The 63789-nt window shown below is 48.5% G+C and overlaps 1 protein-coding gene across 1 annotated transcript; it reads left to right on the top strand.

The window, feature by feature from the left end:
* Window positions 1–6098: 6098 nt before the first annotated feature.
* CNIH1 (cornichon family member 1) lies at window positions 6099–30222 on the top strand. The gene is made up of 5 exons (XM_075329853.1): window positions 6099–6279; window positions 9013–9081; window positions 24217–24329; window positions 26711–26854; window positions 28875–30222. The coding sequence occupies exons 1-5, from the start codon at window positions 6199–6201 to the stop codon at window positions 28900–28902; spliced, it is 435 nt and encodes a 144-aa protein (XP_075185968.1). The 5' UTR covers window positions 6099–6198; the 3' UTR covers window positions 28903–30222.
* Window positions 30223–63789: the final 33567 nt, after the last annotated feature.

Raw genomic sequence — 63789 nt, 5'->3', positions numbered from 1 at the left:
AATGCAACATTTGGCTTCCTGTGTTGATTTTTTTTAATAAACCTTTTGAACAATCAGTAACTTCTTTTGGAAATATGCAACAAGGTTTGTGTGTGTTATTTTTCTACACTTTTTGACTCTAAAAGCCCCGTCACACGCTACGATATATCTAACGATATTTCGTTGGGGTCACGGAATTTGTCACGCTCATCCGGCATCGTTAGAGATGTCGTACCGTGTGACAGCTACGAGCGACTGTTAACGAGCAGAAATACTCACCTTATCGTTGCTCGTTGACACGTCTTTCATTTTCATAATGTCGTTCCTCCTTCTGTGCGCCGGTTGTTCGTCGTTCCCGAGGCAGCACACATCGCTCCGTGTGACACCCCGGGAACGACGAACACAGCTTACCTGCGTCCCACTGGCAATGCGGAAGGAAGGAGGTGGGCGGGATGTTACGTCCCGCTCATCTCCGCCCCTCCGCTTCTATTGGGCGGCCGCTGTGTGACGTCGCTGTGACGCTGAACGTCCCTCCCCCTTCAGGAAGAGGATGTTCGCCGCCCACAGCGAGGTCGTTCGGGAGCTAAGTACGTGTGACGGGGGGTTAACGATTTTGTGCGCCACGGGGAATGAATTGCCCGTGACGCACAAACGACAGGGGGCGGGTGCAATCGCACGATATATCGTAGCCTTAAGACGCATGAAAAATCCAGGTAAATGTTTACAAGCCAAATGAAAAAAGCCACAAATAATTGCATGTGAACAATGCCTTATAGAGAGGTACCCAAAAAACATTTTCTTTACCGGTATCTGCAGAAGTCATGGCCTCCTCTGCTGCAGTCTCTATCCTTATGAGCCCACCAGGACGCGATATTGCCCTGAATTCTGTTTGCGCTTCCATATGTTATACTGTATTAATATTTTTTCTAGAAATGGAAGGTGTCTTGCATTTCGGACTCAATCTATCAGCTAATATGGAGATCAATGTCCAACGGAAAACTGAAATCAAGAGTAGAGTTGAGCGGACTGCTAATAATCCGGGTCCGGCGGATCAGCGGCGGTTTGATAAAGAAGTCCAGATCCGATCCGGACCTATATATGTCAATGGAGAGCGGGGGAGCGGGAGAGAGGGAGAGAGAGAAAAAAAAAAAAGCTGAATCCGGATCGTGCACCCAGAATCCCGCGTCCGGGTCGGACTCGGATCTGCCGCTCAAACCGCGCGGCTCCGGATTTTGCCGGTCCGGGTCTGCTCAACACTAATCAAGAGGCATGATGAGCACAGACGGATTTTAATGGCCTCCTCTCAATGCTTTTTCTCTTTTCTCATTTTGCGGATCTCCTGCAAATTACACTTGGTCTGAGGGGCATCACGTCCTCCATTGACTAAGACGTTCTGATTCTCGCTAATCAGGAGCACCCCACCACCACCACCCTTATAAAATAAAAATGAGGTATGATATAACAATTCCAGGAGGTACCTGCCATGGACGGACCTTTGTGCTGCCTCCCCGGTCTACATGGAGAAGCTGTAGTAGGAGAGAAAAGGCGCAATAGGGTCTTACCCGATTTACAGGGCAGAGGGAAATAGGGTTAAAACACACTCACCTGGCTGGGTTGTGCCAGTCACAACCCCTTAGAGAACGTGGATGAGTGCTTTAGTGGTTCAGCAGCGGCCCCGTGTCTGAGCAAAGGATATCAAAGTGTAGACTGGAGGAAAAACGGGTTTAAAAACCGCGCTAGGAAACCACGAGCAAGGATGTAAATGAATATTTTTCTTTTATTTAGATAATTCCAACGCGTTTCGGAGACCCATCTGTCTCCTTCCTCAGGGAAAAAGAATCCTGGATTCTTTTTCCCTGAGGAAGGAGACAGATGGGTCTCCGAAACGCGTTGGAATTATCTAAATAAAAGAAAAATATTCATTTACATCCTTGCTCGTGGTTTCCTAGCGCGGTTTTTAAACCCGTTTTTCCTCCAGTCTACACTTTGATATCCCCGGTCTACATGTGAGGCTGTATCATCTCCAGCAGGTGACGACATAGACCTGATTATCTCACGCCCTAAAAACATAGAACAATTCATTCATTAATAGAATTGCACACAAGTCATCCATTGCCAATAAATCAACAAAACAGCTCAACTCAACGTGTCAAGATCCTTTGGAAACCCATGTATTGGCGCTAAAAATCGCAAACTTAAAGGGGTCGTCCAATGAGCAAAGTGCATTTGAATTAATAGGAATTAAATTAGGTTGCACAGTTGGATGTTACAAAAAAAAGGTTCCTGTGCTGAGATAATTGTTAGATTCACTAGATAAGGTCCTGGTCTCAAAGCCCAAGGTCCTGGTGGGCGCAGTGGTACCAGTGCAGCAGAGGCACATAGGAAACAGCTGAGGTCCTGGTGGGCGCAGTGGCACCAGTGCAGCAGAGGCACATAGGAAACAGCTGAGGTCCTGGTGGGCACAGTGGCAACACTGCAGCAGGCAGCTGAGGTCCTGGAGATAACGTGTACAGTTAGGTCCAGAAATATTTGGACAGTGACACAATTTTCGCGAGTTGGGCTCTGCATGCCACCACATTGGATTTGAAATGAAACCTCTACAACAGAATTCAAGTGCAGATTGTAACGTTTAATTTGAAGGTTTGAACAAAAATATCTGATAGAAATTGTAGGAATTGTCACATTTCTTTACAAACACTCCACATTTTAGGAGGTCAAAAGTAATTGGACAAATAAACCAAACCCAAACAAAATATTTTTATTTTCAATATTTTGTTGCGAATCCTTTGGAGGCAATCACTGCCTTAAGTCTGGAACCCATGGACATCACCAAACGCTGGGTTTCCTCCTTCTTAATGCTTTGCCAGGCCTTTGCAGCCGCAGCCTTCAGGTCTTGCTTGTTTGTGGGTCTTTCCGTCTTAAGTCTGGATTTGAGCAAGTGAAATGCATGCTCAATTGGGTTAAGATCTGGTGATTGACTTGGCCATTGCAGAATGTTCCACTTTTTTGCACTCATGAACTCCTGGGTAGCTTTGGCTGTATGCTTGGGGTCATTGTCCATCTGTACTATGAAGCGCCGACCGATCAACTTTGCGGCATTTGGCTGAATCTGGGCTGAAAGTATATCCCGGTACACTTCAGAATTCATCCGGCTACTCTTGTCTGCTGTTATGTCATCAATAAACACAAGTGACCCAGTGCCATTGAAAGCCATGCATGCCCATGCCATCACGTTGCCTCCACCATGTTTTACAGAGGATGTGGTGTGCCTTGGATCATGTGCCGTTCCCTTTCTTCTCCAAACTTTTTTCTTCCCATCATTCTGGTACAGGTTGATCTTGGTCTCATCTGTCCATAGAATACTTTTCCAGAACTGAGCTGGCTTCATGAGGTGTTTTTCAGCAAATTTAACTCTGGCCAGTCTATTTTTGGAATTGATGAATGGTTTGCATCTAGATGTGAACCCTTTGTATTTACTTTCATGGAGTCTTCTCTTTACTGGTGACTTAGAGACAGATACACCTACTTCACTGAGTGTTCTGGACTTCAGTTGATGTTGTGAACGGGTTCTTCTTCACCAAAGAAAGTATGCGACGATCATCCACCACTGATGTCATCCGTGGACGCCCAGGCCTTTTTGAGTTCCCAAGCTCACCAGTCAATTCCTTTTTTCTCAGAATGTACCCGACTGTTGATTTTGCTACTCCAAGCATGTCTGCTATCTCTCTGATGGATTTTTTCTTTTTTTTTCAGCCTCAGGATGTTCTGCTTCACCTCAATTGAGAGTTCCTTAGACCGCATGTTGTCTGGTCACAGCAACAGCTTCCAAATGCAAAACCACACACCTGTAATCAACCCCAGACCTTTTAACTACTTCATTGATTACAGGTTAACGAGGGAGACGCCTTCAGAGTTAATTGCAGCCCTTAGAGTCCCTTGTCTGAAAATGTCATTTTCTCTTTTTCCCTGAGGAAGGAGACGGTATATGTCTCTGAAACGCGTTGGAACTGTAATAAAAAAGAGATCTTAAGCAAATTCCTTGGATACAGTGTTTCTTTAGCGCGGCACAAACCCGTTCTCATATATGTATTTACATATATAAAAAATCCTTGTCACATCACATAGGAGGCACTGAGACTGCTGTATATGTCACATAGGAGACACTAAGACTGCTGTGTAAATGTCACATAGGAGACCGAGACTGCTGTATATACATTACATAGGAGACCGAGACTCTGCTGCACTGAAACTGCTATATATACAGTACATCATACAGGAGTCACAGAAGCTGCTGTATACACATCCCCCTATTGAAATTTGCCGTGACGTTGGCAGGGGTGGCTCAAAAAATTGATCAATTATTTGCTAAAAATCTCATTTTTTTATTACAGTACAGTTGGAATAAATCTGTGAATTTTCACTTTTTATATGATGCATGCCAATTTCAGATCGTGCTGGCTCCTTTTTCTCTGTTCTGACCGTAGTTATGCTACAATTCTGGTGACTGACCATCACCATACCATGCACGCCTGATTTTGGTTTGCAATGTATTCCTCCTGTTGGTAACTGTTCAGATTCAGTTACCTCACCCCTTTCCACAGGCAATGCAAATTAAGCACCATTCTTGGATCTGGTCCGCCTTCATCAATGGTTGCTGTCTGGCACTGGGAGGGTCAGTTCTGATATAGTCCTGGTATGTGTAGAGCTTGCTCCACATGCTGGGACCTGGGCTGGTCTCTATCCACAATTGCCTTTTTTGCAACATGGAAGCGGCTATATACAGGTATGTGTGCTCCATTATGGTTCTGCTTTTAACTTTATCTAGGAGGCCGCATGGCACATGAAATACAGAATATAGAGTAGGACCCCCCTATTGAGATTTGCCGTGACGTTGGCAGGGGTGGCTCAAAGAATTGATCAATTATTTGCTAAAAATCTCATTTTTTTATTACAGTACAGTTGGAATAAATCTGTGAATTTTCACTTTTTATATGATGCATGCCATTTTCAGATCGTGCTGGCTCCTTTTTCTTTTTTCTTTATCGCATAGGAGACACTGAGACTGCTGTATATACGTCACATAGGAGACACTGAGACTGCTATATATGTCACATAGGAGACCAAGACTGCTGTAAATACATCACATAGGAGACCCTGAGGGTCTGCTTTATATACATCACATAGGATACACTGACACTGTTGTATATACAGTACATCATATAGGAGTCACTGAAGCTGCTGTATACACATCACATAGGAGACACTGTGACTGCTGTATATATATATCACATAGGAGGCACCGAGACTGCTGTTTATATATCACATAGGAGACTCTGCTGTATATACATCACATAGGATACACTGACACTGCTGTATATACAGTACATCATAGACGAGTCACTGAAGCTGCTGTATACACATCACATAGGAGACACTGTGACTGCTATGTGCACATCACATAGGAGGCCCTGAGACTGCTGTATATACATCACATAGGATACACTTACACTGCTGTATATACAGTACATCATATATGAGTCACTGAAGCTGCTGCATATGCATCACATAGGAGACACTGAAACTGCTGTATATACGTCATATAGGAGACCCTGAGACTCTGCTGTATATACATCGCATAGGCTACACTGACACTGCTGTATATACAGTACATCATATAGGAGTCACTGAAGCTGCTGTATACACATCACATAGGAGGCCCTGAGACTGTTGTATACACATCACATAGGATACAACTCACAGCACCAGGAGATGGAGCACTGCAGTATCCAGCCTGCCAGGTACCACAGTTGCTGTTTCAGTAACTCGCTGCTTGACAGCAGAGGATGTTTACTTTTCTGTGTTACATACTCTATATCTTACTACTGAACATATAGTTCAGGCTGCCCAGCATGCACCTCAGTGCTGCAGCCCACCAGGAATTTGCCCGGTGCGGCAGTAGCTAATCCAGGCCTGCTGGTTATGGACGATAAACTTTAGGAGTTAAAAATAGACAATGCGATCATCAAACTGCAACCCCCCTCTCGAGGACTTTGACTTGGTAGCTCCCGAGTAGTCAGCTGACCGCGCGGCTCCGCCTCCTCCTCAGGGTGTCGCGCGCGCGGCTCCGCCTCTCACGGCGGCGTTACGTGCGCGGTCCCGCCGAGCCGAGCAGCCGGTGAATGATTCTTCCCAGCAGCCCCCGCGCTCCCCGGACTGAACATGGCGTTCACGTTCGCGGCCTTTTGTTACATGCTGGCTCTGCTGCTCACCGCGGCGCTCATATTCTTCGCTATCTGGCACGTAAGTATCCGGGGCGGAGGGCGGCGGCGGCGCTGCTGAGCTGGCTGCTCCCCCCGCTCCCAGTGCAAGGTCCACACTTCCCCCTGTACAGCCTCCCTGCCTGCTCTCCCCCTAGCGGTGGTGTCATTCCAGAACTACAACTCCCAGCATGCAGTGCACGATGACTTTGTACTTCACCCTCCACTTGTTACATAATAATGACGCTCGCTGCCGGCCAGTCCTGGCTGGGACTTGTAGTTCTTCACCCATAAGTCGGGGAATGAAAATATCAGGCGAGGAGCTTTAGTTTGATGGTCTTTTTGCCAGCTTGGTATGCTGGGAATTGTAGTTCAACTCCTAATCAGACTCCCACCTGTAAAACTACAAGCGGCAGGGCTCAGTGCTGGGACTTGTAGTTCTCCTGGCTGCCTGGCAGGACGGCTGATGGGCTTAGCTTAGACTGAGGAGCAAGGCCTTGCTTTTAGTTCTGTCTGGGGCAGAGTGTTGCCTCTCCCTGACAGCAAGCAGAGATCTTAAACGTGGTGAGGGTATGGAGGCGCCTACATCACTGGTGTAATAATATTTAAAGGGTTTGCACCAAATGTAGAAGTCACCTCCCCACCCTGATCAATGAGGTTCTGACCACAGGGACCACCGATCTCCCCACTTTCCCCCCCATCCTGATCAATGGAGTTCTGACCTTAGGGACCACCGATCTCTCCTCTTTCCCCCCCATTTTGATCAATGGGGCTCTGACCTCAGGGACCACCGATCTGCCCTACTCCTCCTCCCCCCCCCCCCCCCATCCTGATCAATGGGGCTCTGACCTCAGGGACCACCGATCTGCCCTACTCCTCCTCCCCCCCCCCCCCCCCATCCTGATCAATGGGGCTCTGACCTCAGGGACCACCGATCTGCCCCACTCCTCCTCCCCCCCCCCCCCCCATCCTGATCAATGGGGCTCTGACCTCAGGGACCACCGATCTGCCCTACTCCTCCTCCCCCCCCCCATCCTGATCAATGGGGCTCTGACCTCAGGGACCACTGATCTGCCCTACTCCTCCTCCCCCCCCCCCCCATCCTGATCAATGGGATTCTGACTACAGGGACCACCGATCTCCCCTCTTCCCCCCCCCCCATCCTGATCAATGGGATTCTGACCTCAGGGACCACCGATCTCCCCTCTACCCCACCCATCCTGATCAATGGGGTTCTGACCTCAGGGACCACTGACCTGCCCTACTCCCCCCCCCCCCCCCCCCATCCTGATCAATGGGGTTCTGACCTCAGGGACCACCGATCTCCCCTCTTTCCTCCCCACCCTGATCAATGGGATTCTGACCTCGGAGACCACCGATCTGCCCTACTCCTCCTCCCCCCTCCCCACCCTGATCGGTGGTCCCTGAGGTCAGAACCCCATTGATCTCCCCTCTTTCCCCCCCACCCTGATCAATGGGATTCTGACCTCGGAGACCACCGATCTGCCCTACTCCTCCTCCCCCGTCCCCACCCTGATCAATGGGGTTCTGACCTCAGGGACCACCGATCTCCCCTCTTTCCCCCCCCATCCTGATCAATGGGGTTCTGACCACAGGGACCACCGTTACCCACAATAGGAAGCGCAGTAGTTTTTATATTTTTTCATATGAAGGTGGGGGGGGTGCATCTTTCACTATCTCATCCCCGTTGGATTTTCGTTTCCTGTTTTTCTGCTTGGTGGAGGGACGGCATTACATGGGGCTCTATGGGAGGATGGACCCTGAGGAACTTGTGCCCCTCTGTGAGACGCTATCTTTTTTTTTTTTTTTTTTTTTTTTTTTGTTATACCAGCTTTGATCCATCTTTCCTTTTTAAGGATAGGTCTGGTCTTCCTGAAGGAGTACACCGATCCCGGGCCCAGTGAGGCTGCACCCCATGGGACTGTGCCCTCAGTATATCGGGGATTATAGCAATTCTCTTTTGCAGTTGTGCCCCATAGTAACCCCTCCCTCCAGTGCAGGTGTCGGCACCCTGCGGCTCCAGCTGTTGTGACCTGACTTCTCTTGCACCATTCACTGGTGGTTTTATTTGCATCCCTGCATTTGTGGTTGTGTCCTCCCGCAGAATTGATTAGTCAGACTGCTGTGTACAAACAGGATATTCGGGTTACATCATAAGAGGCATTACCAAACTGCCCCCCCCCCCCCCTCCCTCAACCAACAGGTCCTGCAGAATCCAAGAATGTGCCAACCTCTACACTGTATGGATTCTCCAAAAACATCAAACCAGCAAGTAAACACTACCCAGTACGGACACGTGGGCTGTTCGCCCCCCTGCTGATCCGTATACCTAGTGCCCATCCCATAATTTACCTCTAATTTATACTATTGAATATATTCTCAAACTAGAAGATGATAGAAAGGCGGGGGGTGCGCACCTGCATACAAGAATATGGCGAATCGCTCCACCCAGAGGCCTCAGTCACACTTCGCATATGTAGGTCAGGATTTCATTAGTATGTACCAACAAGAGCCAGGGCTGGCACCAAAACACATAAGAGGTGCGGATCGCCCCTGAACTCGGCTCATCGGTGCTGACCTAGTGACCTAAATACACAGGTGTGACTGAGGCTGCCTAGAGCAGCACGTACCGGCCAGACACCCCATCAATATCTGGCTCATGGAAATCTCTATCTTGGGTGGAGGTTTTTTTTTATTTTTTTTTTAATGTTCTTTTTCTGTATGTTAATTCTATATATTTTTTATTTCCCCCTAGATAATCGCATTCGATGAACTGAAAACAGACTACAAAAACCCGATAGACCAGTGTAACACGCTGAACCCCGTAAGTTACGGACGACGACTTTTCCTCTGCTTCGTCGCGCTCCGTTCTTGTGCTGACGGTGATTCTGGGTCATCTGCATCGCACTTTGCAGGGATGAGGGTTGTGCTCAGGACCAAGGACCTCTCCCACTTAGCAGTGCACAGTTTATAATGGGAGGTTCGGTGGAAAATGGATCAATTTCATCTGATATTTCTCTTTCCCTTGTAGTGTCTAAGGGAAAATCTGGATGAATGTAAACCCCAATGACCCTTATATAGGAAGTAAATGGCAGCTGCTGACCCTGCTCTTATACATCCAGGGCAGCTGCATTGATGGGATTCAGCCTTACCTGACATTCACACCCCCACAATAGCCTAAAGATGTCAGCACTAACTGGCAGACATTTTGCCAGTGCACTTCCCAAATATTTCAGTGCTGTTAATCTTTCAATTTTTACACTGGCCATTGGGGCTATTTTAGATTCATATTTCCTCCTCTTTCAGGAAGAGTTTTCAGCAGGCTCTTATCATCAGAGGCAGGATTACAATGACTGATAACACCTCTATATACAGTAGATAACACAGGATCCACCATTCTCAATAGGTGGTGTCACAGCTCACCTCCTCCTCATTCTGTACTATGACTGATAACATCTTTATATACAGTGGGTAACACAGGATCTACCAATCCCATTAGATGTCACAGCTCACCTCCTCCTCCTGTACAATGAATAACCCCTTTATACACAGTAAATAACACTGGATCCACCATTTAGTATAGGTGATGTCACAGCTCACCTCCTCGTATACAATATCACCTCTATATACAGTAGATGACACAGGATTCATCATTCACAATAGGTGATGTCACAGCTCACCTACTCATCCTGTACAATGACTGATAACTCTTTTATATACATATACAGGATCCACCATTCACTGTAGGTGGTCACAGCTCACCTCCTCCTCCTGTACAATGACTGATAACACTTCAATATACAGTAGATAATACAGGATCCACTATTCACTGTAGGTGAATGTCACAGCTCACCTCTACCTCCTGCACAATGACTGATAACACTTCAATATATAGTAGATAATACAGAATCCACCATTCACTGTAGGTGATGTCACAGCTCACCTCTACCTCCTGCACAATGACTGATAACACTTCAATATATAGTAGATAATACAGAATCCACCATTCACTGTAGGTGATGTCACAGCTCACCTCCTTTTGCAATGACCTATGCACACACTTAATAGACGCTTTAAGAAAAAAAAACATAAGTCTGATAATTGCAGCTAATGTACATGCTGATTTTCCTGAAAGGACAAAAATGAAACACCCCAGGGGCCGGTGTGAAAATGGAAAGATTTTTGTTTTTAATATAGATAGTTATATGAGAAAAAACAAACAGTAAACAATTGGTATATTTCTGCCACTTTTCCTATTCCCGGCCCCATTCACATGACTGGAGCTGTGCTGCATTGGTGACAGGAACAGTAGCAATGAAGATACAAATGGGGGGATGAAGCAATAATTAATAATAATTTTATTCATTTATATAGCGCTATTAATTCCACAGCGCTTTACATTCATTGGCAACACTGTCCCCATTGGGGCTCACAATCTAGAGTCCCTATCTGTATGTCTTTGGAGTGTGGGAGGAAACCGGAGACCCCGGAGGAAACCCACGCAAACACGGGGAGAACATACAAACTCCTTGCAGATGGTGTCCTTGGTGGGATTTGAACCCAGGACCCCAGCGCTGCAAGACTGCAGTCCTAACCACTGAGCCACCATACAGTGCTAACCACTGAGCCACCACAAGACTGCAGTGCTAACCACTGAGCCACCAAGACTGCAGTGCTAACCACTGAGCCACCGTGCCACCGAGCAATAAACGAGACCGGACCCCTTCACTCTCAGGATCTGTGGGGCCCCAGAGGTCACGATCGAACAGATTTTTAAGCAATGGCATACCTTGGTGGTGATTGTATATAACCCTCCAAAATGAAAAAAAATAACATGCAGAACATGTGCGGAGTAAAAAGAAACAAACCCTTCTTTCTGCGCTCCAGGACGCCAGTGTCTATAGCCATTGAATAATGTTGGACATTAGGAAAGTGCAACCTGCAAAACTGATTCTCCATTTTCCTCTTCTAAAAAAAAAAAAACTAATTAATTTCGTTCTTGGAAGCCACAGTTCCTGCTAAGTGGGGCCGGTCCGTGTGTCCTGGCGTTCAGCTGAGACGTGTAGTATGTGTTCTGGCTATGAATCTCTCCCCGACTCTCACTAACATCTCTCAATCTGCTTTTTACTTTGTCGCAAACAAAGACATTTGAAAAGCTGAAAAAGATTAAACGAGTGAAAAGTGCACTCAAGGTGTGTACACCCCTCCCCCCTAGAACTTGTGTCTGTGTGACTGTGCCCTGCCTCCATCATATCTATACATTTATTTTTATTTTTTTTCCCCCTTTTGATGTGCCTGATCCATCTGCATCTCCAGATTTACATATGGTCCCTTTTATCTTCTCACATGGAAAAACTTGATTTTGCCTGCCGACGTACAAGAAAAACTGTTATCTGCCTTCAGAGTTCTACAATAAGTGATATTTAAAGGATCATCCATATTAAATTGAAATTTAGAGACAATAAAACTTAAGGGACTGGGAAATTGCTGCATGGGTTGTACTGATAGAGTTCATATACCCACCCTTACGTTTAACCCGATAATGTACTACTTCTGCGTAAGAATATAGCATTTACACCTACCCTTACACTATAATGTGCCGCTCCTTCAGGGCCCCTTCCCCCCCCGAATGCATTTATTTAGGGGCTAAAAATATTTGCAACTGAGCTTCATTACAAATTTTGCGCCATTTGGCTTCTACAATCTTTTTATGACCACATAAAAGTTGAGCTGAACTTTGATGCAGTCATAAATGAACACAGAAAAATTAACCTAGAAAAAGCTAGAATTACACACTCTAGAGCAAGGACACAGACTGCAGAAAATCAAAGACCCTGAAAAAGCTAAACTGTGTGTGGGGGGGGGGGAAAAAAGTAAAAAAAAAATTTAGAGGACCAACCACTTGGATTTTCATACATAAACTGACCCGTCACATCTGTGCCCCATATAAAATAACATCACTCTATACTCTCCTCCCGCAGTGGCGCCATTCCTGCAATGTTAGCGCTGATTCTACTGGAGGGCACGTGACCACTACAGACGATTAGCGGTCGTGTGATATATTGCGATAAGACCACTGCAGCCAATGTTGTTTCAGGACCACTGGGCGGGAGAGTCAGCGTCATCGTTTGCAGGAACAATTCAGCTGCGGGAGGGGAGTATGGAGCGTTTTCAACGCATATGGTGTATTAAAGCGCACCAATCAGGATTTTCCTATATAACCTAAAGCCAGTGCTATACTGGCACTATCAGGCTGAGTCTATACATACCTTTAGTTGGGAGATCGGATGTATACTTTCTGAAATGCAGGCAAGTAAAGTTTTAGAAATTCACTGTTACTTGATTGGAGCAGCAGAATATCTAATATGAGGGTCGGGTTTTGCTAGTTATTTCCATTTGTCTGCTGCCTGTCCGTCCTCTCCCTGTCCTTCCTCCCCTTGTAATAACAGAGACAGGGGGAGGAAAGGCAGACAGGCGCAGGAATGACTAGCAAAACCTGACTCTCATATTAGATATTCCGTTGCACCTATCAATCAAATGCATTTCACAAACTTTACTTGCCTGTATTTCATAAAGTATACATCCGATCTCACAACTAAAGGTATATATAGAATCGGCATGATAGTGCCAGTATAGCACTGGCTTTAGTCTATAAAGGAAAATCTGGATGGTTGGTCTCTTTTTAATGGACCCCCAAATGCAAAAAAGTTTACCAAAAATGCATGCATTTAAATAAAGAAAAAAAAAAGTCATTAAAGGCGTCTATATTCTATAAGTAAGTGGTTGCATTTCCCTATAAAATAATGCTAGGTAAAGTTAACTGAAGGTTTGCAGGACCCTGGTATAGGCTAGTTTCACACTTGCGTTGAACGGTATCCGTTGCATTGCGTTGTGTGACAAATGCAACGGATGTGTTGCATATAGTGGTGCAACGGATGCTGCTAAACAACGGAATCTTTTTTTTTTTTTTTTTTTTTTTTTTTTTTTTTTTTTACACTTTACCGGCGGCAGACTATTGTGAACGATCAGCTGATCGCTCACGGCCGCCGAGAATGTGTGCGGGGGCGGAGTGCGGGGTGGGTGGAGCCCAGCGGGGCCATGGCGCTGAGGACAGGTTTGTGTGTGTATACATGCGGAGTGCGGGAGGGGGCGGAGCCAAGCGGGGAAGTGTCGGGCTACCTGCACATGTAGCCAGGATAAATATCGGGTATAACTAGGCAAAGCACTTTGCTTGGTTACCCGACATTTACCTTGGTTACGGGTGCAGGGAGCCAGAGAGAGCATGTGCAGTGAAATCCTGAGGATTCCGCTGCTCAAAAAAAACATTACATGCTGCGTTCCTCCCGCCCGGCGGAAGCAACAGCGCGTCGGCCAGCGGAAGCAACGCAGGTCCTTTTGGCACAATCAGTCATCCATACAAGTCTATGGGAAACAGCGGAATCTGTTAACGGATTCCGCTGTTTTCCAAAAGGGCGGATTGTAACGGAAGGAAAACAACGCAAGTGTGAAAGTACCCTTAGCTGCCATGTTGGAAGTCAGTGGCCCCATTCTCAAAAGGAATGGTATCACACAATTGTGGAGTTTTTGTTTTTTTTTGTATATTTTCCAGAAAAGTCACCATGCAGAGTATTATGAAAAATAATGCATTTACTGAATCTGGATGGGAGCGGCCAGGACTCCTCCTTCCCCAATAGTGATTGACAGCTCTACCTGGGATACATCTTTATAGTGCAAAAGAGCTGTCGGACATTGTGGACAGATATTAAGCCCCTGAACTTTCTCCGTTATTCCTATTCACTTATAGCAAGCAGATATTTTGAAACCTTCTGACACTTTCTTTGTCGCTCTATTGGGAGACCCAGACAATTGGGTGTATAGCTACTGCCTCCGGAGGCCACACAAAGTATTACACTTAAAAGTGTAAAGCCCCTCCCCTACTGCCTATACACCCCCCGTGGGATCACGGGCTCCTCAGTTTTCATGCTTTGTGCGAAGGAGGCTAACATCCACGCATAGCTCCACTGTTTAGTCAGCAGCAGCTGCTGACTTTGTCGGATGGAAGAAAAGAGGGCCCATACTAGGGCCCCCAGCATGCTCCCTTCTCACCCCACTTTTGTTGGCGGTGTTTGTTAAGGTTGAGGTACCCATTGCGGGTACGGAGGCTGGAGCCCACATGCTGCTTTCCTTCCCCATCCCCTTAGGGCTCTGGGTGAAGTGGGATCCTATCGGTCTCCAAGCACAGGAGACCGTGCTCCGTCCACAGCCCCTGGGAATCTGCTGGACATGGAGCTGAGTATCGTCAGGGACAGGACCCTGCTACATTAAGGTACTCTGGGTCTCCGTACAGATCGCGCACACACACCAGCATTGCTGGGTGTGTTAGTGCGCCGGGGACAGCAGCGCGGCGCGCTGGTGCTTTACTCACTGCAGCTTTGCTGAGTGAGTTTCTGTATTAGGAACTGCTGCGCCGGCCGCTGCTGGCGGTTTTTTACACTGCGGTGCGGCTGGGACTTGTGGTGCGCCGGGGACTTCCGCGCTGGCCGTGCTTATACGACGGCCGCGCTTATAAATCGAGTCCCCGGCTTTTGCGGCCTAGTTCCGTTTCGTTCCCGCCCCCAGGCCTGCCAGTCAGGGGAAGGGCGGGACGCTGGTCAGAAGTCAGCACCGAGGGCTGGAGTCTGCTTAGCATACTCCAACCCCCCTCACTAGGCACAGTGGGACGCTAGTTTCCCGCACTTTGTCTGGGGCACGCCCACGGCCCGCCCCTCTTCACAGGACGCCGGCAGCCATTCCTGTTTGCAGTCTGAGTGGAGAAGGGACACGAGCTCTGGGAGACCCAGGCACGGGATTCTGGCGGTCACACACCCGCTTTTCAGCGGGCGGTAAGCAGCCCTCGAGGGCTCACCCCACTAGTGCCGCAGTGTTCATTTGTACTTTATGCTTGTATGCTATACATTGCATTGTACGGTCGCTATTCTTGGCTATATACCCTCCTAGATTGCTAGACAACAGCATGTCGTCCGCAAAAAGCAAAGGGGCCAAGACACAGGCTTTCTATGCTGCTTGTACCGCATGTAAGGCTGTTCTACCGGCAGGTGCCACTGACCCCCATTGTGTGCAATGTTCGGCCCCTGTAGCACTTGCTCAGCCGGGGCCTCTGCTAGAGGTGGCCCAAGGAGAACCACCTGTGAACACTGTCCAGGTGGCAGGGACGGAGTTTGCAGTTTTTGCTGATAAACTGTCGGTGACTATGTCTAAAATCCTTGAGACTTTGCAGTCCAGACCGGTAACTCAGACCATGGGCACTGTTGATTCAATGCTCCCTGGTTCCCCTCTTTTGGAACACATCCGTGCTCCGGGGGGGTCCCATGCATCCCGGGGTGATGGCTCTGACACGGACGACAGTCCCAGACAGCCTAAGCGAGCTCGCTATGAGCGACCCTCGACTTCATCACACTGGTCTGGGTCCCAGCAGGAGGACTCTCTGTGTGATGAGGCGGAGGTAGCTGATCAGGATTCTGATCCTGAGACCGCTCTCAATCTGGATACTCCTGATGGGGACGCAATGGTGAATGATCTCATAGCGTCCATCAATAAAATGTTGGATATTTCTCCCACAGCTCCTCCAGTGGAGGAGTCAGCTTCACAGCAGGAGAAATTCCATTTCAGGTATCCTAAGCGTAAATTGAGTACTTTTCTGGACCACTCTGACTTTAGAGAGTCAGTCCAGAAACACCACGCTTATCCAGATAAGCGTTTCTCCAAACGTCTTAAGGATACACGTTATCCCTTTCCCCCTGACGTGGTCAAAGGCTGGACCCAGTGTCCAAAGGTGGATCCCCCAATCTCCAGGCTTGCGGCTAGATCCATAGTTGCAGTGGAAGATGGGGCTTCACTTAAAGATGCCACTGACAGACAGATGGAGCTCTGGTTGAAATCCATCTATGAAGCTGTCGGCGCGTCGTTTGCTCCAGCATTCGCAGCCGTATGGGCACTCCAAGCTATTTCAGCTGGTTTGGCGCAGATTGACACTGTCACACGTACATCTGTTCCGCAAGTAGCGTCCTTAACCTCTCAAATGTCTGCATTTGCGTCTTACGCTATTAATGCTGTCCTGGACTCTACAAGCCGTACGGCAGTGGCGTCCGCCAACTCCGTGGTTTTACGCAGAGCATTGTGGTTAAGGGAATGGAAGGCAGATTCTGCTTCCAAGAAGTGCTTAACCAGTTTGCCATTTTCTGGTGACAGACTGTTTGGTGAGAGATTGGATGAAATCATTAAACAGTCCAAGGGTAAGGATTCATCCTTACCTCAGCCCAGACCAAATAAACCCCAACAGAGGAAGGGACAGTCGAGGTTTCGGTCCTTTCGAGGCTCGGGCAGGTCCCAATTCTCCTCGTCCAAAAGGACTCAAAAGGATCAGAGGAGCTCAGATTCTTGGCGGGCCCAGTCACGCCCAAAGAAAGCAGCCGGAGGAACCGCTACCAAAGCGGCTTCCTCATGACTTTCGGCCTCCTCTCTCCGCATCCTCGGTCGGTGGCAGGCTCTCCCGCTTTGGCGACATTTGGCTGCCACATGTCAAGGACCGTTGGGTGAGAGACATTCTGTCTCACGGGTACAGGATAGAGTTCAGTTCTCGTCCCCCAACTCGATTCTTCAGAACTTCTCCGCCTCCCGGCCGAGCCAATGCTCTTCTGCAGGCGGTGTGCTCTTTAAAGGCAGAAGGAGTGGTGATCCCTGTTCCTCTTCAGGAGCAAGGTCACGGTTTTTACTCCAATTTGTTTGTAGTGCCAAAAAAGGACGGGTCTTTCCGTCCTGTTCTGGACCTAAAACTGCTCAACAAGCATGTGAAAACCAGGCGGTTCCGGATGGAATCCCTCCGCTCCGTCATCGCCTCAATGTCTCAAGGAGATTTCCTAGCATCAATAGACATCAAAGATGCTTATCTCCACGTGCCGATTGCTCCAGAACACCAGCGTTTTCTACGCTTCGTTTTAGGAGACGAACACCTTCAGTTCGTAGCCCTGCCTTTCGGTCTGGCGACAGCCCCAAGGGTCTTCACCAAGGTCATGGCAGCAGTAGTAGCAGTCCTGCACTCTCAGGGTCACTCTGTGATCCCTTACTTGGACGATCTACTTGTCAAGGCACCCTCTCAAGAGGCATGCCAACACAGCCTGAACGTTGCGCTGGAGACTCTCCAGAGTTTCGGGTGGATCATCAACTTTTCAAAGTCAAATCTGACCCCAACCCAATCGATAACATACCTTGGCATGGAGTTTCATACTCTATCAGCGATAGTGATGCTTCCGCTGGACAAACAGCGTTCACTACAGACAGGGGTGCAATCTCTCCTTCAGGGCCAGTCGCATCCCTTGAGACGCCTCATGCACTTCCTGGGGAAGATGGTAGCAGCAATGGAGGCAGTCCCTTTCGCGCAGTTTCATCTGCGTCCATTACAATGGGACATTCTCCGCCAATGGGACGGGAAGTCGAAGTCCCTGGACAGGAACGTCTCCCTTTCTCAGGCGGCCAAGGATTCTCTTCAGTGGTGGCTTCTTCCCACCTCATTGTCAATAGGAAAGTCTTTCCTACCCCCATCCTGGGCGGTGGTCACAACGGACGCGAGGCTATCAGGGTGGGGAGCAGTTTTTTCTCCACCACAGGGCTCAAGGTACGTGGACTCAGCAAGAGTCCACACTTCAGATCAATGTTCTGGAAATCAGAGCAGTGTATCTTGCCCTACAAGCTTTCCAGCAGTGGCTAGAAGGCAAGCAGATCCGAATTCAGTCGGACAACTCCACAGCGGTGGCATACATCAACCACCAAGGAGGGACACGCAGTCGGCAAGCCTTCCAGGAAGTCCGGCGGATTCTGACGTGGGTGGAAGACACGGCATCCACCATATCCGCAGTTCACATCCCGGGCGTAGAAAACTGGGAAGCAGACTTCCTCAGTCGCCAGGGTATGGACGCAGGGGAATGGTCTCTTCACCCGGACGTGTTTCAGGAGATCTGTCGCCGCTGGGGGAGGCCGGACGTCGACCTAATGGCGTCTCGGCACAACAACAAGGTCCCAGCTTTTATGGCACGGTCTCACGATCACCGAGCTCTGGCGGCGGACGCCTTAGTTCAAGATTGGTCGCAGTTCCGGCTGCCTTATGTGTTCCCACCTCTGGCGCTGTTGCCCAGAGTGCTACGCAAGATCAGGTCCGACTGCCGCCGCGCCCTCCTCGTCGCTCCAGACTGGCCAAGGAGGTCGTGGTACCCGGATCTGTGGCATCTCACGGTAGGGACAACCGTGGGCAATACCAGACCGGCCAGACTTGCTGTCTCAAGGGCCGTTTTTCCATCAGAATTCTGCGGCCCTGAGCCTGACTGTGTGGCCATTGAGTCCTGGATCCTAGCGTCTTCAGGACTATCTCAAGAGGTCATTGCCACCATGAGACAGGCTAGGAAACTATCCTCTGCCAAGATCTACCACAGGACGTGGAAGATATTCTTAACTTGGTGCTCTGCTCAGGAAGTTTCTCCCTGGCCATTTGCTTTGCCTACCTTTCTTTCCTTCCTGCAATCCGGGTTGGAAAAAGGTCTGTCGCTCGGCTCCCTTAAGGGACAAGTCTCTGCGCTATCTGTATTTTTTCAGAAGCGCCTAGCACGACTTCCTCAGGTACGCACGTTCCTGCAAGGGGTTTGTCATATCGTCCCTCCTTACAAGCGGCCGTTAGAGCCCTGGGATCTGAACAGGGTTCTAATTGCTCTCCAGAAGCCGCCTTTCGAGCCTTTGAGGGATGTTTCCCTGTCTCGCCTTTCATAGAAAGTGGCCTTTCTAGTAGCGGTCACGTCTCTTCGGAGAGTGTCCGAGCTAGCAGCGCTGTCATGCAAATCTCCCTTCCTGGTGTTTCACCAGGACAAGGTGGTTCTGCGCCCGATTCCGGAGTTTCTCCCTAAGGTGGTATCCCCCTTTCATCTCAATCAGGATATCTCCTTACCTTCTTTGTGTCCTCGTCCAGTTCATCAATGTGAAAAGGATTTGCATTTGTTGGATCTGGTGAGAGCACTCAGAATCTACATTTCCCGCACGGCACCTCTGCGCCGCTCTGATGCACTCTTTGTCCTTGTTGCCGGCCAGCGTAAAGGGTTGCAGGCTTCCAAATCCACCCTGGCTCGGTGGATCAAGGAACCAATTCTTGAAGGCTACCGTTCTGCGGGGCTTCCGGTTCCATCAGGGCTGAAGGCCCATTCTACCAGAGCCGTGGGTGCGTCCTGGGCATTACGGCACCAGGCTACGGCTCAGCAAGTGTGCCAGGCGGCTACCTGGTCGAGTCTGCACACTTTTACCAAGCATTATCAGGTGCATACCTATGCTTCGGCGGACGCCAGCCTAGGTAGACAAGTCCTTCAGGCGGCGATTGCTCACCTGTAGAAAAGGGCCGTTTTTATGGCCCTATCACGAGGTATTATTTTACCCACCCAGGGATTGCTTTTGGACATCCCAATTGTCTGGGTCTCCCAATAGAGCGACAAAGAAGAAGGGAATTTTGTTTACTTACCGTAAATTCCTTTTCTTCTAGCTCTAATTGGGAGACCCAGCACCCGCCCCGGTTTTTTTGTATACACATGTTGTTCATGTTGAATGGTTTCAGTTCTCCGATATTCCTTCGGATTGAATGTGCTTAAACCAGTTTATTGGCTTTCCTCCTTCTTGCTTTTGCACTAAAACTGAGGAGCCCGTGATCCCACGGGGGGTGTATAGGCAGTAGGGGAGGGGCTTTACACTTTTAAGTGTAATACTTTGTGTGGCCTCCGGAGGCAGTAGCTATACACCCAATTGTCTGGGTCTCCCAATTAGAGCTAGAAGAAAAGGAATTTACGGTAAGTAAACAAAATTCCCTTCTTCTTTTATATTCTGTGTTTTAGTTCAGACCCTCTCCGTATAGTTTAGACTAAACCTTCATGACCAATATTTTTTTTTTTTTTTTTTATACTAAATTGCCCCCATGCACACAGCGTTGTCTCTACAGAAGGCATTTCACAGTTTGTCCGGGTCCCTTGTCATCCTCACTGTTATATTTCTAGACCTGACGTCACTCGTGCATTTTACCATCTTATTATTCACCGTGAGGTTATTAATATGCATGGAAAGCGTGTGCGATATTAACACGGGAATGTGCACGGTTCGGGGCTTGCGTGTTTTCATGCTTTCTTCTATTCAGATGAGGTTGACCCGGCCGATGCCTCGCCTGATGTTTAAGCCGTCAGCTCAGTTGTTGCATCTGTAGAGATTACGTGGCCGGATTAAGGCCCTTCCGCCTCTCCAGCTGTTCTTGTATTACAGGTCCCCGTATGAACTGCTTCAGTCAATAACCGTTTGATTTAGCCAGTTTTGCAAAAGATCTAATAATCCAGCATTTATGAGGTTAAATTGGTGCTAGATTGTATGGAGTAAAGAAGGTCACTGGCTAACTATTACATGCGTTGCACCACGAGGACCCGAGTCCTTCATTCTTCCCTGGCTGTGGCAGTCGATTGGAGCAGCCGGTCTCACGTGTGACCTGACACTACCGCTAGCCGTGCCCTGCACTCGGCTATGTTCATCAATTTCCTAGACTCCGATGGAGCAGAGGACCATTTGCGCGACCTGCTGCTACATTTAGCTCCTCCGGGCCGCAGTCCGGATCCGGCACGCATTCAGCACAGTACAAGTACATTCATTTACAGTGGAAGCGCGACACCATGCGGTTGTATGCTTCATGCACATCCGCATTTTTCCGCATGGTGTCGCGCTTCCACTGTAAATGACTGTACTGCATGCGTGCCAGATCCAGCATCCGGCGAAATGCCAGATGTGTGAAATGGGCCTTAGGCTGGTTTCACACCTCTGACATTCACAGACTGTTTGTGGATGGAGATGTCTGGACCGACGGAGGGTCACCTGGCCACACCACAACAGTGTCATAGGTAGATGACACAGAGTTCAACCCCGGAGGATGGACATCACATACTGTGAATGCCCAATGTGTGGAACCAGCCTGATAAGTACTATTACTGGTGGGGAGAAGGCCTCTTATTACTGGCGGGGAGAAGGCCTCTTATTACTGGCGGGGAGAAGGCCTCTTATTACTGGTGGGGAGAAGGCCTCTTATTACTGGCGGGGAGAAGGCCTCTTATTACTGGCGGGGAGAAGGCCTCTTATTACTGGCGGGGAGAAGGCCTCTTATTACTGGCGGGGAGAAGGCCTCTTATTACTGGCGGGGAGAAGGCCTCTTATTACTGGCGGGGAGAAGGCCTCTTATTACTGGCGGGGAGAAGGCCTCTTCAGACCGGTGACTGGACCCACGTGCGGCTCCGTGTGCTCATCCACACAGTGAATGGATGCAGTAACTTTTTGGCTTAGTCTTGGGCTATGGGCACACATTACTTTTTTTTCCTCATGTGTTTTTTTTCTTGCAAATTTTAATCAATACTGCAAGGAAAAATGCACGTTATCAAAGTCTATTTCTGCTTTTTTTCCTGTGTTTCTATAATCCACTGCTGAGTTTCCACTATGGCAGATTATAGCTGTACAGATCGCCTCACACACCGTGCATACAGCATGGTCTGTGAGGCGATCCATAGCTCAGTAACCAGGAGTCATCATGGTGATGACCCAGGGTTGCCATGGCAGCGATCAGGTCCCTCTGATCGCCAGGGAGAGGTAAGCTATCCCTCACCCTGCTTCCTGAAATTGCATTGATCGCAGCGTGAAGGGGGTTAAACTGCCGGGAGCGGCGCGGACACGGCTCTGGGCAGTGAGCCGGGTATCAGCTGTAACATCAGCCGGACACCCAGCGGGGGTACAGTGCAAGAACCCCCACGATTGTCACGACTAAAAGAAAAGGCAAGAAAAAAAAACATGCAAATGCAATAAAAAATAATTTTTTTCAGCTATTTTCTTTCCTGCCAAATCATGCCGTTTTTTTTTTTGTTTTTTTTTTTTCTTTATGTGCACAAAATCTGCACATAAAGCAATGTGTGCACATAGCCTAAAGGGGGCTTTACACGGTAGCGATATCGCTAGCAATTTGTAGCGATAGCGAGCGTGTAAGTACCCGCCCCTGTCACGCATGCGATTGTTTGTGATCGCTGCCGTAGCGAACATTATCGCTACGGCAGCGTCACACGTACTTACCTGGTCGGCGGCGTCGCTGTGACTGCCAAACAATCCCTCCTTCAAGGGGGAGGGACGTTAGGCATCACAGCGACGTCACCGCAACGTCACTAAGCGGCCGGCCAATCAAAGCGGAGGGGCGGCGATGAGCAGGACGTAACATCCAGCCCACCTCCTTCCTTCCGCATTGGGGCCGGCGGCAGGTAAGGAGCTGTTCCTCACTCCTGCCGTGTCACACATAGCGATGTGTGCTGCCGCATCAGCGATGACCAACATGGATAGACAACCCTTACCGATTTTTGAGTTTGGGACGACCTCTCCATGGTGAACGATTTTCACCATTTTTGAGGTCGCTTAAGGTCACTGGTCAGTGTCACACGCTGCGATATCGTTAATGACGCCGGATGTGCGTCACTAACAACGTGACCCCGACGATAAAACATTAACGATATCGTAGCGTGTAAAGCCCCCTTTATTCCCGAACATTGATTTCTGGAACTTCACTAAAATTGCAAATAATTGCACATACCAGAGGCTTTTACATTTGCTTTATCACTGGAATCGGCTAATAACCTTGTCATCAGCTGAGCCGTAATATAGGAAGCAATCCGGATCCCGGTATCATATTTCCACTCGTTGAATGGTGACACTTTCCATAATGCAAATCTCCAGGGCAAGCTGTGTTCCGAAAAGTAAGGACACATACATCCAGCTGAACTGTGAATGCAGCTCTGGAGTGTAAGGCTATGTGCGCACGTAGCGTTCTGTCCCTGCAGAAATTTCTGCAGCGATTTGAACAGCACACGTGTGCTTCAAATCGCTGCAGAAACAGTGCGTACTGAAAAGCCGATTTCATGCGCTCTGAGTGCAGCTCCTGCCATAGACAGAGCGGGGGTAGGCAGAGCGCAGGAAAGAAGTGACATGTCACTTCTTAGAACGCAGCGCTTCGGGCAGCAGCCGAAGCGCTGCGTTCTAATACGCCACGTGCGCACTGCTCCTGCACAATCTTCATAGAGTGTGCTGGGGACTCAGGACGCATGCAGTTACTCTGCGGTGCAGATCGCAGCATAACTGCATGCAAATACGCAACGTGCGCACAGAGCCTTAGACTGCTTTATTACTGCAGAGAATGGAGATTTCTACCTCTCCTGGTTTTCGGATGATATCTGCTCCACATTCTGTAACGTTATAGATATTCTCTGCGTTCATTTACATAACGCTCTTGTGCAGGTCTCTGGCTTCAGGCACAATTTTTTTTTTCCTTTTTCCTAGCACTGTAGTAATGAGCAAGCTTGTCCTTATCCCACAGCTTCGGTGTATTATAAGCCATAGGCAGGAATGATCCACAGCGTGGAGTGTCGGCAGGTTATCGCGGAGGGACACAAGTGTAACTCCTCCGTGTGCACAAGCCCCAGATTTGCAAGCGGTGGATCTTCCTGCAGTGGGACCCCCAGGGGTGTGCTAGCTATGCCATATTCTGTGGATATAAAATAACATGCAAATATGGGAATAAAAAGACCTCCTCCCTCCCTCCCTCCCTCCCTCCCTCCCTTCCTCCCTTCCTCCCCCCTCCCCCCTCCCCCCTCCTACCTCCTCCCTCCTCCCATAGTATTGGGGGTGCTAATGGCACTTTGATGTTGGAGTTGGTAGCGTCTCCCCCAGTTTTACTTTCTGGCACATTATATTTTCTTGCGAATGACCGGTCTGTGGCCGCACGGTGCAATGTGATGGGCTGTACACAGGGGGGCTGCTCTCGTGTCCCCTGAGTATATCTATGTACCTAGCACTGATGTGACTGTTCCTTCTCTTGCAGCTTGTGCTTCCGGAGTACCTCATCCATGCGTTCTTCTGTGTCATGTTCCTATGTGCTGCAGAGTGGTTAACGCTCGGGTTAAACATGCCTCTTTTGGCGTACCACATTTGGAGGTAATGTATTTTTTTTTTTTTATGGTTTTGTATTAAAGGGAACCTGTCAGGTGCAATATATACCCAAAACCACGAGCAGTTCTGGGTGTATATTGCTAATCCCTGCCTAACCGTCCCTGTATACACTAGGATAGATAAAGGGACTTATAGAAAAAGTATTTCTAAAGATCTTTATCATATGCTAATGAGCACGGGGACTAGTCCCAAGGGCGGTATATTCCCGACTAGTCCGTCCTATTAGCATGTTAGTACACCCACAGGGGCGTATTAACATGCTATTCAATGCAGCATCACTAGCATAGCGTTCTCATCCATGCACTGCGTACAGTGACCTGATTTTTATATATTTTTTTTTTTCTTCATCATGTCAGTTTTCACCCTTTGCATTACATAGTGATATGGAATCAATGGCGCTATAATATTAATAATATTTATTATTATTATTATTATCTGTACAATGCTTCCAATGAATTCTGCATGGTTTGGTGCTGACTTTAACACTGAAATTTTTGTCTAATGTGGGAAAATCTGCAAGCCCCAATACACATAAGGTAACAGCAACTGAGGCCCCCCAATATCTGCGGGTCATACTAGCCTGTGTATAGGGGCTTGGAGGATCCAGCATGTGCAGATCTGGACCTAGACTGGCACCCATTGTGTGGAAGAAGGAAAAAAAAAATTCCGATTACTCACGCTTTTAGGTTTTTCCAGCTATTTTAAGGCCTAGAAAACCTACAATATTGGCCACTACTCAAAAGAAACTGCACTTAACAACAATAGAACAGCCAGGTAGTTTTAGTGGAAAATATAATACCTATAAAACTACACTGGAATAAATCAAACCAAATTTGAAACCAAATTCATCTTTATTGCAAAAAAAAATATAAAAAAATTGCACAGCAGTACAAAATGAAGAAGTGAATACGTGGCACATAAAAGTATCTCATGGAAAGAAAGTGTACATCTGTCTATATATACATTAGACCACAAAAAATGTCAACAATTAACATGAAAATTGACTGTGTACAATAATATATTCTTAATCACGAAGTAGTGAAAATAATCAAAATTTACTTGATACTGAATGTGCCACAGACTGATATATGGTAGAAACTACATTCCTATAAGGATGACAAAGGCATAAAATAGTAGCAATGTGGAGTAGATGAAAATAAGATGGCAAATGAAAAATGATAATAAATATATCAGGAAAAAAGGGTATATTAACCTGACAGTGAAATATAAAAATTAAGCTAAAAAGTGCCAATAAATAAATTGTGACATTGCTACATATTAACAAAGCCTTACCAATGAGACACCCTGACGCGTTTCGCCGTGGCTTTCTCTAAGGGCCTATTTTAAGACCTCTTTCACACGTCAGTGTTTCGATGCCAAAACCAGGAGTGGAACTTACAGAGAAGAGCTATAATGGAAAGATTTGACGCTTGGTTTATGTTTTGGAGACTCCCGGTTTTGGCATCCAAATACTGATATGTGAAAGAGGCCTAATTATGATTTTCCACCCCTTGTGTATAACCAATGTGACATCAGACATGAGTGATCACTGGTCCTCCGGAGTTTGTCAGCTGGTAAAGGGTTAATTGATTTAATTTTAGGCAAATCCGGAAGCAAATCTGAAAATGAGAATGATTTGCTTCCTAATTTAGCTTCCTCTTCTGCTTTCCAATTAAAGAGCACATTGCCCAGTCCGTCACCTCTGATAGGCTGAAAATTGCAAAAATACATCATAGACTTTCCTGCTGTAGGTCTCTATGCAAGATGGCGGCTGATTCTTCCTGACACATGGTGTCAAAACACTGTACCAGCCGCCATGACACCTTTGTCGCAACTTTTCACTGATGTACCTGCCGGTCTCTGTACCCGGCCTCCAGCGATGACTTGTTGATCTCTGCAGGCACAGTCGCAGGCTATGAAGGTGATGTGGACTAGTTTGGAAGTAGTCATGAGCGAGTTTCGAAATACTCAGATTCGCGATACTCGTAACGAGTACTATCTAATACTCGCGTATGCATTCCGACTAGTGTGTGCAAGTCAATGGGGAATACTCGCAATGTAACGAGTAATCTGAATTCCGCACTAGTCGTGTGAGTAGCCAATAGTACAGCATTCGGGTTACTTGTTACATTGCGAGTATTCCCCATTGACTTGCATTGCACACACTATTCGGCATGAATATGCGAGTATTAGACAGTGCTCGTTACGAGTATTGCAAATCCCGAGTATTTTAAAACGTGCTCATCAATACTTGGAAGAAAGCAACCATGTTTTGTTTGTTTTGTTTTTTTAATGTATTTATGATTTTAGTGTCTTTCTCTAATTTTCATATAATGTGATCCTATGCACTGCTCTCTCGTTTGCAGGTACATGAGCCGGCCTGTAATGACTGGCCCCGGACTTTATGACCCCACAACCATTATGAATGCAGACATTTTAGCATATTGTCAAAAGGAGGGATGGTGCAAACTAGCTTTTTACCTGCTCTCGTTTTTCTACTATCTTTATGGGTAAGTTGTGTTTTGGGGCCTGTGTGTAATTCAGGCGTCCGTAGATTATAGACTACGATGCATGGAGTGGCTGTTGGTCTCCTGACTCGAATGTGACGGCCCATGAGGACACTCATGACCACAATCGGGGTTCATAGCGTTTTGGATGGAGTGTGTTGTTGCTGTGTTGTATGGCGCAAGCACCATGGATGGGATTTATAGAAATCTCATGCCCGCTGTGCTTGCCCTTCCCACAGCATAAACTGAACTGCGGTGCGGCTTCCTCAGCCACAGCATGTCATTTTATTGCTGTGGAGCCGCGAGTATTCTTAGCAGGGTAAACAGAGTAAGACCACAGCGGTCCTGATCATGAGCAGCTGCTGTCTCGCAGCCTCACAAGTGAGGACATGGACGTCCAGGACGCAGCTCTGGAGTGTAGGCGTGTTGACCTGTATGGATTATTATAGCGCCATTTATTCCATGGCGCTTTACATGTGAAAGGGGTATTCCTAATAGGGACAAGTACAATAATCATAAACCATACAAGGCACAGACTGGTACAGGAGGAGAGAGGTCCCTGCCCGCGAGGGCTCACAGTCTACAAGGGATAGGTGAGGATACAGTAGGTTAGGGTAGAGCTGATTGTGCTGCGCTGTATCAGACTGAGGGTTACGGCAGGTTGTAGGCTTGTCGGAAGAGGTGGGTCTTCAGGTTCCTTTTGAAGCTTGTCAAGGTAGGCGAGAGTCTGATATGTTGTGGCAGAGCATTCCAGAGTATGGGGGAGGCACAGGAGAAATATTGGATGCGATGGTGGGAAAAGGAGATGAGGGGAGCAGAGGATGAGCTCTTGTGAGGATCGAAGGTTACGTGCAGGTAAGTACCGGGAGACTAGGTCACAGATGTAAGGAGGAGACAGATTGTGGATGGCTTTGTAGGTCATGGTTAGGGTTTTGAACTGGAGTCGTTGGGCAATGGGAAGCCAGTGAATGGATTGGCAGAGAGGAGAGGTCAGGGAGTAGCGAGGGGACCGGTGGATTAGCCGGGCAGCATAGTTTAGAATAGATTGTAGGGGTGCGAGACTGTTAGAAGGGAGGCCCCAGAGCAGGAGGTTGCAATAATCTAGACGCGAGATAATAAGAGCATGTACTAGGGTTTTTGCAGCTTCTTGGGAAAGGAATGTACGAATCTGGGAAATATTTTTGAGTTGGAGGTGGCAGGAGGTGAAGAGGGCTTGGATGTGTGGTTTGAAAGGGAGATCAGAGTCTAGAGTTACTCCCAGGCAGCGAGCATGTGGGACTGGGGAGAGTGAGCAACCATTGACTCTGATTGATAGGTCAGGTGGTTCAGTGAGATGGGGAAAGATGACGAACTCTGTTTTGTCCATGTTCAGTTTTAGGAATCGAGCAGAGAAAAAGGATGAAATAGCAGCCAGACATTGTGGGATTCTGGTTAGTAGGGAGGTGATGTCAGATCCAGAGAGGTAGATCTGAGTATCATCAGCGTAAAGGTGATACTTGAAAGCCTTGGGAGTCTATGACCTGTCCCAGGCCGTAGGTGTAAATGGAGAACAGCAGGGGTCCAATTACTGAACCTTGAGGGACACCCACAGATAGGGAGCCAGATGACGAAGTGGTGTCAGACTGGGAGACGCTGAAAGTTCAGTTGGTTAAGTATGAGGAGATCCAAGATAGCGCCAAGTCTGTGATGCCCATGGATCTGTATGGACACGTTCCTGTGCTTTTAATGATGTGATGGCTGAACATATGGCTATTTTAGAAACTGAAAGGTGTTGTGTAGTCACAGTACACCCTGCCATTGTGCCTTTTTAATATTTATGGGTTAAAAGGGGGGGGGGGAGACTACTTTGACACCTACTTTCAGACCCCATTAGTCCATTCACTGCATGTTGGCGAAATCGGTAAAAATATTATGTCCCACTTTTCCAGAAAACTCTGACCGGTCCCCCAAGTTCAAACATGACTAATATCCGGCATACATTTCATGCCCCCTCTTTACATCGCCTTCTCCCTTTCTCTTGCAGCATGATCTACGTGTTGGTGAGCTCCTAAGAAGAAGCACCACAAGAAGATGCTGGTTGAATATAAGTTGCATGCAAGCTGTATACACTATAGGCATTTGATCCGACAAGATCCTATCGCAGCGGCCAGTGCGTTCCCTACACTGCATATATTCTTGAGGGGAAAAACATGGCTTCCCACTTTTTAAAGAGCCAGTCACATTTCGTGCTGGAGAGGGAAGATTCTTCGTGTTTTACAAGGACTGAAAAATTGTGTATATTCATCATTCTTTCCTGTTTTCTCTAAGCTGTTGCTAAAGTGTTTTGTTTTGTTTTTTGGGGTTTTTTTAGCCTTTTTCATGATCTTTTTGCTTGTGTTGAAAGGTTTTGCACTGACATTGACTGAATTGGCCGCCCCTTTTGCAAAAAAAAGTTTTGGTTTATAAACTCCTGGCTGCACATGGGTTTTTCGACTTTACTTTCCACTAGAGCTGGTTAGCGATCTAGCCTGTGCCACTGATGGAGGCCACGAAGTATGTGGCTCTAATGCCTGATTAATGGTTATAATTTGAGATCGGCAGTAATTGCTCTCCTCCGATAGTGTTGGGATCCATTTATTAATTCCCTCTTATTTCTGCCAAAAACAATACTTTGTCCCAACCTAAAGATTTTTGCAGCAGCCGCCCCTTGCAAGGCTCGTATCTGATGCTCAGCAGACGATTGTATTATATACAAGACCGCAGGTTGGTACATGTAAATGGATTTTTATCAGTCAGGTCTCAATTTATTGCGTCTTAAAGGGATTATCTCATAAAGAAACCGTTCCCGTTGGCCGGGTTAGGACACAGCGGGAGGAGCCATCTCTACCGGCTATAGCAGAGATGTACCGGGACGTTTGTCTCTAGCGCTGGTGGATCCGGTTTGTGCATCTATTACATGGCCGGCTTCCACCAGACCCCGGAGTCAGTCTAAAGACGTTTTGTCTTCATGATACTGCCCTTTTACTGTTTACTAGCTTATAAAAGCGACTTTTATCCTGTCACCATCTGTACATACCTAACCAATGCTCACCTTCTACTAAGATTGTCTCTGGCACATTGGATATATTTTTGACCCCTTTTTTCTTTTTTGTATTTTTCCTGCCCTCAAACAACTCCTTCTATTTTGTGGCTGCTGTGAAATCCCTTACTTTGTATACCTAATTTAATTATTTGTTTTTTTGTTTTAATTTATATTGCTTTAGATGCATGCCTCTCACGTTTCCATGTCAGAACACCCCAAATGCCTTTTTTCTAGTACTGAATACAACAAATGCAATATAATATACCAATAAAAGGAAAGACCTGGACATTGAACTTGTTCAACAACTTTACCTACCGTGTTTGCACGCTTTCTTGCAGGTGAAAGATTGTATAAGGAAGAGCTTATAATATGTGAGGAAAGCGTTCTACCCTAACCACTGTACGAGGGGCTGAGCTCAGTGAGAGACAAGGGTTTTGCTATGTTTCTCCGCATTTTGGCTCGTAGCAATTCATCAGAAAAAGTAGAAAATAGACATTTCTGAGAAACTTAGAGTTGTCTGACAAACTCCAAAAAAAAAATTAAGTTAATCTGTGCTGTATTGTCATATAAAACACCCCCTACATTATTTTTTTGTTTTCAAACTTTTGTTTCTCTTGATTTTTCACTTTATTCTCTGCAGCTCCTTGTTTACATTCAGCACAACCTAACATGACATGTTTGACTGCCAAACCCACAGTCACAGCTGGCACCGCCCCCGACCTCAGTGTCCAGCCCCGCCCCCTGCCCGCCCTCTGCACACATTCCCTGTCAGTATTCTCTGCCCCAGCACCTGATAGATAAATGAATACTATGTAATAAATTATATATAGCCCCTAATGTGTCTATAGGATATACACACACACACACACACACACACCGAGTTATATAATGTATTATACATAATCCCCCCTCATGCACTCTCTTCTCTCCCACTGCACTGTCTCCTCTGCCCCCCAGTACTCCCCTGTCTCTCACCCCCACGAACTCTCTTCTCTGCCCCCCCCCCACTGTCAGCCGTGCACGCTCTTCTCTGCCCCCTCCCCCCCTGCTCGCTCTCCCTCCTCACCCATGCAGCATGCTGTCTCTTCTCCATGCTGTGATGATTGCAGTGTCCTATACAGAGCTCAGTGCTGTTGTTCGCTGGTGTCAGGTGACATCCCTGCTTCTGACTGTATTTAGAAGCGAGGAGCACGGGAGGCTGCAGTCATCAGAGACAGCGCACGGGGGAGGGGGGGGTCACACTTGTCCGGGCACCATACAACATAATGAGCTGAGGACACTGTTGGGCAAACAGCACTCACAGTGTCCTAGACAGAGAGGGCAACCCTGTGTTTGTCCAGCACATACAGGGCACAGAAGCTCAAAGGGGGGGGACGGTGTCTCCATGCACTGTACAGCCCAGCAGGCGGCAACATGCAGTGGCAGATTTGCATGTCAACATGGTCCTGCCCATGTTGACATGAAATGACCGGAAGTAGCAAAATCACAGCAGGAGCAGTCACATGACCCCTCTGAGCCAGGGGAGAGGGGCTGACAGCAGGGCAGGTAAGTGCTCATTATCTACTTACCTGCCCCAATGTAGCCCAATAGTGTGAATAATAAAAAAAGCAAAATAAACTGGATAACCCCTTTTAAGCAGGCTTTACACACAGCGACATCGCTAGCGATGTCGCTGGTGAAAGCTCCCGCCCCCGTCGGTTGTGCGTCACGAGCAAATCGCTGCCCGTGGCGCACAACATCGCTAACACCCGTCACAGACTTACCTGCCTAACGTCGCTATGGCCGGCGAACCACTTCCTTTCTAAGGGGGAGGTTCGTTCGGCGTCACAGCGACGTCACTAAGCGGCCGCCCAATAGAAGTGGAGGGGCGGAGATGAGCGGGCCGAACATCTCGCCCACCTTCCTTTCTCATTGCCGGCGGCCGCAGGTACAATGTTCTTTCTCGTTCCTGCGGTGTCACACATAGAGATGTGTGCTGCCGCAGGAACGACGAACAACCTGTGTCCTGCAACAGCAACGATAATTGGGAAAGGAATGACGTGTCAACGATTTGGTAAGTAATTTTAATCGTTAACGGTTGTTCCTGCGTTTCACACGCAATGACGTCGCTAACTAGGCCAGATGTGAGTCACAGATTCTGTGCCCCCCCCAACAACATCTCGTTAGCGATGTCGTTGCGTGTAAAGTCCGCTTTAGAGTTGGTGCAAATTGCTTCTCAAGATTTGGTCCAGTGGCCCCATAATTAGTGACCATTGGACGGGAGCCCTGAGAATGGCTTGTTACCTGACTGTATCTTTGATTCATTGGTATCACCGCCGGCCGGCTCAGCCAAAGAGTTATCGAGGATACTGAATGGCTGTGTTTCTGTCCAGTGGTCACAGATTATCAGGTCCCACTTCTGTGGTTACATCAGTAATCGATTTGCTCCAATTCTACAGCTAGTTGCGCTTACTCCCCAACTTCATATTACAATAGTCTGTATCTAATCAGAATATAATATGGGTCATTGCATTAAAGAACGCTTTTTCTTCTTTATACCTATGGAGTGGAAATAGTCAGCACCAGTGAAAACGCCAATTATCTTTATAAGAACTAAATTTGGACCCCAGTTATCATTCATTGTGTATGGAAAGTATTCAGACCCCTTTTAACCCCTTAAGGACGAAGCCAATTTTGTACTTAATGACCAGGCTATTTTTTGTAACTCTGACCAGTGACCCTTTGATGTTATAGCTCTGGGACGCTTCAGCGGATCCCGGTGATTCTGAGATTGTTTTTTCGTGACATATAATTCAGGATAGTTATAAATTTAGGACGATATATGTTGTGTTTATTTGTGAAAAAAAACAACAAATTTCTTTGTCGCTCTATTGGGAGACCCAGACAATTGGGTGTATAGGCTATGCCTCCGGAGGCCGCACAAAGTATTACACTCAAAAGTGTTAAGCCCCTCCCCTTCTGCCTATACACTCCCCGTGCTCCCACGGGCTCCTCAGTTTTTTGCTTTGTGCGAAGGAGGCAGACACGCACAGCACAGCTCCACAGATTAGTCAGCAGCAGCTGCTGACTATGTCGGTTGGAAGAAAAGTGGGCCCATATAGGGCCCCCAGCATGCTCCCTTCTCACCCCACTCTTGTCGGCGGTGTTGTTAAGGTTGAGGTATCCATTGCGGGTACGGAGGCTGGAGCTCACATGCTGCTTTCCTTCCCCATCCCCCTCAGGGCTCTGGGTGAAGTGGGATCCTATCGGTCTCCAGGCACTGAGACCGTGCTTCATCCACAACTCCTGTGGAGACTGCTGGATAGGAGCCGGGTACCGTTCAGGGACATGGCCCTGCTACGTGAAGGTACTCTGTATCCCTGTGGGGACCGCGCACGGCAACACCTCAGCTTTGCTGGGTGTGCTAGTGCACCGGGGGACCGGGTTAAACTGTGCCATTACACACTCAGCGTCGCTGAGTGTGTTTTATATGTAGGGGCTACCGCGCTAACCGCCACTGCCAGGGGAAACTGCGGCGCGGCTGGGACTTGTAGTTCGCCGGGGACTTCGGCGTTGGCCGCGCTTTTACGGCGGCCACGCTTATACTCGAGTCCCCGGCTTGGCTTGCGGCCTAGTTTCCCTTTCTCCCGCCCTCAGCCCTGACAGGCAGGGGAAGGGCGGGACGCTGCACGGAAGAGCAGCACTGAGGGCTGGAATATGATTTCCATACTCCACCCCCCTCACTGTGCACAGTGTGAGCACCTCGGCTACGCCCACGGCTCCCTCCTCTCGTCAGGACGCCGCAGCCATTTCCTGTCAGCTCCTACGACGCTGCAGAGAGGGACAAATCCTGAGAGACCCAGACACGGTCTCTGGTGGCCTCATAACCGCTTTAGGCGGATGGTAAGCAGCACCTGTGGTGCTAGCCTCATGGTGCTGTAGTGTACTGATACATTATTTGTTTTTAGTATATATTTTACACTGTATGAGCACAGTTCATTCTGGCTATATACCCTAGTGTGTTACTCAGGGAAAACAATAGCATGGCGCCCACAAAAGGCAGGAGTGCCAAAAACACAGGCTTATTATGCTGCCTGCGGCGCTTGTACGACCCAGCTGCCGGCAGGTTCCATTGACCCTCATTGTGTGCATGTTCGGCCCCGGTGACACTTCTTTAGCCAGGGCCTCTGCTAAGAGGGGCCCAGGGGGAGCCACCTGTTGACACTGTCCTAGTGACGGGGACGGAGTTTGCAAAACTCTCTGAGACTATGGCTAAGATACTAGAAGCCTTGCAGTCCAGGCCGGTATCTCAGCAAAGGGACTCTGTTGAATCATTGTTCCCTAGCCCCCCTCAGTTGGACCAACAATGTCCTCCCGGGGTATCTCATACATCCCAGGCTGAGGGTTCTGACTTAAACCCCAGCCCCAGACCGACTAAGCGGGCTCGCTTAGAATTTCCCTCGACATCATATGGTTCAGGGTCTCAGCGGGGGGAATCTCTGGTGATAATGCGGAGACAGCTGATCAGGATTCTGATCCTGAGGGCGCTCTCAATCTTAATACTCCAGACGGGGACGCCATACTGAACGTTCTTATTGCGTCCATCGATCAAATGCTGGATATTTCTCCCTCAGCTCCTCCGGCGGAGGAGTCAGCTTCTCTTACACCGAGTATGTTTCTAGACCACTCTGATTTCAGAGAGGCAGTCCAGACTCATCATGCTTGTCCAGATAAGCGTTTTTTCTAAGCGCCTTAAGGATACACGTTATCTTTTTCCCCCTGACGTGGTTAAAGGTTGGACTCAGTGTCCCAAAGTGGATCCTCCAATCTCCAGACTGGCGGCTAGATCCATTCTTGCAGTGGACGAGGGGGCCTCGCTCAAGGATGCCACTGACAGGCAGATGGAGCTCTGGTTGAAATCCATCTATGAAGCTATCGGAGCTTCTTTTGCCCCAGCATTCGCAGCTGTATGGGCGCTACAAGCTATCTCAGCAGGTCAAGCACAAATTGAAGCAGCCACATGCACGGCCGCGCCACAAGTGGCATCCATTACCACCCAGACCTCGGCAATTGCGTCTTACGCTATTATTGCTGTCCTGGACTCTGCGAGCCGTACGGCGGTCGCGGCCGCCAATTCGGTGGTACTCCGCAGGGCCTTGTGGCTACGGGAATGGAAGGCAGATTCTGCTTCCAAAAAGCGCTTAACCAGTTTGCCAATTTCTGGCGGCAGGCTGTTTGGCGAGCGTCTGGATGAAATCATCAAACAATCCAAGGGAAAGGATACATCCTTACCCCAGTCCAAACAGGACATACTCCAACGGAGGAGAGGGCAGTCGAGGTTTCGGTCCTTTCAGGGCGCGGGCAGGTCCCAATTCTCCTCGTCCAAAAGGTCTCAGAAAGAACAAAGGAACTCTGATGCATGGCGGTCTAAGTCACGTCCTTAACAGGCCACCGGAGGCGCCGCTAACAAAGCGGCTTCCTCATGACTTTCGACCTCCTCTAGTAGCATCCTCGGTCGGTGGCAGGCTTTCCCGCTTTTGCGACACCTGGCTGCCACAAATAAAAGACCGCTGGGTGAGAGACATTCTGTCTCACGGTTACAAGATAGAGTTCACCTCTCGTCCCCCGACTCGATTCTTCAGGTCATCCCCGCCTCACTAGCGAGCCGAGGCTCTTCTGCAGGCGCTGCGCACTCTGAAGACAGAAGGAGTGGTGATCCCGGTTCCTCTTCAGCAACTGAGCCACGGTTTTTACTCCAACTTGTTTGTGGTCCCAAAGGAGGACGGGTCTTTCTGCCCGGTCCTGGACCTGAAACTGCTCAACAAACATGTAAAAACCAGACGGTTCAGGATGGAATCCCCCCGCTCCGTCATCGCCTCAATGTCCCAAGGAGATTTCCTTGCGTCGATCGATATCAAAGATGCTTATCTCCACGTACCGATTGCTCCAGAGCACCAGCGCTTCTTGCGCTTCGCCATAGGAAATGAACACCTGCAGTTCGTGGCACTGCCGTTCGGCCTGGCAACAGCCCCACGGGTTTTTACCAAGGTTTTGGCTACTGTAGTAGCGGTCCTCCACTCTCAGGGTCACTCGGTGATCCCGTACTTGGATACTGATCAAGGCACCCTCTCAAGAGGCATGCCAACGCAGCCTCGACGCTTCCCTGGAGACTCTCCAGGGTGTCGGGTGGATCATCAATTTTCAAAACAATTTTTTATTGATTTTACAAACTTATTTCAATATCGTATCAAAAGTAGTATGATTTACAAAAGACAAGATTGCAGCTGTCGATAAGTATCATTGGAAGGGGTAGAATCCCCTCTCTATCTCCAATCCCGCTTCAGATTGCATTGACAGATAATGAATCAGAGTTAAAAAATCCAAACATAACATAAATGAAACAAACCCCTGAACCCCTGTGCCATTCTCTAATAGTTCTAGTGCCAATGTCATGTCTTGATGACGTCATGTTGTCTCGCCTTTGTCCCTCACCTGGGTCCCTGCTAATTAGTCCTCAGCTTTCCCAGACTATCCTGGATTTCATTTATGAGGTACCACTCCGTATGTCTGAAGGGTGCCACTAAATGGCTTATGTCCTCCTGTTTGTAATGAACTTCTATAAAAGTTTTCCACCTCCTAAAAAACTTGGTTGTCAAATTATCCTTGTCCCTTTCTGCTTCTAATTTCTCCAGCCTCAAAAGGTTGTGCAGTTCACTGATGACTTCCCCTATGGCTGGGGCCTCCTCCTGTATCCAGTGCCTTAGGATGCATCTTTTAGCTATCATGGCTATGTCATGTATGATTACAAATGTTTTTTTGTCCCGAGCGTTCAATCCCCCTCTAACTCCACCCTCCAAAAAGTGGAAGATCCACACCATTAGTTCTAGTTTGCAGGAAATTTTCCATGTTGTTTGAACTAACGCTCTGACTTGGTACCAAAACCTCTTTATTGGACTGCATTCCCACAAACCGTGCAGCATGTCTGTTTTTTCTTTGTGGCACTTAGGACACCGTGCCTCCCTGCCCGGGATGTTGAAGCCCAAAACAGCCCTGTGTAATATCCTAAATTGGGTGTCCCTCCAGCTCTCGTTAGTGACTTGTTTCCTCATCTGAACCCATCCTTTCAGTATGACCTCCACTACTTCCTGTCCTTTCAGTTGTTTTTCCCATGCTAGAAGTGTTCGACTATCTTCCCTGGATATTAGCACACCTCTAAATGTTTGGTATATTCGGGAAACATTTATATTTGTTACGCTACATCCCATGAGCTCATCAATCATGCTCTTGTTCAATTCCCTTCCAATCTCACCAAGCTCTTTCAGTACTCCATGTTTCAATTGTTCGTACTGCATAATGTGGGAGCCGTTGAGATTGTACTTATCAAGCACCTCCCGACCTGTCATCCATCTTCTCTCTTCCACATTCATGACATCTATCAGACTCCTAATGCCTCTCTCTTTCCATTTGAGGAATAATTTATTCTCTCTCCCCTGGGGAAAGTTTGGTGACGCCCAAGGATTTAGGTATTTTGATACCTTCCAGGAGAGTCCCAATTTCCGTCTAACCAATCTCCAGGCCAACATGGTGTCTCGAAATATAACCGAGTTTCTTATATGACCTTCAACCTTAGACATTGGGGAGTGTAAAATGGACGTCAGGTCCCATGGTTCTGCATACTTGAGTTCCGTTCCATAATCTGAGTGCCTGCTCGTTCCTCTCAGCCAGTCAATCACATGTCTCATAATGCATACAATGTTATACCCTCTGACATCCGGAAAATTTATCCCACCCTCCTCCACTGACTTCATCAGCGTGCGCAGCTTTATTCTGGGTTTCCTTCCCCTCCAAACAAAGTCTGCATACGCTGAATTAAGTCTGTTGACATCTTTCAGTGTTATCAATAGCGGGATCGTCTGAAAGGGGTACAGCAGCCTAGGGAAGCTCATCATTTTTATGAGGTGACATCGTGCCAATAGTGGCAGGGGCAGCCCCTTCCAGCCCCTCAACTGGTTAATGATTTTTCTAATCAATGGACCATAATTCAATTTATAAATTATTTCCGTCGTCCTCCCTATATGCACTCCCAGGTACTTTACTGATGAGTGCGCTATAGGGATCCCATTCACATGACCCTCACTTGGGTTTCCCACAGTTGGTCCTTTGCCTCCGCCCAGGAATAAGAGCTCGCATTTTTTTTTGTTTAACTTAAAGCCTGAAAAGGCACCAAATTTTCCAATCATATCAAGTGTCCAGGGTAGGTCCGCAACAGGGTCCCCCATATACAAAATCACGTCATCGGCGAACAGCGCTAACTTCATCTCTTTTCCCCTTATTTTGATCCCTTTAAAACTATTGTGACCCTGCAGCACTCTTGATAGGGGTTCTATTGCAAGGTTAAAAAGTAGGGGGGATAGCGGGCATCCCTGTCTCGTCCCTTTCATCAGGGGGAACACGTCAGACAAAAATCCCGGTGTGTGGATCCTTGCTCCCGAGTTGGCATACAAATTGTTAATGTAAAGTCTCATCCTACCCACTATCCCTGCGGCCTCCATCACCTTGTCCAACCAGTTCCAGTTAACATTGTCGAACGCTTTCTCAGCATCAAGCGTGACTAAAGCAGGGCTTGCCTTTCCCTCTGTACGCCCCAGTCTAACCGCATCAACCACTAAAATCGTCTTTCTAATATTGGTCACTGCATTTCTTCCTTTTATAAACCCTACCTGGTGTTCTGAAATTAATCTAGGTAAGACTGCTGCCAATCTGTCAGCCATGATTTTAGACATTATTTTTAAGTCCTGGTTGATGAGCGAAATGGGTCTATAACTCGAGGGGTCGTCCAGGTCCTTGGCTCCCTTAGGAATTAATTTAATGTACGCTATATTTGCATTTTTAGGGATTTCTGCTCCTCCCAGTATCGCATTAAAGACTGAGGTTAAATCCGGCGAAATCTGGTCCTTGAGGGCTTTATAAAATTCACTATTAAAACCATCGGGCCCTGGCGCCTTGTTGGTGCTAAGTTCCCCAATTGTTCTTGAGACCTCCTCCTCCGTGATGTTTGTATTTAGGGCCTCCCTTTCCTCCTCCGTTAAGCTAGGTAGTTGGGCTTGTCGTAGCCACTCCGATTCGTCAGTCATGTCATTCTGTCCTGGCCCGTACAACTTTCTATAATATTCTCCCAGCACCTTGTTAATTTCTTTAGGATCCGAAGTCATCCCCCCATCCTTCGTTTTCAATGAAGAGATTACTGTCATTTTTCTGTTGCCTCTTGCTAGATTTGCCAACATCCTCCCCGCCTTGTTACCAAATCTATGAAGATCTGCCTCTTTATGTGACCAAAATAATTGCTCCTTTTTTTTTGCCCACTCGTCAAAATCTCTCTTGGTTGCCAGCCACCTCTCCTTTGCCCTGCTAGACCTGTCTGACAGATAATTAGTATACGCTAGACGTACTGCCTCACTGTGCAAGTTGTAATTCGCATTCGTCTTCCGTTTGACCATGGCAGCATACCCCATCAAGCGTCCTCTCAAGACCGCCTTTGCAGTTTCCCAGAACAAAATCGGGGTCACCCTGTGATCCTTGTTATCCTCTGAGAACTCCTCCCACCATTCTTTTATTATCCTGCGAAAATTGTCCTGTCTAAGGAGAAACGTCGGGAATCTCCAAATAATATCTGATCCCCTTTTGAATTTTTCTCTAAGGTCCACTCTCACCGGGCTGTGGTCTGAGATTACCATATTCTCAATCATACAGTTTTGCACACCATTCGCAAGTTCCATAGATAACCAGATCTGGTCTATGCGAGACCAACTGTTGTGTGGGTGAGAGAAGTGCGTATATTCTCTATCGTGCGGGTGAGTTAGTCTCCAGATGTCTTTTAGGCCTACATCCTCCAGTGATACATCTCTGTGATTTGTTCCCTTATCCCCGGATCCTGGCTCCCCCTCTCCCTTGCTTCTATCCTCCACCGAGTCTGGCACTGCATTGAAGTCCCCCGCCACTATGATGTTAGGCTCCTTGTCCAAGAGAATTATGGCTTTTATGGTGTCGTGAAACTGATTCTGCTTCGAGTTTGGGCCATAAATATTATATATGCTGAGTTTCCCCGCTGGGCTATTAATTATTATGTGCTGCCATCTTCCCTGGTCATCCTCTTCCTGAGCCACTATTTCATGTCTAAGTTGCTTGTTTATCAAAATCATTGTGCCCGCCTTCCTTCCTTGCGCCGCTGCCCCATATACTGAGCCCACCCAGTACTTTTTCATGCGAAAGAAATCTTCCCTCCCCAAGTGAGTTTCTTGTAATAGAGCAATGTCTGTTTTTAATCTTTTCAAGTGTCTTAGTACCATTGCTCGTTTGTTAGGTGATCTTAGGCCCTTAACATTCCATGTCGTTAGTTGCACCATGTTTGTCTGGGTAATTTGCTCTTATCAATACCACCCCCCAGGTCCCCAGCTGTAGGAGAGACACGACTATCATTATATCCTTCACACGTGGTTTCCCCAGAATGGCATTTCTTTTCCCCAACCTGTGTGTAAACTCTTAAACAACATAAGCAAAGTATAAATCCTACAACAGTATAACAAGTTGTCCCTTTGGTGGGACTTTCGGCACTTTTTGCCATGCTAGTGGCTTCCCTTTTTCCTGGCCAAAATATGAGTCTCCCTAGTCCCCCCCCAATAGACAGATTCAGAGCTCTATCCCCCGCGTAAAACATAACGATCTGAAGTAATATACAGAGATTAAAACATTATGTTATAAGTGGTAGGACCTTAAAGAGAGTTCATCTACTGGGTTAGTCCTAGTTTCGTGGGACCTTCCTGCCGACCCATTCGTGCCCACTGTATTTGGACCTGCAAAGCAATCCACAAAGAGAGAAGAACAACGGAGCAGAGACAAAGAGATAAAAGAGCCCAGCATAGAAATAGATAAAGGATATCATAGCCAAGAAGCACGAGAGGGGAAGAAACAGCGCAGAGGAGAAGAGAAGAAAGAAGCGAGGAGTAGTATTGGAAAAAAGGCAAGAGAGGTAGAACCGGGGAGGGCATAGAGAGAGAGAGGGGGGAAAAGAGGGGAAGGGAGAAAGAGAAAAGAAGGGAGAACACACCAGAGACAAATTAGGGGAGAGAAGGGAGGAGGTAGGGAAGAAAAGAGAGAGGGAGAGGAAGAAGAGAGGGGGAGAGGAGAAAAAGGAGAGAAAAAAAAAAAAAGGGGGAGGAGGGGAGGGAGAGTAGGTGACTTGATCAGCCTCCCCTCCGTCCCCTTCACGCTGGCTCGTCCCCCTCGGCTCGGCCACCTTCCTCACTCAGGGGGGTAGATCGATAAGGGCTAGTAGAGATCAGTTCAAGAGTCATCTTGTGTCTTGGTGTCTTTCAAGAACGCTGTTCCCTGGGTCCCATCCCTGGGCTAAACTGCTGGGCTGGACTGCGTCTCCCCTCTCCACTGGCCTCGGGTTGTGTTTGCCTTCCGCGTTGTCCACCTTCCCCTCTCGAACCCGCCGGGGAACCTTTTCTGAAGTTTTCTCCTCCACTGGGTCTCCTCTCCTGCCCCTCCGTCCGGTTCCCTTTATGTTCTGACATGAGAATATTCTCCGCCTCCTTGTGATCTTTATAGTATGAGAACGAACCATTGGAGTTCCTGACCTTCAGCACTGCCGGGTAGAGTAGTTGGCATTTTATTCTTTTATTGTACAGAAATGTGCACAGTTTACTGAAGTCCTTCCTCCGTTTGGACACATCAACGGAATAATCCCCAAAAATCAGCAGTCTATTTCCTTGGTATTGTAAAGGTCGCTTTCGTTCTCTAAAGGCTTTCAGAATTTCCTCTTTGTGCTTGTAGTCAAGGTATTTGACTATCACCTGTCTGGCTCTTGAGGGCGGTTTATTGCTTGAATTTTGCCCTTCTCCCTCCTTCGCCTCTTGCTGCCTCAATGGTCCCACTCTGTGGGCTCTCTCCACTCTAAATTTCGCCTTTATGCCCAGCGCCTGTGGTAGTTCCGCCTCACAAATATTGTCCAGCTGTCCCGGTGTTACCGATTCTGGCAGCCCCACAATGCGAAGATTGTTTCGTCTCGATCTGTTTTCTAGGTCCTCTGCCTTGTCTCTCAGGTAATCATTAGATTTTACAAGAGTTGCTATCTGTTCTTGCATGGTCAAGATTGTCTCCTCAGAGTTAGAGATTCTTTGCTCTGCTTCTGTGAGTCTCTTTGAATGATCAGTCAATTGCTTCTGCATGGCGGCTAGTGAAGTTTGTACGGCTACTTCAATGGCTATTTTTATGTCTTTGGACAAGTGAGATGCTACTTCTACTGCCAGTTTTTTATAATCCATATGAAACTCTTGCACTTGCTTGTTTTGGTCAGCAGGTGGTGCTGTTTTCTTAGATCTGCTTATTTGCATTGAATCTCTGCCTCCCTCAGATGTCTTGTAAAATTGAGATGTCAGTGGATCCTGTTGTTGTTTTTTTTTTCCTCCTTTACAGGGGGTGCCTGAGGTTGATCTCCTCCTGTATTGCGGCTGTCTCCCTCTGGGCCCTCTACTTTGCTGGGTTTCATTTTCCTCCAGCCCTCCTACTCCTCCATAGCTCCCCTCCATAACGCCAGCGTCCTCCTCTCCAGTCTCTCCCCCCACCTCCCCCTCATCCTCCCACTGTGAGCTGCCCTCCTCCGACCCCTGCAGCCACCTGTCTCCAGCTCCACATTCCTCTGTCTCTGCAGCCGCGTCCTCTGCTAATCCCTCGCTCCGACCCGGCTCCATCGCGTCTCTTCCCCGCACCTCTGGCTCCGCCCCCGGCACGCTCGTCGGCGCCATGTTCCTTTCCTCCATTCCCCTCATGTCCACAGCGTCGCCGCCTCTCCCGGGCCCTTCACCGCCGCTGGCGCTCCTCAGCAGGTATCTGTCCATAGCTGCAGATCTCCGCTTTCAGGCTGGGTCCCTCCCGTCCCGGACTCCGATGCGGGGGGGCTGCTGTCTGACTGCTTTTCTCGGGGGGGGCAGGAGCTTCTCCTTTATGCCTCCACCGCGGCCAGGACCGGAACCGGAAGTCATCGGATCATCAATTTTACAAAGTCAAATCTGACACCGGCCCAATCGCTGACATATCTTGGCATGGAGTTTCATACCCTCTCAGCGATAGTGAAGCTTCCGCTGATCAAGCAGTAGTCACTACAGAAAGGGGTACAATCTCTCCTTCAAGGCCAGTCACACTCCTTGAGGCGCCTCATGCACTTCCTGGGGAAGATGGTGGCAGCAATGGAGGCAGTCCCTTTCGCGCAGTTTCACCTGCGTCCCCTTCAATGGGACATCCTACGCAAATGGGACAGGAAACCGACGTCCCTCGACAGGACCGTCTCCCTCTCTCAGGCGACCAAAGCTTCCCTTCGGTGGTGGCTCCTTCCCACTTCATTATCGAAGGGGATATCCTTCCTACCCCCATCCTGTGAAGTAGTCACGACAGACGCGAGTCTGTCAGGGTGGGGAGCGGTTTTTCTCCACCACAGGGCTCAGGGTACGTGGACCCAGCAAGAGTCCTCGCTTCAGTTCAACGTTCTGGACATACGGGCAGTGTATCTTGCCCAGAAAGCGTTCCAGCAGTGGCTGGAGGGCAAGCAGATCCGAATTCAGTCGGACAATTCCACAGCGGTGGCATACTTCAACCACCAAGGCGACACACGCAGCCGGCAAGCCTTCCAGGAAGTCCGGCGGATTTTGATGTGGGTGGAAGCCACGGCATCCACCATATCCGCAGTTCACATCCCAGGCGTGGAAAACTGGGAAGCAGATTATTTCAGTTGCCAGGGCATGGACGCAGGGGAATGGTCCCTTCACCCGGACGTGTTTCAGGAGATCTGTTGCGGCTGGGGGGTGCCGGACGTCGACCTCATGGCGTCCCGGCACAACAACAAGGTACCAATGTTCATGGCACGGTCTCAAGATCCCAGAGCTCTGGCGGCAGACGCCTTAGTTCAGGATTGGTCGCAGTTTCAGCTCCCTTATGTGTTTCCTCCGCTGGCACTGTTGCCCAGAGTGTTACGCAAGATCAGGACCGACTGCCGCCGCGCCATCCTCGTCGCTCCAGACTGGCCAAGGTGGTCGTGGTACCCGGATCTGTGGCATCTCACGGTCGGCCGACCGTGGACTCTACCAGACCAAACAGACTGGCTATCTCGAGGGCCGTTTTTTCGATCTGAATTCTGCGGCCCTCAACCTGACTGTGTGGCCATTGAGTCCTGGACCCTAGCGTCTTCAGGGTTATCTCAAGACGTCTTTGCCACTATGAGACAGGCTAGGAAACCAACGTCCGCCAAGATCTACCACAGGACGTGGAAAATTTTCCTGTCGTGGTGCTCTGCTCAGGGTTTTTTCTCCCTGGCCTTTTGCCTTGCCCACTTTTCTGTCCTTCTTTCAATCTGGACTGGAAAAGGGTTTGTCGCTCGGCTCCCTTAAGGGACAAGTCTCAGCGCTCTCTGTGTTTTTCCAGAAGCGCCTAGCCAGGCTTCCACAGGTACGCACGTTCCTGCAGGGGGTTTGTCACATCGCTCCACCTTACAAGAGGCTGTTAGAACCCTGGGATCTAAACAGGGTTCTGATGGTTCTTCAGAAACCACCATTCGAGCCAATGAGACATATTTCCCTCTCACAACTTTCGCAGAAAGTGGTTTTTTCTAGTAGCAGTCACTTCTCTTCGGAGAGTGTCTGAGCTAGCAGCATTGTCGTGCAAAGCCCCTTCCCTGGTGTTTCACCAGGACAAGGTGGTTCTACGTCCGGTTCCGGATTTTCTCCCTAAGGTGGTATCCTCCTTTCATCTCAATCAGGATATCTCCTTACCTTCTTTTTATCCTCATCCAGTTCACCAATGTGAAAAGGATTTGCACTTGTTAGATTTGGTGAGAGCACTCAGACTCTACATTTCTCGTACGGCGCCCTTGCGCCGCTCGGATGCACTCTTTGTCCTTGTCGCTGGCCAGCGTAAAGGGTCACAGGTTTCCAAATCAACCCTGGCTCGGTGGATCAAGGAGCCAATTATCGAAGCTTACCGTTCGGCTGGGCTTCCGGTTCCATCAGGGCTGAGGGCCCATTCTACCAGAGTCGTGGGCGCGTCCTGGGCTTTGAGGCACCAGGCTGCGGCTCAGCAGGTGTGTCAGGCGGCTACCTGGTCGAGCCTGCACACTTTCACGAAACACTATCAGGTGCATACCTATGCTTCGGCGGATGCCAGCCTAGATAGACGAGTCCTTCAGGCGGCGGTTGCCCACCTGTAGGAAAGGGCCGTTTTACGGCTCTCTTACGAGGTATTATTTTACCCACCCAGGGACTGCTTTTGGACGTCCCAATTGTCTGGGTCTCCCAATAGAGCGACAAAGAAGAAGGGAATTTTGTTTACTTACCGTAAATTCCTTTTCTTCTAGCTCTAATTGGGAGACCCAGCACCCGCCCCTGTTTTTTTGTGTACACATGTTGTTCATGTTGAATGGTTTCAGTTCTCCGATATTCCTTCGGATTGAAGTTACTTTAAACTAGTTTATAATTCTTTTTCCTCCTTCTTGCTTTTGCACCAAAACTGAGGAGCCTGTGGGAGCACGGGGGGTGTATAGGCAGAAGGGGAGGGGCTTAACACTTTTGAGTGTAATACTTTGTGCGGCCTCCGGAGGCATAGCCTATACACCCAATTGTCTGGGTCTCCCAATTAGAGCTAGAAGAAAAGGAATTTACGGTAAGTAAACAAAATTCCCTTCTTTGCAATTTTCAAACTTTGTAATTTTTATGCTCTTAAATCAGAGAGTTCTGTCACAAATAGTTAAATTACATTTCCCACATGTCTACTTCATAATTTTTTAAACAATTTTTTTTGGGGGTTAGGAAGTTAGAAGAGTTCAAAGTTCATCAGCAATTTCCCATTTTTTTTCAACAATTTACAAAACCATTTTTTGTCGGGACCACATCATATTTGAAGTGACTGTGGGGCGTAGGTGACAGAAAATACCCAAGTGTCACCATTTTAAACTGTACCCCTCAAAACCACATCCAAGAACTTTATTAACCCATCAGGTGCCTCACAGGAACTAAAGCAATGTGGAATGGAAAAAAAAAAAAATTGTACCTAAAAATGTTGCTCTAGTGACAATTTCTTCACTTTTAGAAGAAGTAACACAAAATGGACCCCAGCATTTGTTCCCCAGTTTCTCCTGAGTGCACTGATGCCCCACATGTGGTTACAAACCTTTGTTTGCACAAATGGGAGTGCCCGGAACAGAAGGAGCAATTTTTGAATTTTGGAACACAAATTTGTCTGAAATAGATTGTGGGCACCATCAGGGCTGTGGAGTTGGAGTCGGAGCTCATTTTGGTGGAGTCGGTATAAAATACACAGACTCCAACTCCTAAAATAAATAATACATTAGAGACAGGAGTGCAATGCAGAATGTGCTGAACATTTTTTCATAGGAATTTGGGAAAGTTCTGAAATGTCCTATAAATGGCTGCTCTATTCCTGATCTAAGGCTACATTCACACACAGCGTGTTTGCTGCTTTTTTTGAGGATACGTTTGTCAGCTGCAAAAGCAGTTCAGCTTTTTAAAAAAACTGCATCACCTGAAAGGTTTTTGAGCTCATAAATAATGCTTTCAATAGCAAAAGCAGATTAGAAAAACGTCACAAACTGACTGCTTATTCTCTGTGAGGATCCTCACAAAACGCTGTGTCTGAATGTCCTATCTTGAAACCCATTGCCTTTGCTGAGATGCCCGGAGTCACTGCATTTCACTGAATTATTTTGCCATCAATGTTCGATATGTTTGTGACAAGAAAGAAATTATCAAGACACTGGCAGTAAAAGATACTAAAGCTCATTACATCGGCCAGTTTCTCCAGGCCTTAGGGCGGCTTTGCATGTTGCGACATCGCAAGCCGATGCTGCGATGTCGCACGAGATAGTCCCCGCCCCCGTCGCAGGTACGATATCGTGTGATAGCTGGCGTAGCGAACATTATCACTACGCCAGCTTCACATGCACTCACCTGCCCTGCGACCGTCGCTCTGGTCGGCGACCCGCCTCCTTCCTAAGGGGGCGGGTCGTGCGGCGTCATAGCGACGTCACACGGCAAGCGGCCAATAGCGGCAGAGGGGCGGAGATGAGCAGGATGTAAACATCCCGCCCACCTCCTTCCTTCCGCATATCCTATGGAAGCCGCGGTGACACCGGTAGGAGATGTTCCTCGCTCCTGCAACTTCACACACAGCGATGTGTGTTGCCGCAGGAGCGAGGAACAACATCGGACTGTCGATACGATTACGACGATTTTGCGCTCGTTAATCGTATCATCTAGGCTTTACACACTACGATGTCGCATGCGATGCCGGATGTGCGTCACTTTCAATTTGACCCCACCGACATCGCACCTGCGATGTTGTAGTGTGCAAAGCCCGCCTTAGTGGAAAAAGTTCTGCAAGATTAGGAACGCAAAAAAGAACACGTTCTTGCTATTGTAACGGACAATGCTTCAGACATACTGTAAGTACAATTAAACTGATGAATGAGAGTAATGAACAACAGTTAGAAAAAAATTTAGGATTCAGTATGGGTGAGATGGAGCCACAGTGCTGTTCATGTAACTGAGGAACAAACAGATATTTCAACAGAAGAACAGCAAAGTGATACTTTAGGATTAGATGATCTTGTTGAAGCTGCTTCAGAACACTTTCCTATTGATCACATGCACTGTGTTGTGCACACGCTGCAGCTGGCAATAAAAGTCTGCAAGAGGGACCCCGGTTTCACACATCCATATTTTTGCCGGTTTGGCGGATGCGGCGCACTCCAGAACAGTGTATACAGTACAGTGGCAGCGCGACAAACGCCAGTCACATGCTTTCATGTGACCCGGAAGTTGTGGCGCTGCCACTGTACTGTATCGTACTGTACTGGCGTGCACCACATCCGCCAAACCGGCGAAAAGCCGGATGTGTGAAACTGGGCGGACATGCTGGAAATTTGATTGGAAAAGTGAGGAAGTTGGTTATTGCTGCCAAAACCCCTAAAATGAATTCCATCTTGAAGAGACGTGCTGGGAAAGGGGCAATTGTTGATCAAGCCACTCTGTGGGGCAGCACTTATTTAATGACTGAGCGATTGCTTGAACTAAAATAGTTTCTTATAGATATGGTGAACCCTTAAGTAATCTTAAATGAAGGTCAATGGACACAGGTGGCTGAATTGAAGGAATTGCTTAATCACCCATTTACCGTGACTAAAAAATGACAAGCTGAGGATTTAACTCATGGCATTTTCATAAGGAAGTGGAAGAACTTGCTATTTTGCCTGTCCCAAAGAGGGGGTTTAATCGCAGATGGCATTTCTGCTTCAATGAAACAGAGAGAGACACAGCTATTGGAAAATAACATTTTTCTGGCAGCTGTTTATGTGGACCCAAGTCATCGTATACTGCTTGATGATCAACAGCTTACTAAAGGAAAAGAAGCTTTGAGTGAGGTAGCAGTTAGGATGAGCGGCTACAGGACTGCCAGGCGGAAGAGGACTTGGGGCCTGACAGTGCTACTGCTGCCACATCTTCATCCTCATCAGATGAGGAGTTTAACTTTGACAAGTATTTGGATGACCTGGAGCAGCAAAGTGTTGCCGCAAGGAAAAAGATTTCACTCCATCTATAGCAGCAGATTTCCAGATTTTAGTACAATTTTTCCCCTCACCCATGACAGCACCATGTGAGAGAGGGATCCGCCCAGCGCGAACAGGAAACCATTCTGAAATAAAAGGGTGGTACCTCTCCCCTTCGTCAGTTGGTTTCCTGTCCTTGATGGGAGACCTTGTTCTGGAATACGGCGGTTAAAGAAGGCAGTTTGAAGAACAGAAGCTGTATTTAACCAGCCCCGTCCGGTGTCCGGAAAAGCAGGGTGAGTCCCGCGGTGCCGTTCTTCGGGGCTGGAAGCGCCGTCCACCAGCCCTTAAGGAACCTGGTGTCCTTGCGGGGGTGTGCGGCAGGGCCCATCAGGTGTTCCGGACCGCCACTCCGTCCTCCCCTCCTTGCGCTCCCCTGCTGCTTAGGACTTCTGAATGTGGCGCGCTCTGGGATGCACGCAAGGCATGCAGGGTACAGGAGGTGTGCTTGCGTGACGTCACCAGAAGACGATGGTGGCGCCCATGCAGTGGCAGCAGCGACTGTGTTTCAGGGCAGGCGCCTACCGTCTGGACGCATTGAAACGGGGGGGCACCCTATGGGACCGGAAGTGGAGGAGGAGCACAGGTGCTTGTGCCTACATCCCAGGATGGTTTTAGTAAGGCAGCAGCACTCTCTGGAGCGCCAGCAGCATGGCCGTATGAAGAGTCACCATTCTAGTGACACAGGCCGGCCCGGCCACGGCAGCCAGAAGGGCAGATCCTCTTGCGGCTCCACAACTTCTGCTGGACCTGTGGATGTTCCGACAAAGCCTCCGGGACCGGTGCCCGTGATCTTCGTGAATGTCACCATATCCATAGGTCCCCTGTGGTTCCCCTTGTTTCTGCATCATTAGGTGGCTCCTAAAATCCATACGGAGTGTTCCCTGTGCAGAGAGCCAATATGGCCTGCAGGCCTAGTGTCAGGGAACCCCTTGTGTGGGGCGTAAATGGCAATGTCTCTGCTTCGATCTATGGATTGCAGCATGCGAGTTACAAATGTGTATGCGTTGATATATGGTTGGTAGCAGCCCCTTCCTTTGTGGTACATCAGCAGCGGCAGCCTCCACGGTTGGCGACAACACCCCTGTGACATACAGCCATGAGTTGGGGGTCCATTCCTACAGAATATGTACACTGACAGCTCTGTCTTTAGCAGCTGTCGCTAATAGAGGGGGCTGGTTACTGTCAGTTACGGCACTCACTCTCCATGACCCATATGCACGCTCGTGTATGCACGTTCGCCATACAAGCCTCCACTGCTAAGCCAAAATGCAGGTTCAGCGCATTACCGATGGTTCAACACTTAGACAAATATGTAGTTCCTGGAAGAATCTAGTCTGGTGAGATGAGTCTGAAATTGAACTCTTTCGAATACACACCATGTTCGGAGGCCAAAAAGGCAAATCATTCCAATAAAAAAAAAACAAAAAAAAACAACCCAGGGCATTATGAGGTAACACCCCAAGATTTGATGCGGCAGTTGCACAATCCTCTAGAAGAGGTGTAAGACGTCCTTCACAAAGACGCAGACGGCGGTCTTACGCGCTTGTGGGAGACATCAGCAGGAATTCTGAAGCCGTCTTTTGCCAAATCCCTGCACGGCCCATGCCTTTAAGGATCTGGCTACAAACTATTGTAGATCAGCTGAAAGATAAAACTCCTAGAGAGTAAATCTTTTCTAAATTACTACTGCTACAAGGAGCAGCGGCATTCTTGCAGAGTCATCAGCCGATGCTATCAGGCTGAAAGCCCGTTGTGCAGGATTGTCTAATCTGGCCGGAATGACGTTATGGTTGAAGGGCTGTCCAGTATGCCTGAAACTCAAGCATGAATTGTGTTCAGAGCCATATGACGATCTGCTCCTTTTGGTAAACAGCTGGAAGATGCGTTGGAGAACGCATCCGACTCCAAACAGTCCTTCCCGAGGTTATACCTTTTTTTTTTTTCCCAGGAGAGTAGATACCCACGGTGTCAGAATTGGCCCTGGGGGGGCACTCTGCTGTCCCAACATGTCTCTGAGACACGCTATATCCCTGCGGGGCACCATGGCATCGTGCTTACCGGCAGCTCCAGGGGGCCAGTTCCACTCCAGGGCTCTCCAATGGCAAATCCTGTCTACCAAAAAAACCCAAAAAAACAACAATATTTAAGAGGATATTTAGAAGGGGACGTCATTCTCTCCTTCACAGTCAAGAATTCCCTGCTTTTGTGGACGTCCATAGGTAACCTGTCTGTGGGGTTCCTGGCTACCTCTGCATATGATGGTGGTCACTACCGATGGCAGCCGGTCTGACTGCGGAAGCTCGCCTCCAGGCACCGATATCCCTGTGCTTGTGGTCAGCACAGGAAGCAGCACAGCCCTCACGCCTCCGGGAGCTATGGACTGTAGAACAAGCACTAATTTCCCTTTCTTTATCGTTCCTTTGGGAGACCCAGACCATGGGTGTTTAGCTTCTGCCTCCGGAGGACACACAAAGTACTACACTTAAAAGTGTAGCTCCTCCCTCTGAGCTTATACACCCCCTGGTAGCCAGTCCTAGCCAGTTTATTGCTTTGTGTCAGGAGGCATACATCCACACATGCATTCTCATCTGATTTGTTTGACTTTTGGAAAGAGTTTGAAGAAAAGCGGGTCTATGTCTGGACTCCCGGCATGTCCCTTCTCACCCCACTGTGTCGGCGGTGTTGTTAAGGTTGATTTACAAGGCTGCAGCCTTACATGCCGCGCTCCTTCACCATCCCTTCTGGGCTCTGGCTTGAAGTGGGAGCCAGCACGGTCTCCATGCCTGGCAGGAGTCCGGTCTCCATCCACAGCCCCTTGAGGATTCTGTTGGACCGGAGCACTCACCCCCAGGGACATGGCCCTGCGTCTCAGCAGCTAAGTACCTGAGACGTTTATGTTGGGGGTCCCGGTTCTTTATTGTAAGGGGAGAGTATGCTGTATGTGATTGTTTTAACTTTTCCGGCGGGTTCTCTAGCTTTTGCCTGAGAACCGCGCCGATGGTGCCTGCTTGTCGGCCTCGCCGCTTAAATTTAGGCCCCGGCTTCGCCGGAAACCTAGTTTCATTTTCCTGCCCTTGCATGTCACTCATGCAGAGGGACAGGTTCGGCTCCTCCCGGCAGCCGTTCTACACAGGGGAAGGACACTCCCCACTGCTGGGGCGTCCCTCCTTCCCTGCAGGTCTCTATAGCCCTCCAGTTCCCGTTCTTTTATAGGAACGCCCTCTTCTCAGGCAGAGTTCACTCTGCTCTGGGACATCCTGCATTCTGCATCTCTGCTGAGGTGCTGCGACTGGGGGACCGGGCTTCAGGATCTGGAGGGCACACAACACCGCGCTCAGCGGTCTGGTAAGCCACAGCCGGTCTCCAGTTGTGGACCTCTGTATATTCTCCCTGGGGTTCATTCTCTGCAAAGCCCACACTCCAGCAGCATGTCTCACACAAGGAGCAAGGCTCCAAAGCTTTATTCTGCATGCACTGCATGTAAGCTCCTGCTGCCTGAACCGAGCACCTATCCACATTGTGATGTCTGCTCTAACTTGGCGGTGCCACAGCCTGGAGTCTCACCCCCAGTGGTCTCTCAGGCTGCTGCTGCACCTGTGACTGAACCCCCGGCCTGGGTAGAGTCCTTTTCTAGGTCCATATCCCAGTCATTTGCTGAGTCCATGGGACTTTTGTCCAGGACTTTGATGAATATGCATCAGCCTCCCTCACAGGGTGCCTCTAATACTCTTGACAGAGGACTCCTATCCTCTGACCTCCGTCCATCGGAGCTCACGGAGGATTCATCATCTGATCCCAGACCCCGTCCTTCTAAGAGAAGGCGCAGGGTTTCCTCCCCCTCCCCATCCCACGGCTCTGTCTCAAGAGCTGACTCTCAAGATGAGGAGGATGCCCTCACTGGGGGCTCGGAGGCTATGTATCCCATCGATTTCTCTGAGGGTGACTCAGATCTTAGTGATTTGATTGCTTCTATTAATTCTGTGCTGGATCTCAATCCGCCAGTGTCAGAGGAGCAACTCTCTATGGCAGAAAAACATCAGTTTACCTCGCCTAAGAGAGTGAAGAGTGTGTTCTTTAACCACTCCAGTTTTCAGACCGCTGTGACCAAACCCAGGGCCTGCCCTGACAAACGCTTTCCAAAGCGTGGTTCTGATGACCGGTTTCCATTTCCAAGGAGTGGTCTCACTCCCCAAAGGTAGACCCTCCAGTGTCTAGCCTCTCAGCCCGGACCGTTGTGTCGGTGGCTGACGGCACCTCACTTAAGGATTCCACTGACCGTCAGATTGACCTTCTGGACAAATCTGTGTATGAAGCTGCGGGGGCCGCGTTTTCCCCGACTTTTGCAGCAGTGTGGGCTCTCAAAGCCATCTCTGCTTCTCTAGAGGAGATTCATTCCCTCACCAAGGAATCTATGCCTGAGATGCTTGCCTTAACTGCTCAGGCTTCAGCTTTTTCATCTTATGCCATGTCTGCCATGCTAGAGGCTGCTCACCGCACTGCGGTGGCTTCAGCTTATTCTCTTGTTATCCGCAGGATTTTGTGGCTTCGAGAGTGGAAGGCAGATGCTTCTTCCAAGAAGTTTCTTGCTGGGCTCCCTTTTGCTGGTTCACGGCTGTTTGGTGAACAGCTGGATGAAATCATTAAAGAAGCTACTGGCGGGAAGAGTACTTCCATGCCACAAACCAAGACCAGGAAACCCGCCCAGGGTAGGAATCAATCGAGGTTTCGTTCCTTTCGTTCCTCCAACTGGTCATCCTCTAAGCCTTCCGCCTCGTCCGCTAACTAAGCCAAGGATCAGAAATCCAACTGGCGCCCAAAAGCGCGTCCGCAGAAGACCGCAGGAGGTTCTGCCACTAAGGCAGCTTCCTCATGACTCTCGGCCCGCTCCAGCCACGTCCTTAGTCGGTGGCAGGCTCTCCCACTTTGGCGACGCTTGGTTAAAGCAAGTCTCCGATCAGTGGGTGAGAGACATCATATCTCACGGCTACAGGATAGAATTCTCTTCCAGCCCTCCAAACAGATTTTTTCTCTCAACTCCCCCCTGCTCCAAGGCCGCCGCCTTCTCGCAAGCCGTGGCGTCCTTGCAGGCAAACGGAGTGATTGTCCCAGTTCCCGCTCAGGAACGGTTCAGAGGTTTTTACTCAAATCTCTTCCTAGTTCCAAAAAAGGACGGTACCTTCCGGCCCATCCTGGATCTCAAGCTTCTCAACAAGCATGTCCGGGTGCGGCATTTTCGCATGGAGTCTCTGCGATCAGTCATTGCCTCTATGACCCAAGGGGAGTTCCTGGCGTCCATCGACATCAGAGATGCCTATCTGCATGTGCCAATCGCAGTATCACATCAGCGTTGGTTACGTTTTGCGATAGGAGAGGATCATTTCCAATTCGTGGCTCTCCCCTTCGGGTTAGCCACGGCCCCTCGGGTATTCACCAAGGTCATGGCGGCAGTGATTGCGGTCCTGCACCTCCAGGGGTTAGCAGTGCTTCCTTATCTGGACGACCTTCTGGTCAAGGGTACATCCAGCGCAGACTGTCAGCGGAGTGTTTCGCTCACTCTCGCCACCCTAGCCCAATTCGGGTGGATTGTCAATCTTCCCAAATCCACTCTGACTCCGACCCAGAGTCTCACGTACCTAGGGATGCAGTTCGAGACTTTGCCGGCACTTGTGAAGTTGCCCTTAATCAAACATCAGTCTCTCCGGCTAGCGGTGCGCTCTCTCCTGAGGCCCCGCCGTTATTCCCTCAGGCGCCTGATGCAGGTGCTGGGTCAAATGGTGGCCTCCATGGAGGCGGTTCCTTTTGCCCAGTTCCATCTGCGTCCTCTGCAGCTGGACATTCTCCGCTGTTGGGACAAGCGGCCTTCCTCCTTACAGAGGTTAGTGGCTCTGTCGCCACGGACCAGGAGCTCTCTTCAGTGGTGGCTTCGACCCCTCTCCCTGTCCCAAGGGCGCTCCTTCCTGACTCCGTCCTGGGTGATTCTCACCACGGATGCCAGCCTATCCGGCTGGGGAGCGGTACATCTCCACCACAGAGCACAGGGCACTTGGACTCCGTCCGAGTCAGCCCTTGCAATCAATGTGCTGGAAACCAGAGATGTGCTTCTAGCTCTCCTAGCCTTTCACCACCTGTTGGCGGGCAGGCACATTCGAGTCCAGTCAGACAACGCGACAGCGGTTGCCTACATCAATCACCAAGGCGGGACACGCAGCCGCCTGGCAATGTTGGAGGTCCAACGCATTCTTCAATGGGCGGAGGACTCCAAGTCCACCATATCCGCAGTCCACATCCCTGGCGTAGAAAACTGGGAGGCAGATTATCTCAGCCGTCAATCCGTGGACGGTGGCGAGTGGTCCCTGCACCCGGCAGTGTTTCAGTCAATCTGCCGCAAGTGGGGCACTCCGGACGTGGACCTAATGGCATCCCGTCACAACAACAAGGTTCCGGTTTACGTGACTCGCTCCCACGATCCTCAAGCCTTCGCCGCGGACGCTCTGGTTCAAGACTGGTCCCAGTTTCGTCTGTCCTACGTGTTTCCCCCTCTAGCTCTCTTGCCCAGAGTCCTGCGCAAGATCAGAATGGAGGGACGTCGAGTCATCCTCATTGCACCGGACTGGCCCAGGCGAGCTTGGTATCCGGACCTGCTCCAACTGTCCGTGGAGATGCCGTGGCATCTTCCGGACCGTCCAGACCTGCTCTCGCAAGGTCCGTTTTTCCGCCCGAATTCTGCGGCACTCAAATTGACGGCGTGGCTCTTGAGTCCTGGATTTTGACGGCTTCTGGTATTCCTCCTGAAGTCATCTCCACTATGACTCGGGCCCGTAAGTCTTCCTCCGTCAAGATCTATCACAGGACTTGGAAACTTTTCCTGTCCTGGTGTCGCTCTTCCGGCCATTCTCCTTGGCCATTCTCGTTGCCGACCCTTCTGTCTTTTTTTACAGTCCAGTCTGCAGCTAGGACTGTCCCTCAACTCTCTCAAGGGACAAGTCTCAGCTCTATCAGTGCTGTTCCAGCGGCGTCTCGCCCGGCTGGCTCAGGTCCGCACCTTCATGTAAGGTGCGTCTCACGTCATTCCGCCTTATCGGCGGCCCTTGGATCCCTGGGACCTTAACTTGGTCCTCACGGTATTGCAGAAACCCCCTTTCGAGCCCCTTAGGGAGGTTTCTTTGTATCGTCTTTCTCAAAGGGTGGCCTTTCTAGTTGCCATAACTTCTCCCAGGAGAGTCTCTGATTTGGCTGCGCTCTCCTCGGAGTCACCTTTTTTGGTTTTTCACCAAGACAAGGTAATTCTCCGTCCGACCCCGGACTTTCTTCCTAAGGTGGTCTCTCCCTTCCACCTTAACCAGGATATTTCCTTGCCTTCCTTCTGTCCGGCCCCTGTTCATCGCTTTGAGAAAGCGCTGCATACTCTAGATCTGGTGCGTGCTCTCCGGATTTATGTGTCTCGCACCGCTGCGCTTAGGCGGTGCACCTCTCTTTTTGTGCTAACCACAGGGCGGCGCAAGGGTCTCTCTGCTTCTAAGCCGACCTTGGCCCGTTGGATTAGATCGACCATTTCGGACGCCTACCAGAGTACTCAGGTGCCTCCCCCGCCGGGGATCAAGGCACACTCGACCAGAGCTGTCGGTGCCTCTTGGGCTTTTAGGCACCAGGCTACGGCTCAACAAGTCTGTCAGGCTGCCACTTGGACTAGCCTGCATACCTTTTCGAAGCACTTCCAAGTGCATGCTCATGCTTCGGCAGATGAGAGCTTGGGCAGACACATCCTTCAGGCGGCTGTCGCCCACTTGTGAAGTCAGGCTCCGCCTACTTCTTAGCTTTTTCTGTTTATTCCCACCCAGGGACAGCTTTGGAACGTCCCATGGTCTGGGTCTCCCAAAGGAACGATAAAGAAAAATAATTTTGTTACTTACCGTAAATTCTTTTTCTTATAGTTCCGTATTGGGAGACCCAGCACCCTCCCTGTTGCCTGTTGGCAATTTTCTTGTTCCGTGTGTTATCACCATCTGTTGTCGTGGACAGAGTCTCCGGTTGTTCCGGTTCTTACTCGGTTCTACTTGTGGGTGGCTATTCTCCTTCAGCTTTTGCACTAAACTGACTAGGACTGGCTACCAGGGGGTGTATAAGCTCAGAGGGTGTCCTCCGGAGGCAGAAGCTAAACACCCATGGTCTGGGTCTCCCAATACGGAACTATAAGAAAAAGAATTTACGGTAAGTAACAAAATTCTCTTTTTTTCCCCCTCCAGGGTCAGCACGTTCAGCTACCGTCGGTCACTCAGTCTACAATCTCCTTCATGAAACACCGGGGGGGCATGATCCCCATCCCTCATTCAGGCGTCTTACGGTCTTTTACTGGGCAAGACAGAATCCCCATCGGCTCTACACTTAACAGGATTAATTCTATTCTCCCTGTGGAGAACACTCGTCTCCGCAATATAAATTGACATTCTGCAGTGCTGGATGTCAGTTTATGCTGTGGAGAAAATAAGCTCAATGGGCAGAAGATTTCTAAAAATCCTCCCACCACGCTTCTACTGTAAAACAGCGTTTTGGTTGCAGCGAAAACACAGCGTCCAAAATGCTTGAAACCCTAATTGTAGGCACGCCGCCTAAAAAGCTAGGAAGGATGGATAGACAGACAGATGTCAAACACATGTATAATGTGTCCCACCCTATTGCATATTCTAAGCTGGCACCCTTTAGTGACTTTCATGTGGCATTAAAGGGTGCCTAGCTTTGTATTTAGCCACAAAAAAATAAACACACATTGGGTTCCCTCCAGTTTCGATAGCCAACGATAGTAAAGCAGGCAGCTGCAGCCAGCAAACCACAGCTGTCCATTTTACCTTGGCTTCTGATCCAATTTGGAGAGCATCCCAGGCTTTTTTTTTCTCTATTTATAAATAAATAATAAAGTGGGGTCTTCTCCAAAGCCAAAGTGGATCACCAGCCAAGGTAAAGCTGACAGCTGCGATCTCTAATTTTCAGGATGGGAAGGTTCATAGTTATTGGCCCTTCCCAGCCTAAAAATAGCAGGCCACAACCGCCTCAGAAGTGGCGCATCCATTAGATGTGCCAATCCTGGCGCTTTGCCCCAGCTCATCCCGTTGCGTTGGTGCAGAGGCAAATGGGGTAATGAGGTTGATGTCACCTGGCATCAAGCCCAGCGGTTAGTGATGTCAAAGCGTCTATCAGATACCCAACATCACTGTCAGTAATTAAAAAAAAAAAAAAAAATCCAAAAAAAAAAATTTGAAAACACTTCCCAAAACATTACCTCTTTCACCAATGTATTGTAAAAAACAAAAAAAACAAAAAAGTCCGCAGTAATCCACTACGGAGGTCCCACAACGACTCTGGACCTTCTAGAATGTGGGGGTATTCTCAGGGAACGTATCGCCCATTTTCTAGGAGTGCAGGCCCTCCATGTGAGGACACCGGTGGCTGTTTGATCATGCCAGGTGGGAGAATTTTTTTTTTTTTTACCTGCGCCGCCATTTGCTGTCACATCATCATGATTACACTGTGTGTACTAGTGATCACGTGACCGGGGACTGGAAAAAACAGCCAGAATCGTGATCTCCAGGGTCTCAGCTACCCCCGGCAGCTGAAATACTGGATATTTTCTGATGCTGGGGGGCGCTATTAAGTTTTTTCTGACCGCCATTTTAAATCGGCCATCTGGCATAAGTACCCTTTACTACTGCCGTTTTAATCCTTATGGTGGTCATAAAGGGGTTAAAATTTTTCACTTTCATTGCAGACGTTTGGTAAATTAAAAAAAAGTTCATTTTTTTTCCTCAATGTACACTCTGCACCCCATCTTGACAGAAAACCCCCCAGAAAGGTTAAAAAAATTTCTACAAGAAAAACTGAAATCATAGTCATAAGTATTCAGACCCTTTGCTCAGAGTTGAGTAGAAGCACCCTCCCTTTTGAGCTAGTACAGCCATGAGTCTTCTTGGCATCCTCTGCCATTCTTCCTTGCAGATCCTCTCCAGTTTCGTCAGGTTGGATGATGAACGTTGGTGGACGCCATTTTCAGGTCTCTCCAGATATGCTCAATTGGGTTTAGGTCAGGGCTCTGGCTGGGCTGGTCAAGAATGGTCACAGAGTTGTTCTGAAGCCACTCCTTTGTTATTTTAGCTGTGTGCTTAGGGTCATTGTCTTGTTAGAAGGTGAACCTTCGGCCAAGTCTGAGGTCCAGAGCACTGTGGAAGAGGTGTTCTTCCAGGATATCTCTGTACTTGGCCACATTCACCTTTCCTTCAATTGCAACCAGTCGTCCAGTCCCTTCCTCCATAGCAGGATGCTGAGACCACCATGTTTCACTGTTGGGATTGTATTGGGCAGGTGATGAGCAGTGCCTGGTTTTCTCCACACATACCACTTAGAATTATTACGAAAAATGTTCCGTCTTTGCCTCATCAGACCAGTAAATCTTATTTCTCATAGTCTGGGAGTCCATCTTGTGTTTTTTTGCAAACTATGCAGGCTTTTATATGTCTTGCACTGAGGGGAGTCTTCCGTCGGGCCACTCTGCCATAAAGTCTCCAATAGTGGAGGGCTACAGTGATAGGTAACTTTATGGAACTTTCTCCCATCTCCCTACTGCATCTCTGGAGCTCAGCCACAGTGATCTTGGGGTTCTTCTTTACCTCTTTCATCAAGACTCTTCTCCCATGATTGCTCAGTTTGGCTGGACAGCCAGGTCTAGGAAGAGTTCTGGTGGTCCCAAACTTTTCATTTATGGATTATGAAGACCACTGTGCTCTTAGGAACTTTGAGTGCTGCAGAAATTCTTTTGTAACCTTTGCCAGATCTGTGCCTTGCCACAATTCTGTCTCTGAGCTCCTTGGGCAGATCCTTTGACCTCATGATTCTCATTTGGTCTGACATGCACTGTGAGATGTGGTCTTATATAGACAGGTGTGCGCCTTTCCAAATCAAGTCCTATCAGTTTAATTAAACACAGCTGGACTCCAATGAAGTAGAACCATCTAAAGGAGGATCACACGGAAATTGATAGCATGTGACTTAAATGAGTGAACAAAGGGTCTGAATACTTATGACCATGTGATTTCAGTTGTTTAAAAAAAAAAAAAATTCTACATCTTTTTCTGTCAAGATGGGGTGCGGCGTGTACATTAAGAAAATGAACTTTTTTGAATTTACCAAATGGCTGCAATGAAACAGTGAAATTTAAAAGGAGTTTGAATACTTTCCAAACCCACTGAAAGAAAAATAAATTCTCATTCAGTAAATCCATAAATGCCAAATTGGGTCAGGAAATCCAAAATGATTGATATAGGTAATGATTCAAGGGCAAGTCAATAGGACACAGGACTACGGCTCTACCTACCTGGACCCAGGTGTTGTGCTCTACGGGACATCGTGACCGGGCATTTGTTATACTTTGACTCTCTTGAGCGGGTGGCGTTTCTGGGCAATCGGGATGCGACAGAACTCCTGGTAGCCATATCTGATTCCCCTGATGAACCCCAATAATCAGTGGCGGGAAAAAAAGTGTTGGGAAAGGGATTAGGTCCTTTAACTTATACAGTACTGGGATTTTTTCATAACTGGGACCTGGCTTTGGGAATGTACGACTCAAATTTGGATTCTCCTTGTAGCCCAGGAGGACCAACTATAAAGTACCTCAATATTATGTTCAATCTATTTTTATTGAAAATTAACAGAATAACAAAATAAAGTCACTTATCAAGTCATGTAGAGAAAGCAGCTAGCAGGTGTCACAATCAAGCAGTATATCAATTATCAGACATTTTCATAGCTACTGAAACATGTATTAATGATCAACAAGTTCCTGAAATTGCAAAACTGATATTCATATTCAGATATTTATATTCAAAAATTCAAAAATTGTAACAATGCTCAAATTGCTAGAGTTGAGAAGGGCCAACTCTGTAGTAGAAATACCGCATGTAGAAGTGGCGAGAAAGCAAGCATAGCAGTTTAGCATTTTCCTTGCTCATTAGTAAAAACTTTCAATCAGGACTCATTAAGATTGATATTCCTTAGTATTCTTATTATAGGGTTAGCAGTAAGTATCATAGGCATAAAGTGTTTAAAAATATGAGAGAGAAAAGATATAGAAGAAATAGCAAGAAGAGGGTAGGGAGGAGGGGAGGGGAAATAGGGGGGAAGAGGGGGGAAGGGGTTTCTCTGAGGTCTACCTTATTAAGGCCTCTGCCACACTCACGTGAATTTCACGCACGTGCCGAGAGACACGTATTTCCCCTGTGTGTTGCGTGCAGGTAAGTACGTGTCTCTGGTACGTGCGTGACACGTGTGTTCTACGTGTGCTATCCGCGATAGCACACGTAGAACCGGTAATTATTATACTCACCTGGTCCTTCCTGATGTCCGCGCTGCTGTCCGTGGTGCTGATCCTCGGTCTCCAGCCCTCCCGTCTCCCCGCTGCTGCTGCTGCCAGGCAGTGAAGTGAATATTCAATGAGAATAATGAGCGGCGGTCGGCAGCAAGAGGCAGCAGCGGCAGAGACAGGAGGGCTGGAGAAGGTGAGTTAATGTTTTTTATTTTTTTCCCTGACATGTGTGTTTACTCCGGCGCGTGTCACACGGGACCGCATCCACACTACACCCGTGTGGTACGGGTGCGGGCCGTGTAACACCCGTGCTGCCGGAGAAAACACTGACATGTCAGCGCTTTGAAAATCGCACACACGTACAAACGCACACGGACACACGTTCCGTGTGGTTTTACGTGTGTGTGCCTGCTACCATAGGGTAGCATTGCTGTACATGTCTCCGTGCCGCCGGTACGTGTAAAAAATGACAAACACGTGCCGGAGGCACGGATGTGTGGCGCAGGCCTAAAACAGTTTATGGAAGTCAGGTGAATCCCTAAACATTATCCATTCATTCCAGGTCCTATAGAATTTGTCTCTTTTGTAGGCCCTGTCAGCGGCTAGCTCCTCCATCCTACAAATAGTTGCCATCTCTATGTACCACTCAGAAATAGGAGGAGTTGTGGGAGTTTTCCAGTATCTAGGAATAATGGAGCACGCCGCCGCCAGACAGAAACGTAGGATATCTCGTTTACGATATGTAATAGAGTGAGGTAGGACGGAGAGGAGTGTTATCTTGGGACAGTTCTCTACTGTTTTCCCAGTCATGAGTTGGTAATTCGTGAGCACTTTCTGCCAGAACTGCTGTATTCCTTCACATTTCCACCAAATGTGCGTCATTGTACCAACCTCCCGTCCACATCTCCAACACAGCGCCGACACCGTAGGGAATATTGAATGAAGCTTAGATGGAAATTGGTACTGTCACGAACAGCCGGAGGAGTCACTCAGAAATCCCCCGTGCTGGCCACCAATGTCATGATCGGGGGGTAACAAGCGGGAGTCACACCCCTCCTTTATATCTCCCGACCGACAGACAGAGCACGTGACGCGCTCTCTAGCGCCCCTCTTATAGTCAGGCCAATTATGGAATTGCCCGAAAATAAGCAAGGAGGCCGCTATTCTCCTGTGCTGATGATTGAAGGGCTCCCGGTGAGAGTGAGGTGTATATTCCCCCGACTCCAGCAGACGGAATATACAAAAACCTTCTCCAATCTCCCCGGCCGCCCCACAATAATCCTTGGCACAAACTCGCTGCCACCAACCGACTTCACGGTAACTATTAGCCGAACACACAGACGTGGGATTCAAGATCGAGATAACAGAACAGCCCAAGATTAATTATATAATTTAATCGGCCTAAGCCACACCAGAAACTACAATATATACAATAGGGAATCTACAGAATATACATAGGTCAGAGTACAGTTACAAGCAAGATATGGATTACAAACAGGTATACAATTCAATCAGTTACCTTGTGTGTCTGGCCACAGGGGGGCGCTGTAGACCAGGTTTCCAGGATCTTTCCCACAGATGTTTCCTACACGTGACCCCCGGCGAAAGAACAAGCTAAAATGTCCGAACTGAGTTTATCAATCTTGTGGAATCCCCGTCCCCTCCTACCTTCGTGACCTCAGAGGGAACCACTGCCACTCCCCCCGCTTTGAGTCAGATATTATCCAGAAAGGGGATATTGGCCATAACTTTGCCTGGGAACGTCGTAGGCGGACGCCAACGCTCTCATTGTGACAGTTATGAATTTAGCTGCAAAACGAGAGGACTCATGACTTGTCTGCTAGTTCCCCACCAGCCGATATCACGTTTGGGGTATTTCCCAAGGTCCTACTCCCATATAAAATATGGGCCAGCACCGTCCGCATGTGGGGACGTCATTTTTATGCTTGCCAAATTTATGGGAAATTTTTGCCCGAGGTCCCAACTTCATTGAGAATGCTGTACAGCTGGGAAACCGGGCGTTCAGGTTGATCCTTTTTCATAAACAATTCTTCAAAGGCATTACAGGTGTCTCAGACTCGGCTATTGGGCCCCCAGCGCGGATATAAGGGCCTGCAGCTGGGAAAACTCCAACCATTTAATTCCCCTTCCCAGGCGCTGAGCTTGAAGTAATTGAAAGGTAGGTAATTTGACATCGATCAGAATGTTCCCCAGTCGGGTATCTTCCTCTGCCCTCCAGCCGAAAAAGCCTCTTTGTTTATATCCTGGGCGGAACGATGGAGTGGAGAATGAGGGGACCGATTTGTTGTGTAGAAGATATCTTATTGGATATTGTGTGCCAAACCCTAAGAGTATATGGTGAAGTCTGAGTATGGACCCACTTCCGGGAGGTCAGTGATGGGCAGCCATGGGAGATGTCTAAGTGGTATCTTCAATCCCTCCTGCTCTACCTGTATCCATTGCTTAGAGTCCTTGTTAAAGTGCCAGTCCACCAGGCAGGATAGGGCTGCAGCATGCATAAAGCCCCTAAAATTGGGGAGACCAGTTCCACCACATACCCTAGGAAGGGTCAGGGTGCGGAAGTTAATCCTAGGCTTCAGCCTACCCCACACAAATCGAATGGTGGCAGATTGAAGACTACGGGAAAAACTGGAGGGAGGGGAAATGGGGATAGTCTGAAAATATAGAAAACGTGGCAGGATGTCCATTATGTACCTCAATATTATAAGCTACGGTTTTTTTTTCTATCTTTAGTTATGTACCTCAGTCATTTATCATAAGGGCTACTCGTACCATCTATAGGTCACCTGAGTGATTAGGTTATCATCAGGAAGGGTTATATCTTCATTTTTAAACTCTTTTCTGATGTGCATGCATAT

This window comes from Anomaloglossus baeobatrachus, chromosome 12 (genome assembly GCF_048569485.1).
Source record: "Anomaloglossus baeobatrachus isolate aAnoBae1 chromosome 12, aAnoBae1.hap1, whole genome shotgun sequence".
NCBI classification, from domain to species: Eukaryota; Metazoa; Chordata; class Amphibia; order Anura; family Aromobatidae; genus Anomaloglossus; species Anomaloglossus baeobatrachus.
Note: the sequence above shows the minus strand (reverse complement) of the source record. Positions and strands in the feature narration are given on the sequence as shown.

Excerpts from the sequence above, each read along its gene's own strand:
- CNIH1 (XM_075329853.1), top strand. The coding sequence starts at position 6,199 with ATGGCGTTCACGTTCGCGGCCTTTTGTTACATGCTGGCTCTGCTGCTC. Across the intron at positions 6,280-9,012 it reads TATTCTTCGCTATCTGGCAC|ATAATCGCATTCGATGAACT; the intron begins GTAAGTATCCGG and ends ATTTCCCCCTAG. Across the intron at positions 24,330-26,710 it reads TTGGCGTACCACATTTGGAG|GTACATGAGCCGGCCTGTAA; the intron begins GTAATGTATTTT and ends TCTCGTTTGCAG.